Here is a 72,089-nt window from a genome sequence, read left to right as displayed (position 1 = left end):
TCATCAAGTAGGAAGAGCAGGCTTTGATGCCCCAACTCGTTGACTTCTCACTTTTCCTGGCATCACACCCAACTTGGAGGTTTATCTAGTGAAATATGACTATGAATAACACTCCCCTGAATAAGCTAATTTCATAACTTTTACAGAGGAACGTGGGCAGTGGCTCCCTCCAGGAAGGAGCGATGTTGGCTGGGCGCCTCGACCGGCAGCACGCTCCGCTGAGTCACCTCGTGTCAGGGCTCCTCCCTGCCCAACACCTCCTCTCCTGGAGTTACCTACCCATCAGGCAGTTCAGGGTATGGCTCTCACACAAGTGACACTCTGGACACTGTCACAAGCAGTACTCAAAGAGTGTTTGCAAAGCAAATGCAGTGCCCCAAAGCACCTGTGTGGAGCCTGGCACATGCTTGTTTTGGGGTAGGAGAGTGCAGAGCTACCTGAGACATGAACCCTCGGCTTAGGCTAAACATGCCCGTGGCATCCATCAGCATCCTGGCTCAGGCTCCTGCCGGGGCTGCTGCTCACAGCCACCAAGGACATGAGTCAGCGGGGAGCGGGTGTGTGGGCTGGGCTCCCTTCACAGCACAATGTCCTTTCCTGAGGTTTGGGGATTGCTGGGTTTTGGTTTGTTTGGTTTTTTTAATATGCCTTTTCCTTTGGGCAAAGGCCTGCTCTCCTTTGCAAGGGGAGATAGTGAGGGCTGGGACACAGCCCAGCTTGCACAGCTGAGTCGTACAGGCAGAGGCAAGATACTGTGTGAATCTCTTTCAGAACAGTTTAGAGGCAGACTAAGAGCAAGGTGCTTTAGTGCTTTTAGTCTGCCTAACTAACAACAGATATTCTGCCTCTGCTACTAATATACCATGAGACTTTCAGAAAATCATTCTCATAGAATCATAGAATCATAGGGGTTGGAAGGGACCTTTAGAGATCATCTAGTCCAACCCTCCTGCAGAAGCAGGTCCATCTAGATCAGGTAGCACAGGAACGTGTCCAGGTGGGTCTTGAAAACCTCCAAGGAACGAGACTCCACACCCTCTCTGGGCAGCCTGTGCCAGGGCTCCCTCACTTCAACAGTGAAATAGTTTTTTCTTATGTTTAAATGGAACTTTTTGTGTTCCAGCTTCATCCCATTACCCCTTGTCCTGCTGCTAGATACCAGAGAAAAAAGTGATGCCCCAACCTCCTGACACCCACCCTTTAGATATTTGTAAATATTAATGAGATCTCCCCTCAGTCTCCCCTTCTCCAGACTAAACAGCCCCAGTTCCCACAGCCTTTCCTCATAAAGACGCTCCAGTCCCCTGATCATCTTGGTGGCCCTGTGCTGGACTTTCTCCAGAGGTTCTCTGTCCCTCTTGAGCTGGGGACTCCCATGTGCCCCCAGGTTTGATCTTTACACAGAGAAGAAGGCTGACCTCTGTGATGTGTTTCATAAACTAAGAGCAACAAAACAAGTTCTCCCCCAGGAGCTGTTTTCCCTGTCTCAAGCAAGACTTTCCCAATATTTGCTTTGCACAGTTTAAAATATTTAGTAAGAGGTGCCATTATAGGAACAAAGTGTTCAGAGTCTCCAACACATGACAGCCTGGGGTAATCTCAGTGACAGTATTGCACACACATTAGCACACACATCAAATGAAAGTAACATTTTGGAGGGGAACATATTCCACGTCACTCCCCCACAAGAATACTTCAGAGGGCTGGAGAAACCTGCAGCTGTTTGGAAAGTGTCTCATTGCAGAGTGACTCAATATGTAGTGACCTATCTTTTTCCAAGTAATCAGAGTACAGGACAAGATCTTTCACTTTACTGATGCTCAGGGGATGCCTGTACAGAAAGAGACGTGGTAGCAAGCAGTTTCCTACAGCCATCCCCAAAAGTGGCAGCAGCTACCAATGCTACCTGACAGCGAAGTGCCTGAATTGCTGGTGGCCCCTCGGGCTCTGTTGCTGTCACCAGCCATGCTGGTACCACCGTTCTCTTTAGCCAACAGACAGCAAGTTCACAGCAGGGAGCCAGCAATGAAGGACCGTTGCCAACTCAGGCTCTGCCTTGGAAGTGGCCATATTAACTAAAATGCAAGCTCTTCTGACAGCTGGCACCAGGCCCTGTCTGCACTGAGCTGGTTTATGCAGCTACTGGCCTGCTGGGGCAAAGGAGCTGCTCCCTTCCCGCTGGCCCAGGGATGTTCTGCTCCCAAGAGTGGGAGGATCTCCGGCCGCAGCCTCCCTGCGCACTGGTGGGGCTGCTGCTGACCTCAGGCTGCGTGGGCTGGGCCCGCACAGGCAGCACACAATGGCCCTGCCTGACCCTGCACTCATGGAAACTGAATTAGGTCATTTCACCAGAGAGCTTCCACAAGGATGTCTCTGCATCAAAGGATCAGTGAAACATAACTGACTCGAGGAAAAAGAAATCCAGACATATACCTGCATCCGTTCACACACGTATGTGTACACACATGGGTGTTTTTACACATCTGTATGCAATCCTGAATAAATATTGCATGCATTGTGTAGTGCTGTGAGCAGCCTGAATATCTGGTGTATTAGACAACACTGGGCTTCTATCTGACTTCAATGAGTATTTGTCAATGCATGTATTAACATGCAGGCACTCAATGAACACTGACCGAGTGGAATACAATCAGATCAGTAACACCTGCAGCAGACAAACCTAACCCCTCAGCTAAAGGCATTGCCTGACTCTCCTCTACCTGGCATCTTCAGGCTCCAAGTCTAGACAACAGTTATGCTACAATCATCACACACAACTACCTACAATCATGGACTAGAGTCAGAGGGATGATTTAGGCTGCAACAGCACTCTGTGATACTTAACTTTTCATCTGGCACTCACAGCATCCCAATTACACAGGGGTAGGTACCCACCTGGGAGATGAAAACCCAATGCAGGGAGCACACTGTGCCCCAGGCAGCTGCTGGAATAGCTGCTGGGGAGGATAAAGCCCAGCTCCACTCCCCATGAGGGCTTGAACATTTATTTGCAAATATTCTTTGTAACCACCTATAAAAAAAACAAAGGTCGGGGGGGGGGGAAAGGAAGAGGGGGGAGGTTTTTCAGCTCTTTGAAGCTATATAAGAAGTGGGAGTAGGGAATCCTCTCTGTAGACCCACACATGAATCATGACTTTCTGTTTTGGCTTATTTAAATGCTGGGTTTGGTTTTAATTGCTGCTACTTTCACCCAGTGGCTTAGTGGTTAAAACAGTCAGTTAAGATGTGGGAAACCCTGGTCCAGCCCCTTCCTTCGCCCAAGGGCAGATGAATGTTCTCTAACCTGCTCCACCTTCGGAAGCTTTCCCTTTTTTGTACAGACTCAATAACTATTTATTGGGTCAAGTCCGAATGAATCTCTGGCTTAGAGGTCACCACTCATCAGCAGAGGCAAACAAGCCCTCTCCCACCCTCACTCCTGTAATTATTGACTACCAAATACTGAAACATCCCCTGCAGCACATTCCCCTACATCAACACTTCCTAATCTGGGTGTAAGAGGGGTCAGCACACCCCCTTTCCCTGGCTGCAGTGGCCTGGGAGGTGACAGACCATGCAGGGACTTTGATGACTGTGGGTATGGGAAAGTAGGAGGTAACAAAACTAGATCCTTACATCACCAGTGGGGGTTGTTGAGAGTACTCCTAAATGGCAGGCAGATGTAATCTGCACTGCTCTAAAGACACAACAGGAATTAAAGTAAAAGGTGGTCTCATTAACCTTTTTTAAAATCTCTGAGGTCTGCATGAGTCCAAAACTTCCCAGTGGACACTGAATCTTCTGTCCTGACAATGACTCTGCCCATTGCTAGTAGCAGCACCAGGCAAGCTCTGCCAGCTCTGCTCTGTTAGAGACCCTATGCTATGCTAATACAATAAGGTATTTGCTTAAGGTGAAAGGCTTTTCCTGGAAGAGCATTCAGTAAATATGGGGGCAGGGGAAGAAATGAAACTGAGGAACTAAAAGCTTGCTATACCTTTATTCCTATCAGCCCAACACAACACCCAGTTCTCTGAAGAAGTCTCCTTGACTTTCCCTCAGTCACGTGAGCCATTTTGTCTTTGACATTTTCTCCAGGCACACTGGCTTTGTCTGCTCTCATGAATGGGCTTTATACTTCCCTTTCTGCTCTCACCATATAGAACTGCAAACCTTCAAGAGTGATTCACCTGGCCAGCTGAACTCAAAGCAAAGTATCTCAGGGCCCACCCTTAACCACGCATCAGACTGGTCCTTCCTGCTGACATTGTACCCACCACCTCGCCTCTCAGGTTGCCAAGCACTGAAGCAGCAGGGCACCTGTCCTGGCAGGGGGGTACAGCTTCAACCACAGACCCTGATAACAACAGAAACCTTTCTGCTGTGTTAAATCCCGGGCAGCACCATAGTTACATATTTTCCAAACGGTTATCTCCTTTCCCAGAGTTGTCTGTGAGTGCAGCACGGTGGAAATGTGTTTCACCAAGTCAGCGCCAACCCACACTAACTCACCCTTTCATTCAGCAGCAACAAGGTCTGAGCATCTCTTCCAGCAACCAGCCGTTGGCATTACCCACAGTAAAACGGAGATGAGATTCCCTCTCTGCTGCTGCCTGGGGTGGGGCAGCACGTCTTTCTTCTTCCCTCCCCTCTTCTCTTCCCCCCTCCTCTCCCCTCCCCATGCCCTGCGTTCTGCTTTTCCCCGGGCTCCGGGGGAACAATCCTCGCCTTGTTCCCACTCACTGACCTGGCGCTGGGATTAACACGCATGAGCAGCTGCATCAACTGCACGGGGTAAAAACATCGGGGCCGGGGCCGTGGCCGGGCGAAAGTGGCTGGGGCAGGGGCAGATCCATCCACTGGGATGGATGGAGACTTAACACAACACCTTGCCAAAAAAAACCCCCTAAAACCTACCCACCCTGTTTTTTAAGTAGGATGAAGAGGCTGATCTATGCAGATTCTTGGGCGGAATGAGCATCTGCAGGGAAAGCCTTGTGCTATGTTGCTGGTGGGGCTGTAGGAAGGAGGATTGCACAGAAGTAGGGGCCTGGTGATATCAGCAAAGCCCCTGGATGCTTTGCCCTCCAGCTACGAGCTTGATTTCAATAATAATAATAATAAATATAGGCCCTTTGTGGAATGCTGCCAAGAACCTCAGCCCTGCCTGAGGCCACATGCCCCAGGGGGACCTCCCATGCTAGAAGTGGGACCTGGGGGTACACATCGAGGCCACTGAAGTATTTTGCACTGATCACCAACCAGGGAGCTGATGGGAACAGGGTCCAGTCCCTAGCTGGGGGGCAGTGGAGGGCTCCATGGAAGGAGCTTGCCCTTTGCCCCTGCAATTTCCTCTGGGCTGTGCTCTCCAGCATTCTGGGCTGCTGAAAAGATGATGTTAAGGGCTGAATCTCTAGATTTTTTGTAGAAATGCTGTCTATAGCCATACATAGTTTCTTGCAGACCTGCAAACGGCAGGCAGCCACAGCTGGATCTGACTTTCTGCTGTGTCTGGAGGCTGAGGGCTGTTCTTTGCTTGCCTTGCTGGAAAGCCCTAAGGGAAAGCAAGGGAGGCAACAGCATCCACCCACAGCTTCATTTCACTGTCCCAGCATCACCATTTTCAAATGCTAGCAGGATGCTGCTATTAGGCAGGATGGAGAAACAGAGCTCCAAATGCTCTCAGAGCCAAACATGGCAGCCATTCTGCAATGGCCAGGTCCCTTGCTTCAGGGTGACTTGTGCCTAAGTAGACATCTGAGAAAATCTCTAAGAACAACTTGGCAGTGTTGACCTCACAGGGATCTTTAGGCATCAGAATGCACTTATAGAAAGTTATCATTTTGGCCTACATCATTTCACCTTAACCCCTGGGCACATTTCAGGAATGCCTGTTGCCCCCAAGAGCTGGAGCAAGGCCTGCTGCCATGGGCAGTGTTTGAGACCACTGTCTGGCTCAGTAGCAGAGGGAGGGCTCCCTGGTGCCACTCCCTTGAGGTCTATACCCTCAGCCTGCTCGTGGTGCCTGCAGATCCGCAAAGAACAGCAACAACCAGCAAAAGGGATGCTCAAGACACTGTGTGCATCCACATTTTTCTCTTTCATGAGCTTCCACAGCAGATGTAGCTGTCAAAAGAGTTTGTTTCTATCCATTATTTACTGGATCACATTAGAAAGCTCAGAAATGGTTACAGAAAAAAAAAGAGTTATTAGCTCTTCAATAATTTCAATTATCTGCTCCCTCTTACTCCACTTTTTGTTGACATTTAGGGGGGGAAAAAAAAGTTCGGTTGCTATAGCTACCAAGATGAGCTTCCAGCCATGAGATTATGATCAATAAAACATGCCAGATGTGGCTCCAAGAGCTTACATTAATAAAAAACCCAAGTGTGACCAGAATCTTTAGAATAATTCTAGGGGACGCAAGTGAGATGCTTTTAAATAACTAATCTGGCAGAAAGAAAACAGCGACTAGCACCCAGAAGGTGTTTTCCCAAGCACTAACTGAAGCATTGCTCTCACTGAGAACACATGCAGCAAAATGGCTTTCCAGAAACATGCAGTGTGTACAGCTGAGCACAAGTGAAAGCAGAAGCCTCTGTTCTAAGAGGCTGCTGCCTCTCGTTCCCCTCCTGCAGAAGTGCTGATGTGCAGAACAAAACCCCGGGGGCAAGCAGTAATAATGAAGGCTGAATTCCCCTGTCCTTGCAAAATCTCTCCTTCTTTGCAAGTTGTCTCAAGAGCTCAGTATCTTGTTCCCTCTAGAGTGTCTACTCATATATATATTAAATACAAAAGAAAGGTACATTCACTGCTGTGCCTAACAAAGGCCCACCCTAGAGGGAACAAAAGCAGCAGAGAAGCAGACAGTAGAGTTTCACAGAGTCAGGTCTTGCCTGAGGGCCAGTGGCTCCCTTGCCAGCAGCATGGCAGGCTGCTGAGGGCTGCAGTCACTCTTGGGCTTCAACAGCCCTTAGAGTCTCTCTGCTGTCAATATCTGTTTTGTCTATTGGAGCTCTTTCATGAAACGGTTTCCAAACACCTCTGGGGCTGGTTCTCTGCCTTATCCTAAGTTGTCAAACTCTGACCAAAGGACACAACAAAGCCAAGTTCTACCACTTGTCACTCTGGCAGCCCAATCTCTACCAGCTGCATCAACCAAATATATGAACCAAGGATCCCCCTCTTCATCTCCACACACGCTTACACTCCTGCACTTGCATGGGGACACAGTTCTCTCCTCTCCTGACAGCTCCTGCACATGTTCCAGTTAGAGCTGAGTGAAGAATAGAAGGAGAATTTTTATTTAAATTGACTCCTGCTTTTATGCTTATTTTTATGCACTTTGGCTCATTTTATCACACATTCTCTGATTTCCTGGTTTCCAGCTCATTTTCACTAGCGTGTCTCCAGGTTAATCAACTGACTTCAAGCTATGTGGAATTCTTTCAGTCCAATTTGAACACTCTGCATCTCTGATTAGCTCATAACAGGCGAGGTACTTGTTTTCTGCCATTGAATTATCCTGAGCTGGAAGTGGATGCCTCCGTTTGTCACCATGGGAATGAAACATTAATTTAATGCTATCTGCATTTATTAGAGAGCAAGCCCATTGTACGGGCTGCCAAGGGAAACTGACAGTCCTCTACAATAATGAGCGTGGGGGGAAAAAATCCATTTCTCATCAGGAATTCCACCTCTCTTGTGCTGCTCATGTGGATCAATGGAGACAAGTCAGCTGGAAATGAGAGAAAAATACAAAAATGTCTCAAAGCTTCACCTGTGAGTGGATTCGAGTGATTCATCCACTGCACAGGTCTGAGTTTCTTCATCTTATATCACTATTTTGCAGTTCAAATAAAGATGCCAGATTTTGTGACATTTTCAAGTATCTTCCCATGAAAAAAAGAAGTATAAATAGAGTGGAAAAATGCCTAGGACAACATTCAGGTACTTATTCAGAAACATAATATGCAGCTTTTCAGCATATTTCAATGTCAAGATTCAGTTCTGTGGGACAGAAGAGTTTTACAGTCACTGCTTCGAGAAACACCCACTGCTCCTGGTACATTTCTCTATGACAAATGGCAGTTGTTCTGCATGGTGGCCGTAGAGCTAGTTGGGTATTTAGCATAAATATGAATTCTATAGGTGCTGTTTAAGTGATTTTAGAAAGGCCACACATCGGGAGACTCCACAGTGATACTGTACCTGAAGAAAATCTGCAGGGCTTCTCCCCAGGGTTGGTGGATGCATCTACACAGACTGGGAACCAAGGTGCTGAGCAGCAGCCCTGCACCGAAGGCCATGGAGCTTCCAGGGGACGCGAGGCTCCGTTTGGGCCACCAACTCATGGGAAAGGCCACCTGCCTGCTGGGCAGCTGCGGGGAAGCAGGGCCCAGGGCAGGCACTACTTACACCAGCACCCAGTAGGCCAAACCTCCTGAAATCAGAGAGGCGGGACGGGAAGGACTCATACGCAAAATGAAAACGTTTAAATGAAGAAACCCCCTGGGCAGCCTGAGGGCAGCCAGTAAAGCTCCGGCTCTCCGAGGAGGCGGCTGATGTCAGCCTGAGGGCCAGCTTGTTTTTGGACGGGAGGAGAGAGGCTCGTTAATAGGAGCAGATAAGCGGCGAGGCTCGGGAGCCCCCGGCTGCCAAACGCAGCCGATGGACGGCCGCCCGTCAGGGACGGCAGCGCGCCTCAGGCCGCGGCGGTGTGAGGCCGCGGCGCGCCCCGCCGCTCGGCCCCGCGGCGCCACGCCGCCCCCTGGCGCCGCCTGCCCGCGCCTCGGCTTCCGACGGGCCCGCGGCCTGGCCGCCAAACCGCGGCTGCAGCGGAGCGTTGGGCAAGAGGCCTCAGCCACGGGACACAGCAGGGCTTTGGGAATCCCTCAGCCTCAGCAGCTGAATCCTGGGACAACGGTTTCCGATGTGCAAGATCCCTGCTCCCCTGAGGGATCCCATGCCTTTCTCCTTCGCACCCGTGGGGTCTCAACATAATCACAGCAAGGGCTTGCACAGGGTTGGTTAGTGTCTGGTTGTTAATAACTAGCTCTGCTAAAATTTCTTGATGGAATTTTAACTCCAGACGGGCAATTATGTTTTTCCTGTCCCAAGCAGTTTTTCCTGCCCCAAGCGTGGCTCACACTTCATCATGACCTTGTAGGCTCATCAACTAAATAGCCCTCTCCTGGGCACCAAGAAAGACCTCAGCCACGACAGAGGATGAACTCTTCATTGTTTATTGTCAGACCTGGAAAGTGTTACACATCAAACTTGAAACTTGTCTCACTCTGCAGCCCAGCCTGTATTTCTTCTGCTGGAGGATCTGCGTTTCAGCTCCTCTCCTGTTACATGGCTCTGTGGCACGGGGCCTCACAGAGGAAATCAGACCTGTAGGAGCAGGAATACACCTTTCTTTCAGGAAAAGCAGGCAGCTCCTCCCTTCCTACAGCACAGGGACAAGTCATTCACACAAAAGGATTACCTGCACGTTACTTAGGATGCTGAGTGATCATGTAAAACGCCTGTCAGCAGCATAACATCCCCAAGCTGATCAGAGCTGGAGCTATTGATAAGACATTGACACTTTTGCTGAGCTAATTTACTTTTCAACACACTTTTTAATGCTGCTGGTGACAAAAGCTTAATCAGGCATTTCCTGAACAACAAGTGGCTTCTCAGGTATCCCCAAAATGGTGTTATCAGCTGTGAAGTGTATTTGTCTCCAACTGCAGCAAACAAATGGAGCTGACATTCAGAACAGGACAGGGCCTCCTTATTACTCAAAACAGACACTGTGAAAATAACTCACTGAAACACACACCTGGGGGCACCTCTGAGTCATTTCCACACCCACTTTTGTGGATTTAGGAATGTGGAGAATGTGGATTATGCTGCTCTCCTTACTTGCTGGAGCTATGTGTCAACATTTCCCTTGGTACCTTAGGTGGAGACAGTTGATGGATTTAGCTCCATTCAACAATTCTGGTATGCCTATGCTGTGTAACAAGGGACTCTACAGGGAGTAAGCTGCTGCATCTGGTATGCAGATATGCCACATCATGCTATGCAACACCTGCTTTTCCATTTACAGTCATGGGCCTCTTATTTTCCTTTTCAAAGTTAAATAAGCTAAATATGCTCTATGACAATAGTCTCATTTTCATGTATTTTTTTCTTCTTTTCTTTCGCATTGTAGTTTTCCTCTTCAGGTAAAGCTTCCTGTCCCCACTACACTGAATAGCCTAGCTGATACCATCTGCACCTTCAACCTCCCTAATGAAACACAAAAAAGAGTTAGCAGCTCACATTACTCTCCCTGCACAGTCCCACTTCACTTGGCATTCCCCCCAGCAAGGATTGTTTAAGTGATGAACAGTCCTGTAGGGAATTCCTGTAGGAAAATTCATCATCAAAAAACTCCACAGGAAAAAAATTCTGATGTACCCATCAGTCTTCAATAACCATCTTCCAGACATGTCTTCTCTGTCGTTTAGCGAGGTTTTATCACGTACCTAAATGCCTAGAGACAGTTTTGCATATAGCACATGTTAAATATAGTGATGCATTTTGACACTTCCTAAATCAGTGTTACAACTTGGCACATTCAAGAGAGAAGACAGCCCAAGCCAGCCAACAGAACAAACTTCTTGTGTCAATTATTTCCTTGTCAGCTTGTGGGTTATCAGTGCAGGTAACAGCAGGTTTTCCTTGTCAGAGACACAGTAATATTTTTTTCTTCATTTCTGAAGTAATTTCAGCTCATGCCATTGCTCATAAGACATTTCAGAGTGAGAGTTTTACTTTTCTTTTTGACCATCTCTTAGTCTTTGTTTGCAATTAAAAGGGTTTGAGGTGGTCATCCCCTAGTAGAGAGACAGATGTATTCATAGTGAGCACTTCACTGTTGTGACTGAGCCATCTTCCCTTAATAGGATACACTATGAAATATTTTATAGCATCAGATTAGCTCATTATTGAGCAGCTTTAGAGATGCAACTTCTTCCTTCTGAGATTTTTTTTTACATTACTGGCAGACTTAAATTTAGACCTCCCTTATGCTTTCTTTAAATATATATTTATATATCAAAGCTCTATAAATGTAGTGAAATCTTCTTCTGAGAGAATTATTCAGAAGATGATTGCAGCCTCACATAACCAGACTGCTCCATAAAAAAACCCCATCAGTTCAATAGCACTCAGAAAAAGCAGAGTCAACTGTTACAGATTACTGGGAAAGGAAGATTAGTCTTAAGGGGGAGAGGAAAGGGAACGGGAAAGGGGAAGGGAAGGGAAGGAAAGGAAAGGAAAGGAAAGGAAAGGAAAGGAAAGGAAAGGAAAGGAAAGGAAAGGAAAGGAAAGGAAAGGAAAGGAAAGGAAAGGAAAGGAAAGGAAAGGAAAGGAAAGGAAAGGAGACTACAAAAGTCTGCATGGCACAGAAATGTTGGAAAGGGCCACCAGGTCACCAGAAGCCAATTTAAAAAAAAAGAGGTTCATGAAGTGGTAACTCATGGAAATTCTTTTTCAACCAAAACAAGTTGACATGGATTTTAAAGACTATCCAAGCATGTGACTGAAAGGAGAACCGAGCACCACCATACAGAAATTGACACCATATTCAGGAAAGCCCCCAAGGTAAGACATTTACAGAAAGGCTACTGAGGAGTCATGATTGACATATTCTGGGCAACCGATACATCTGGCACCTCAGGAAACAGATGTATTTAGATGAGCTCTTGGTCTGAACTAGACCAACAATTTGTTGTGTCAGACTGGCAGAACAGAACTCCATTTCACTTCTCTCCTTCAGTGGCTAACCCAGCATCCATAAAGCACAAGCAGCTACAGCTCAGGCTGAAAATACAGTAGGCAGCAGGTGCTACAGAAGTAGTTTTCAGCATCTCTCATTTCCCGCTGAACCACTGCAAACGGGCACCCATTCTTCATGCATCCCATAAGAGAGAAATGCATTGTCATCTTAGAAAGCCTTTTAAATTAGACTTTAAGTTGTTCATGAACTAAATCAAGTACACATTATGTGCCCAAACCTTCAATCACCTTCTAAGCTATTTAAAGTTCCATTCCAAGAATAAGGGTGGAATGCAAGGGCATCTATGCTTCCTCCCTTGCCAGTGCCTCAGCTAAGGAAGTCTCCTCCAGTGGTTATATTTCCTTCTGCTCCTGGAAGAAGACAGTCTAGCTGACTCTAACCTGACCAGCTACTCTGGAATGCAACATTTGGAAAAAAAACCCCAAAACCTTGATGAATAGGATATAGCAGTAACCTTACAAAATTTAACTCCCAATTACAGCTAAGAAATAGCTTCACAAGACATGGCTTCAGGAGGGGAGGGTTGGGTTTGGTGGTGCAGGTTTCAGGGTTTGTTTTTCAGGTCTGTTTTTCAAAAGCAGCTGAACTCAGATCAAAACTCTGAGCAAAAGAGGCAACTGTTCCTTTAAGGGAAAGGATGCCTGTGTCTGCACCCTACGCCCTGGGAGAATTCTTCCAAGTGTGTCACTTACTGTATCCAAGAGAGATAAGGTGGAAGTTTTTTTTGTTCTTAAAGACCCACATGCAAACTGAAACATACACAAGAGAAACCACTAAAAAAAAGGTTAACACATTTATGAACTAGAGATGGTGTATGCCTTTGAAAGAGACTAAAGCAATCCCAGAGCCCAGGGGTTCAAATTCTGATATGCTTGTGCCTGTACTCAATCTCTGAGAGTTTTCACAAGCATCAACTGTTGGAGGTTGGGTTTGTTCTTTTAGGTTGGTTTGTGGTTTTGTCGTTTGTATGGTTTTTTTCTATCTTGAACAGTATTTGAAGACTAAGATTTGAGTATTCATACTTGTGTGTAGTGAAAGACTACATATTACCTATGGCTCCACAGATTATACGGAGCCAAGTTAACAAAGAGATGTAGAGACTGAATCAATGCACGAAGTTCAAAGATTTTTCTTCTCTTTATTTAAACACAAATACATTTACAGCATGCAGGTAAGTTAAAACTATATGGCATCTTCCCCAAACCAATTGTTTTAATACATCTTAAGCATACTGAGGTTAAATCATATTCCACAGGTAGACTTGTCATCATGTCCAATTTAGAGTTACACACAGCAGTGAGTCAGCATTTAAGTTATGTAAATAATTTAGTTGTTCACGAGAAATAAATACTATTTCACCAAGTTCCTATCCTAAACCATCTTTTAAAAAATATGATCTAGGGGAACATAAAAATAAGAACCATTCAAAGACTGCGAGTTGAAACAGCAGTGTTGGACATTCCCCGTAAAGGCTGAATGTTTTCATTTACAAAACCCAGTAATTGTCCTGTCTGGCTAACCTATGACAGCCAAACCAGAAAAGAGTTGTGTTTTTGTTTTGTTTGCTTTTTACATTTTAAGAGGCAGTTCTTGGTAAACTTCATAGAAGGTTCAAAATAAAAAAAGAAAAGTTTAAATACAAAAGGTGACGGACACTGAGTTACAAGCTAGTTACTTTAAAACAAAACAAAAAAATCCACAGCAATTTTCAGCACCAAAACCCATCACCATTACCTACAGGAATGAAACCCCCATTCACAGGCATGAGGAAAAAAATCCTGCTTCACTTGTATGTACTTTAAAGAACGTGGGTTTTTTGTTTTTATGATTGCATATTAACAAATGAAGGTCTGAAACCCTGTAGTAATATTGAGAAACAAAACTAACGGTGCTGTTTCCATTATGGGAAATTTCATTCACAATAGTTTGCTGTTCCTTTATTTTTCCTTCCTCACTATGTTGTCTTTAATTGTACTTTAAAACAACCGCAAGTTTGGAGTGTTTGGCAGCCTGAATGAACAAAATGTTCTTAAAAGCTGAAAACTCCTAAGTAGTGAGATTTCTGACTGATATACCCAACCTTTAAAAATCAAACTACTGAAAATTCAGACTACTGTAGATATAGAAAAAAGTGGTTCAAGGTCTAAAATCTGACTACACTCCATAATATAAATATTGTGTCTATTTATAAAAGTTGAAAGTGATTTGCTGTCTGAATAGTCATACTCTGCTGTTTCCACAATAACTGGTGAATACCCTGCAAAATATTCGAGCCAGCACACTGTGGTACCAACTGGGCCTGGAAAGCTCACTCAATTCTTTCAGTAATATTAAGTTCCTTCTTTCTCAAAGACCTGGTAACTAACCTCTATCCAGAAGAAGGCTGTTCTAAAATGTATAGTGGCTAAACCCTATGAATAAGTTAGGCAAAATTACACTATAAAATTCTAACCCAGGTTCAGCTCAGTGGGAGTACCAGAGCTCAAAAACAAACGTCACCCACCCCACCCCTCCTGTTTCATTTTGTTAGCCACTTTACAGGTCTTTATTGCAAAGAGAAGAAAAATATTCAACACCTACTACTTGGGACATGTCATATACCTACTTACAAAGGGATTACAAATACAATTCCGGGTACTCAAGGGTACTTGATTTTATTATTTTATTTTAAACACATGATTCTGGGATATCCAGATACATCAAGTTTTAAAAAGCTGCATCCTTTATTAGCATGTCTGAATCCATTGGCCAGGTGCCGAAAAAAACTTATTTTAATCGAAAGTTAAAATTTTAGCCAAGAATTCCAGTACTGTATATGTAGTGGAACATCAAGTTAAATTTCAGATTGCGCTCATTTTGCTATTAAAACAGCAAAAATGAACCGTCACAGATACAGACAAATGGGCAGACAGTGTCATCAGAATGAAGCAGAATGATTTCACTCCACCAGACTGTACTGTGTGTAGAATCAGGAACAGGACAGATGGGATAGTCCATTGCCAAAGTCTTTTTTTTTGTAAACTTAGGTTTTCTCTTATTACTGTACAATATTTAATCCTAAATTACCCGATAAACGGGCATTTAATCAGATAACAGTTAAACAGCCTTGTTCATATTGAACTCTTTAAGTTCTGTGGTGTCACAGTTATGCCTTATGGCAGCTGTCATAAGCACACTTCAGTATTCTTACACTGTACAAATAAATTTAGTTTCAATGCTCTGTGTAGCATTCCAAAAGAAAACTGTCACGTAGAGTGCCGTTCTAATTCAGTGGGACACGTAGTGTTACATGAAGTGAGAAAAATGAAAGTATACTTAAACACTGTTGCACATTCCCTAAGACAATAAGATGTACACAAATTAAGCTAGAAAATTTGAACTAAGATTTTTCTCAACATACATTCAGCTTGGCACAGTGCAGACTAAATTTAAGACATGAAAGACAAACTGTGTAATGAGCAGAGCTACACTTTAACATGTCATTTTTTGAGACGTCAAAATTGCACTCTAGTTTGGGGTTTTTTTGGGAATCAGTTAGCAGAATTTGTAGAAGGGGGAAGAGCTGTACAGGCCAGGTATAATTTGTACATATTCAAAAAATAATCCTACAGTCCCCAAAGGGAAAGTTTATTGTCATGGAATGACTCCCTCTACACAGTATCCAGTCCTCCTCGGGCTTCATTTACTTCTCAGCAACTGTAAATGAGAAAAGTAAGAGTTAAGTGCTTGCACCTTATAGGCCAAAACGGTCAAGTTACTAGTATTTAGTTGACTGTATCCACTCTTTAGACAGTCTTTAAAAGCCCAATTCTTAGACCACTCAAATAAATGCTAATACAATCTACTTTAGCATAAGAAATTATGCCACACAAAACTGTCTGGATACCACTTACCAACTGCTGAAAAGTTTTGACTTCGCTACTTTAGGAAGATGAAATTGGAATGAAGATATCATTTGACATCCAACATCCTAAAAAAGTCTGATTTGCATAGGAAAACAACAATTTATCATCTCTGTATTTCTTTATAATGTTTCCAGAATAATTTGCTAAATGGAGGTCTCCAAATATGAAACAGTACATCATGTTCCTACTGTACCAGAAGTTCTTCTCTAACAGAATCACAGAATCTTAAGGACTGGAAGGGACCTCAAAAGATCATCTAGTCCAACCTCCCTGCCAGAGCAGGACCACCTAGGGTAGGTCACACAAGAACTCATATCCAGGTGGGTTTTGAATGTCTCCAGGGAAGGAGACTCCACAAACCCTCTGGACAGCCCATTTCAGTGCTCCCTCACCCTCACAAGTGAATAAATTCTTCCTTGTATTTCTTTGGAACCTCTTGTGTTCCAGCTTGTACTCCTTGCCCCTTGTCCTATCATTGGATATCACTGAGAACAGCCTGGCTCCATCCTCCTGACACCCATCCTTTACATATTTGTAAATATTAATGAGGTCACTCCTCCAAGCTGCAGAGCCCCAGCTTCCTCAGCCTTTCATCACAAGGGAGATGCTCCACTCCATCATCTTTCTGGCCCTGTGCTGAACTCTCTCCAGCAGCTCCCTGTCCTTCTTGAACTGAGTGGCCCAGAACTGGACACAATATTCCAGATGTGGTCTCACTAGGGCAGAGTAGAGGGGGAGGAGAACCTCTCTCAACCTAATAACCACAGTCCTTCTAATACACCCCCCTATGCCATTGGCTACCTTGGCCACGAGGGCATATTGCTGGCTTATGCTCATCCTGCTGTCCACCAGGACCCTCAGGTCCCTTTCCCCTACACTACTCTCTAAGAGTTCACTCCCCAACCTGTACTGGTACCTGCAGTTATTCTTTACCAGATGCAAGACTCTACACTTGCCCTTGTTGAATTTCATTAAATTTCTCCCCACTCAACTCTCCAGCCTGTCCAGATCTCATTGAATGGCAGTACGGCCTTCTGGTGTGTCAGCCACTCCCCTCAGTTTAGTATTGTCAGCAAACTTGCTGACAGTGCCCTCTGTTCCTTCAGCAAGGTCATTAAAGAATATATTGAACAGTACTGGTCCCAGCACTGAACCCCTGAGGGACTCCACTAGATACAGGCCTCGAACTTGACTCTGCTCCATTGATCACACCTCTCTGCCTTCTTCCCCTTGACCAGTTAACAAACCACTTCACTACCTGATTATCCAGCCCACACTTTCTCAGTTTTGCTGCAAGCTCAGATGCTTAGTACCCAAATTAATCCTCACAAAAAGTATAACAGACAGTACGACAGAGAAAAACAACACTGGCTATCTGAGCATTCACAAGCTCAGAACAAGTTTATATTTACTAGTAAAATAAAGTTCAAAAAAGTTTTGTTCCTTTATTTCTGTAAGGGACAGGTTCTTCCACAATTAAGAAATAGGTTACAACCACTCTCCTGCCTTTAATTGCTAAACTCTGCTTGGTTCTACAGTGATAGGTGATGTGCTGACATTAGAAAAACTGTATGAAAGCTTTACAACTGCTTAAGGGATTCTGTAAACATTGAGTGTGTTTCTTGGGTTGGTTTGTAGAAGGGTGTTCTAGCCAACACTTAGCAGTTTTCCACTTCCTATCTAGGCAGAGTCCAAAAGTCGAAGTGCTAAGGCTCATATTTAAATGCCCCAGGACCAACAGTGAAAGCTCTTTTCCAGAGCAAGATGCAAGCTCAAAATGTAGTTAGTTGTTGTTGATACTAAGTATTCTTAAAGAGGTATAAGACTAGATAAGCTCTCTTCAGGTAGAACTCTAGGCATCAGAGAATGTACAAAATCATGCTAAAGTATAAATTGGGCCAATCATACCTTAAAATGTCTCTATGTTGGTCAGATGAGCTAGATTGCCTTGGTAATCAAAGTAGCTATCTGAAGATTGATTTCACCATACCACCATAATCACAAAGCCATGAATTGCCAGTTACTTGGTCATTCAAGGTAAACATTATTCAAGGTTGAAGGACATATTACTTCAACTTGTCTATTTAGTAAGAGACACTCCTGAACAGGACGAGGTACCCTAACTAGCACTACAGCCCAGTTTTCTCTAAACTGGAGAGAAAACTTGGAAAAGTCAGGCAGCTCATAAAGAGAAACAAACAGAAACAGATTAACATAAGCTGTTCTGGAGCCCTTCATAAGAGAAGCATCCAGGATTCAAGCACCACACAATTGTTTTAGGAGCATTTTCAAACTGAAGACACAGATAACCTTAACTAAGGGAATGCCTAGAAGGCATTTATAGAAATGCTCAAAAGTGAAGATGACAGAAAATGTAGCAAAGCATTAATTTTAGGTGACCAATAGACCAACTATACTTCAGAAGTTAATTGAAGAGATGTGATTCTGTGAGCAACTTAAGCATATTAAGTACCAGATTGCATGTAATTACTCAGGAGATTAGAGATATTTTCAGTAAGTGCCCATAATTTTAATTACAGTAACTGCAGTTTAGCTAGGCTAACATTTTAAATTTACTGATGAGGACAAGAATTTTTCTGTTAAATGCTTCCAATTATTGACATGTGAAGCATTGTGTAAACATAGTAAGAACAGCAAATAGACAACACAAATAGGGTCCATTTTTATTTCACTGCTGAATGCTTCCTGAATTAACTGTATTAAAAAAATATTAGCAAACTGAAAGAATTTAAGCTGCCCACTCCTTTCTCAAACACTAGCTGTTGCCTCAGACTGGTAACTGTCTCCAATGGGCTGTTTTCACATTTTGTTTTGCCCCCAGTAAGACCACCTATCATATATAATGTTTCTCTAACTGTAACATTCTGTAAAAAATAAAGTTAATCTGATTATTGGAGTGATTTTATGCCAAAGGATGAACTGTAATAAAACTAATAGAGCAGTTTAATTGCACATTTAAAACTTCCCAGAAGACAAACTTACACTTTGTCTTGCCGACCTCCACCTCCACGCAGTGCAACTGGCTGGCTGTTTTGAGTGAATGCACCTCCACCACGAATTGCACTTGGATGAGTTGGAGAAGCTGCTGGGTGCTGGCCAGGACGGATAGGCTTAGCTGCATGAAAAAGAAACAGGACTTAGAATTATATGCCATTTTACCTTTGATTATTTAAAATTTATGAATGCTTTAGTTTACAGTATCCCAAATGTAATAGTGAAAACAATGTCCTTTAAGAAACCAAGTTTAAGAGATGGTTTTCTGAGAACCTAAGAGATTAATGTTAACTGTAACAAATCATGAAAAAATAGACAAGGTTCTGCTTTTATGGTCTCTATTAGAATTAAAGGCAGCAAAGCTTTTGACAGTGATTATCTTCATATGTATTATCTGTCCCACCTAATGTAGTTCCCCCAGAGTCCTATTTCTTGGCACTAAGAACTCAAATAAGATATCAAGAGACAAAGTTTCAGGTTATGTTCCTTTAAGGAATTATTATACCCTGCTTTATTTCCTATTCATATTGTATTCATAAGCCACTAATTACTCCCCTCTGCACATCCACTACTCCACAGACAACATTGCTTCATCAACTTCTTACCACCATATAAAAATAAAAGTTGCTTAGTTTCTGAATTCAAAACTAGTAGTTTTGACACATAAATCACAAGCTGCATACATTTTGATGAACAAACTACGTTTTCAATCAGTTTTGCACTACCTCTTAACAAGACATGTCCAATGCTATCGCTTTACAGAGTTCTGTAATATTAAACAGAAGCATTTAAAGTTTCATCAGGTAAGACCCAATATAAAGCACCTACAGGTAGCAACTGCAAAGAAACACTTCTCAATTCCTGCCTTATAGGAAGCTGATCTCTGGTAAGACCTGACTAATTCATCCAGCAAGAGGCTTTATACCTGTGGTAAGCTCACTAGAGAACTCTGTTTTCTTGGAGATCACTTGAAAGATTAGACAGGAAAACACCTGTCTTCAAGCAGCCTCTCGAAGTGACAAAGAAAAAAACCAATAACTTTGTTCTGAAGCAGCTCTTTGCAGACCTACAGAGTATGAGCAAAGTTTAACTGCAATGCTTCTTTCAGCTGCATTAGCAATTAAGAGAAATGAAGACGTGACATAAGACACAGGACAACAAAAAGGCTGGTACACATAGTTACTTCTACAAGAAGCAGAAATGTTCTACAAGAATAATGTAATAGGAGGAGTTAAGTCTTCCACAGGTCACATACCCTCTTGGCTCTCAGCGTAATGGCAGGTGGAGGACCAAGGGAATATGACCACTACACAGCAAGAAACACTCCTAGCTACTACAGATTTCTCTTTTCTCCAATCTTTTCCCCTAAGTAGGACTATGGAGTACCAAGTGTTTTGCAACTAAGAACCAAAAAGCTAGTTAGGAGGACAGGATGTGAGTTGTGGGTTTCTGTCTGGCCCTCTCCACTACAAGATCAAGGGACAGCGAAACAATTTTGGCAGTAGTGTTTAAGGTGATGGCTTAACCTCTCTCCTTGCTTTGAATGCCTACTTAAAGATGGAAATGGAACTGGAACAATGTTACAGACTTCAGTCTTGCATTCAGTGTATTGTTCTAGGAACTGGAACACATATTCAGGCTAGCATTTTAGGTTGGTAAGCCTTTCCCAGCACGTACAAAAACCCAGCTACCAGGAGGAGACTTTTTAGAATAAATAAAGAACTACAAACCACCATATACCATCACACACACACACACTTACAGTCTATCAACCAAACTGTAAGTCATGATAGAAAATACATCATGTACATGGATGCAGCTCCAACCAGGGTTGAAAGATACACAATATAAAAATATATAAAAAAATAAGTAAATCAGGAGGCAGATGAAGCTTGAGCGGGCAAAGGGATTCCTCACTAACCAATTTGTGCAGAATGCCCTCTTCTGGCCATATTCTTGGATCTTACAGCTTCCTTTATACGATCTACTTCTTGCTGATACCGTTTGCGATCACGAGAAGCATTCTCTTTGGCTTCCTTCAGTGCAGACTCCAAAGCTTTAACTCTTTCAGCTGTAGCTCGAAGCCGCTTCTCCAGTTTTGGAAGTTCACAGCGAAGATCTGCATTATCACGTACCAGCTACGAAAGCAGAATAGATTATTTTCTTGGCATCTCTTTTCATAGGGAAAGCCAACCAAACATCCTCCTGCTCCTAAACTGGCAAAGCAGTAGGGCTACTGTATTATCTCTGCTTAGTCTTTTAGTAAATCTAGTGGTTCATCAATACCTACTCTAGGAGGTCCTGCTCTGGCAGAGGGGTTGGACTAGATGATCTTTCAAGGTCACTTCCAACCCGTAAGAGTCTGTGATTCTGTGATTTGAAAATCAGTTACTGTGGAAGAACCTGCTACCCAACACAGGCACCAAATATCTACATTCTTCAGTCAGTGACAGGACAGCATCACCTAGATAGATTACTAACTCTAAACACTAACTTGGAACTTTTCCAGTTTACTGAAAGAGTAAACTACATAGTCACAAGTACTTAAAATAGAGATTCACAAGGTTTACAGGAAAGCTTTAGCCTATTGTTTTATATCAAGAGACAAACAAGATATAAAATAACTGATTTATAATTACTCTTACAACTAATATGCATTCAATCACTTCTATAATAATGCTCCTTAAGCAGTCTGTTTTTAATTAAAGCTTGAAATTAAGCCTCATTGTACCTGCTTGTGAACCTTTGTAAGCTGTTCAAGATTATTCTCAAGGAAGGAAATCTTCTGTTTTTGTGCGGCACTGCCTCCTGTATCGTCCGAGTCAATCTCAGCACTCTGCAGGAACAAAGGCACAGGGAGAGAGACAGGAGGCTGAGTACAAATCCCAACTTGCATATTAAGATCAAGTCAGAAAAATTTCATTGCATCAAAATCAATTAGTTACTTGGTTCTAAACTGAGATTTATGTAGCATTCTCAGAAACATCAAGTTTCATTACAGCACCACGTTACCTTTTTCACTCTAGTGGCCAGATCTTGAACAAACAGCTTCCGAAGATTATGAAGAGTCTGAAGTTCTTTTGCCTATGGTTGAGGACAAGGAATTAAAAAAGAAAGGAAAAAAATCTAATAAAAAAAAAGCAGCAAGTGCTGACACTTGCTTTGGAATATATTCTGATTATCTTACCACAGTCTCTTCCAAACCCTTTAAATCTTGCCTTGCTTGTTCCCGTCTGTCCTGCATAACCCTGGATAAAAAAGGATAAAATCATTCTGAAACATTCAAGGAAAACTAGAAATGTCAATGTTTTAGGATACTATAGTGATAAACACTATATGGCATGAATAAAAGATGTCTTTTACTTGAAGTCCTTGATGACATAACCAACAGATGACATCGCAGTCAAAACCATAAGGGGTGGCATGGGAAAATTGCAAGAGGAGAAGTGGGAAGTACTTTTAACATTGAAATAATAGAAACAAGTACATTCAGATGTATAAAAAAATTACAAGCTGCTAGAATAGTTAAAAAAAAATAAAGACTCTCAGGTCCAGGATGAATACCTGGGGAGATGTTATCCTATAAACGGTCTTAGCTCCAACCATCAGAGACAGTAAGTACCATATTACAAAATAAGGATTTTTTAGATTGTTTTGTTCTATCACCTCGCCCTCACCACACCTTCTAAAGCTGACAGCATGAACAACAAATCTCAGGTTACAGGAATAGAATCTAATGATTATTGCTTTATAGACATTCTGTGTTCCTATTTAACATGAAAGCATTTACTGCTCTGCTAATTTTCTTAGAATTATAAGGCAGTACAATTACTAAGATGTCAGGAATCAGGAAAGAAATGCGGACTTTTCATGAGTTGACGTTGGAATAGTAAGGCTGGGGACTGCATGAAAATGAAGTGTTCCTGTTAAGTAGCCAAAAAGCTTCTTTTCCTCTTGAAATTTCTCCTCACTCAGCAAGTTCAACCACTAGTTCACAGCTAAATTATTAAACATTTGAGGTAATAAAAAACTCCAAGGATAATCTCAGCATGCTGTTCATTGTCCAGATCTCACTGAAAAAGTAGTTCCAGGCAGCTTATACAATTTTAAGTAAAAAAAGAAAATAACAAAATATGATCAACCTGCATTGTTTCTGGCCTGTTATTTGCCATGCACATTGGTGACATACAACAGAAATATAATTGGATTCAAAAAGGCTGGGGAAAGACACAGAATACCAAACTCATTTTTAATGCTTCTTTTCAAGTCTTTTGAGCAGGAAAGTTTCCAATGTAGCAAGTGCTCTTAAGGGATCAATGCTATGTCTAGTTTAGCCTGCAAACTGAAATAAGAAGCAATAATGTGGTATGTATATGAAATCTTACAAGAAAACCTGTTGTAAATAACTTCTTGTAATCACTGGGGCATACAAATAAATGAGGTGGATTCACAAGACCAGAGTACTGTTAAAATTTTAGTCAGTTAAATCAACATTGTATCTCACAGTAAGGCTAAAAGAAAAAAAAGTAAGCAATTGCTTATTGTTTACCAGTACAGACCACTCAGGTCCCTCTGATTGTATCTCAAATTCTATGACAAAAACCTGAAAGCTACTGTGTGTTTCTAAACACGACCAAAAAGCACTTGCAGAGAAGTTTTTATATTATGTATTTTCAAGTGCTGTAAACAAATTCATATGTACCAGAAAGAGGTCACTGATATCACCACTGATATTCCTGAAATATTTCCAGGAAACTATGGTCAGATTTCTAGAAATTGAGAACTGCTTTTCAGTTTGACCCTTTCAGCTTGACCTGCAAGCACAATTCCATTCTATCTCTTTGCATTAACTTTTCGGTCTCTAATTCACTAACACACTGTACTCAGTTACACAGTGAAGTATGCAGCTGTTTAATTTACAAATAAGTCAGTTAGAACCACCCAACTAGTTAAATTGCACAAGAACCAAGAAGAGGAGTAAGGGAACACAGGAACAAAACTAACCCTCAAAGAGTAAGGGAACTGTTACTGCCTCTTAGTCTTAGAGCATGCAATATTTAGTTGCAAACTGAAAAATTCATTACTGCAACCCATAGCATATTAACAAAGAAAGAGTTGTAGCCTTTATATCTTTCATCATTTCATTTCCAATGTTAAATATTAAGGTAGTGCAAAGGTTTTACAAGTTAATATCAAGAAGGTTCTGGAACATCTCTCTTTGAAAGGCACATCATCCAGTGAGAGCCACTTCAGTGTATTAGGTCACTAGTAAGTTTTCCCACCCGCATTTGTTTTATGCACCATTATCACTTACGTGAGCTCATGCAGTTTTCTACTCTTTTCCTGATCAGTTGCTTTCAACTTCTCATGCTCGACTCTAAGACGTTCCTGTTCAAGCATCATCTTCTGGTTTTGGCTGAACATAGAAAGTAAATATTACATCAACTGAATCTGTCAGACATGACAGTCAATAAAGCAACACAGGTTAGAAAGACAGTGCTGCAGGAAATCCTTGCCACTTCCTTCCCACCACCCCTGTGCTTTTGTACTCACACAGTTCAGAGACACTCAGCATTACTGGAGTAAGTGCAATTACTTACTCTTGAAGTTCAGTGATAAGTTTCTCCTTTGCATCAACTTCATCTCTTAGGCTACTGATTTGCTTCTGATGTGTCTCACGATGGCTCTGAATTTGCTGTTCCACAGCTTGCTATTAAAAAAAAACCAGTATGTATTGTATACTTGCAGAAGTTGCCACACTTCAATTTGTGATGTTTAGAAAACAATGAAACCAACTTACCTTGACTTCATTTGCAGTTTGAACCTTATTTAAGTGCTCTTTCTCCATCTCATGGACTTTTTCTAGTAGGGATAGAGGAGAAAAAACCATTTCAGTCAGGTAACTACATGATCACAGGGAAGATGGGAGTTATGTTTAGAAAGAGTCCCCTCACACCACAAAGATCAATTAAACCAACAAAGTAGTATCTTTAATCCTACCCACAATAGTTCTTTCAAACAGTAAACATGCTTTCCCATTGATTAATTCTACATTTTCAGTAGCAGAAGGCCATTTTATAGCTCTGCCCTTAAATCTAATTAGAACAGAACAATTCCCTGTTTATCACTCTGTACTTTAAATGGCAGTGCTGCCAGTGGTGGGGCTGTAGGGAGGCAATTCCTACCCTGTGCTCGGAGCTGAACTAGTTCTTCATTGAGGGAATCCACAGACTCTTCCAGTTGTCTCTTTTTCTGTTCCACGTTCTGAAGATACTCGGTCAATGACTTGATCTTGGCTTCATGCTTGTAGAATGGAGAGATTCATTTACTTTGGAACTAGGTATCACGAAATTACATCTGTATAATTACATTATACTTATTTAAACAAGTAACCTGATCTCAAAACAAAAATGGTGCCAAATAAACTCTAAGAAAAATATGACTACTTAAGTAGTAATGTAGCCTGTAAGACAATGTCTACTCCAGATTGGAATGAAATACATATTCAGTCGTGAGAAGAATTGTTTTAAATGTTAAATAGTAGCAAAGGCAAGAGAGGGCCATCATATTTAGAAGACTACACTGAAATATATATATGTCCTGATTTCAGGACAGACATCCATCTGTATGTAAAACAAAGTACAGAAAAATTAAATTGCATACAAAGATCATAATTTTCACAACTTACAAGTCACATTACTGATCTTTAACAACCACATTAGAAGTCAACTCAATCTGCCATGTAAGCCTATGGTCATTTTACTGTCCTATTGCTACCTCTCCCACTTCCAAACTGTTACATCAGTAGGCAAAATGTTCACTAGCCACTGCTTCTGGAAGACTTGTATTTGTAAAGGATCCTGTGATGGAGAACATATGGACCCTAGTACTTAATACAGGTGTTAGGAAACCATTATCAGGTCATAGACATACTGTAGGAATTCTGGCATCCTGACACACAATTATTCAGAAGCATCCAAAAACCCCCCGAGCGCGTACTGAGGATACAGCCGAGTCTTGTGGCTGCTCACTCACAATGTATTTTGTCAGGAGTCAAAAAGAAATTCCAACTTCTTTCCCCTCAGCAGGTTAATGAATTCAAAAGAACATTTAGCAAGCACACTATAAAGCATCCCTTACCTGGGAGATACGGAGCTGGCAGGCAGCCAGTTCCTTTTCGTTTTCTTCCATTTTCTTATTGCTTTCAGCTTGTGTGCCTTCTAACTGTTTGCAACGTTTTACCATTGTTTTTACTTCTGATTTCATTTTACTGATGTACAGTCTTGCAACTGTGAATTCTTCATCTATCATGCCAGTTCCTTCAGGCTGCTGAAAAGTGTGGTGCGACACAGTTAGAGAGCTCAGATAAAACAGAATTAAAGATGAGTTGGAGCAACTTAGTACCCACATACATATCTTACATCCACTGACAGAGCATTTAAACACCAAAATGTACCTTCTAAGTTTTCTGATTATTTAGAAGATTGCAGTAAGGTAATGAGTCACTTGAAGAGAATTCACTATAGACTTCTAACACTACTTACATTCTTGTCCTAGTGATCCTCTAGATTTCGCTTTTCTTTCAGTTTCTCATTCCACATCATCCTGACAGTCACTGTAGGTCAGTATTTATTTCCACAACAATACTATTGATTATGATCATTTTAGATAGCAGTTCAACAGGATGAATGAAAACTCTACTGCAGAAAAGTAATCATATCTGCTCTTGTCTTTGCATAACCAAACTCTTTTGGGGATCTGATTAAGTGACAGAATAAGCTTCTGTCCAAAATATTAATATACATTAGGCCTCCTATGGTAGTTATTTCTAGCATATTAAGGAAACTCACCCCACCTGTCCATAATGTGTATGTGTAATACATGCCATTAAAAATTGCACTGATTAATCCTTACCTTGACATCATTATTTCCTACTGCAATTCCTATCTCTGCAAGATCTTTTAGTAAGGAGGCCATCATTTCTGTTGCTCGTTTCTTCTGATGGTTGGTCATTTCTTTAAGTTTCTGCAGCTCTGCATCTATACTGGCAAGAGTGATCTGTTGTAAAAGAAGTTACACTTCAGTAAACAAAACACACTCTTGTTTTTAGAACTAGTTTTACTATTTATTCAAATAGAGCAATATGGTGGCCTATTGAAACATCCCTGTTTTATGTTTAAAAGCAGATTTGAATCAAGCTCTGTGATTGGACCCTATAGTAAATATTAGAAGTTCTAGAGTAACAGTATTTCTTCTGAAATAAATGTCAAGTACTGTGGATAGAGACTCTCAGTTCATAAAACATCATCTTACAAGTCTGCAATGACACTGATGTCAACATTGTAAAACAGCAGAGTTATAAAGGCAATTCTCTGCAATATTTAACTGTATATAGAAAAAAAGGTACATGGGCAGCAAGCCAAACATTTTTTTATCATATTTTGGTAAAGGAAAATAAATTCAGCTCTGCCTGCAGAGCTCTTAACACTTTCCTACTTGAAAATAAAAAGGCACCTAGTTCCAAGAGTTTATAAGCACTACGTGTACTCTGGAGTAGTTTTTCAGCTAGTTTGAGCTGCTGTGGTTCTAAAGGCTGCAGCTCAGCAGCTTGTATACTCAGACATTGCCTGCTCTTTGCTCTCCATTTGTAAAAAAAATGCTAGAAGTTTTACAGCAGCAAAGTTTCAGCCAGTGGTGTGTCAAAGGATGGTTACTGCACAGGGTAGCTGTGACAGACTGAGAACACTAAAATGTCTTCATTTTACTGCATCTCAGAACAGCTGTTGTTTTCTTGTGGATTGAGTTATAACACAATGAATGTTAACTGTGATATCTAGAATCACTTGACTGTCTATAAACTAAAAACAACAACAACAATGCAGCAAACAAAACACCCAGGAAAAAACAAACCATACACTTCACAGTCATAGACGTATACAGCTAGTCCATTCCACCTAAGTTTAAATGCTGCTCACAGTAAGAATTCTGGACATGATCTGACTTTAAGTGATGTAAGCTACTACTAAACATTTGTGATCTCAGAATACTTAAAAGTTTAGTGAGAAGTTTCATGACCTTGTGAACATCAATTTTAAGGCCAGTATTCTATCTAGGCAAATCTTACTAACTGAAAATTGAAAGCCATATTGATGACAAGACCCAGATGAAATTTCCATCTTCAAGAACAGATGAGACTTGCACTGTCATGGCTTCTGTCTGCATTGCCAGCAAACATGCTGACTTTCCCAATACTTTATTAACTGCTCAAAACTAGCTGAAGGCTGTCAAATAGCTGGCTACCAAAACTGTCAGTCAATTCAGAAACTATGCAGGTATGCAAGGAGGCATGTGGCATTCATCCCATGGGGCTCATGCTGCAACTGTATTTTAACTAGGGCCATCTTTTGGATTTTGTACTCTGTGTTCAGGACCACTCCTTCAGAAAATAAACTATTTTTGAAGCCATCAAGATAATTTATGTGCCACAAATATAGCATGCAAACATACATTCTTTTCAAGAACAGCTGTAGCACACTCACTGCAATTTCAAGATTGGAAGGGGCAGACTCTTAAGTGAGGATTACTCCAGCTGCACCAGAAAGACAAAACTGTCAAATCACCAGCATGTAATGAAAGGGTTAACTTCTGACACCTAGGATTTTTCTGAATAGTCTTCAGGTAGTAAAATGTCATAGGTACTAAAAAAAGAGCTATCAAGGTCAATATTCATCATGCATTTTTCTGAAGCTTACTGGTTTCAGAAAAGTCATCCTTTCCCAAACCTAAAGAAGTTTTAGACTTAGGCTCCCATTTTCCCTTCTGAAAAACCTTTAAATGAAATCATGCAAGAAATACAGGTAAGACAAGAGAAGTTACACTGAAGACCCTCAGTAACTTCTTATCCCAATTTCATACCGATTTTTGATTGAGTTCATCACTAAGCAGTTCATATTCCTTTGCCTTATCTTCTACTTCCTGAGACTTCTGATCATAATTGACTGCTAACTCTTCAAGGGCTTGTAACACCTCTTTCACTTCCTCTTTGGAGGCATCGTTCTCAGCCTGAAGGCGATTCAGCTCTGCTTGCAGGTTGTCTTGGTCCCTTCTGGTGGATGCTAGAAGCTGCAACATTGGCAGAGATTTACTTAAAATTACAACAATAAATATCCATGGAATTTTCTTGATAATAAAAGTTTTATAGTAGTTAAAAGCATTAATATTCTAGTTATATCTACATTTTTACTGTCTAGCACCATGAAATAAAGATGAGAAAGACAAGTACAGTGAGAGTGTATCACACAATTATTACCTATATCCATGGTTCTTTAGCTTTTAAAGTACTTTTAAAATGGAAATGATTCCAAATCAAGACATAAAGACAGTAACTGGAAAAACATATAGGATATTGCAAGAGGCAGATTATTTAAATAAGATTAAACAGTAACTCCAACTTCCTGAGTCCTCAACCCATTTCCTCTTGGCATGTACACAAAGACCATTATTTTTTTCACCTTTGTGCTACACAGACTTTTTTTCTAATATTGCAGCTAAATACAATTAATTTCATTATTAACAGGTATTTTCCCCATTTAATTACTGGCAATACAGGCATATGAATTGTTTGAATATTGTAAAAAGTAGGGTCTTAAGTAGCACAGATCATAGAATCATAGAACAGTAGGGGTTGGAAGGGACCTTTAGAGATCATCTAATCCAACCCCCCTGCAGAAGAAGGTCCACCTAGATCAGGTCACATAGGAACATGTCCAGGTGGGTCTTGAAGACTTCTAAGGAAGGAGACTCCACATACTCCCTGGGTAGCCTGTGCCAGGGCTCCCTCACCTCAACACTGAAATAGTTTTTTCTTATGTTTAAATGGAACTTCTTGTGTTCCAGTTTCAATCCATTATCCCTTATCCTGTTGCTGGATACAATAGAAAAAAGGGATGTCCCAAACTCCTGACACCCACCCTTTAGATATTTGTAAATATTAATGAGATCTTCCCTCAGTCTCCTCTTTTTTAGACTAAACAGCCCCAGTTTCCAAAGCCTTTCCTCATATGAAAGATGTTCCAGTCCCCTGATCATTTTGGTGGCCCTGCAGTGGACACTTTCCAGAGGTTCCCTGTCCCTGTTGAGCTGAGGAGCCCAGAATAGATACATCCTTTTTCCTTATAGGCCAATTACATTTCCCTGCTCTCTGTACAGCAACTGATGAAAAGTAAACTTCGAAACAGATTTCTTATACTGTATCAAAGTATCTTCAGTTTTGACTAACTGCTAACTTTGCATGGGGAAAACAACTGCTGACCTCCTTGCACAGAATTCCTTTGCTCTTCATGGATACTTAAGGTTCAAGTAAACAGGTTTAACTTTACCCATTAGCACTTTTTTGGGGGGGAATGAATAGGCAGAGCATTTAGATAAGGAATAAAAGAACACAACTGGACAGTAGTAAGCTTTGGTCATAGACTGTGACCTGTTTGGAACACCTCCAAATTCTTTAAAGGAATGAAAAATAAAAGTAGAGTAAAAATGTAAGGTGAAACTCACCTCTTCCTGATCCAACATTTGTGTTTTCAATTTTTCTACTAGTTGGCTCTGCTGATTAATTTCTTCATCCTGCAGTTGGAGTAAGACTGTGCTCAATAAACTGACAAATTCCACTGAGGAAAAATTATCTAGGAGACACCAGATGTCAGGCATCTAACTTTTCCACATTCTGAGACAATTACACAACTAAAAGTAATAAAAGCTAAAAAAAACCATCCTTTTGATTTCACTGTCTGATCCACGTTAGGCTCTTAACCTGGCAAGTATGTGAAAAACACCATTCTTCTGAGAGAAAACTCTTACACTTGTGCTTCCGCAAGTCTTCTCCAAATCGTTCAAACTTCCAAGAAACAATTAAGAAGTCATGATTTTTTTCCTCTCAAAATTTAGTGTTACTGCTTAAATTTAAAATTACCCTCCAATAAAATATGCATAGCATGAAAGGAAAAAACAGCAGTCTTCAGACTACTCCTTTTCCTGCTTTCTCATTATTTTTCCTCTTTCTGGTACAGTATTATTCCAAACCATCAGCTATAAATGTTCTACATTTAAAAGCAAACAGCTCAAGACTCTCATGAACGTCTCCTTCCTCATTTTCATTTTTATTTTTTTTCCTATGTACTAGTACTTCAGCTTTCAGAAAATTTTTTAGTAGTTTCAGCAAAGGAGAGAGAGCAACTAAGAAAGCATACTCACTTAGCACCAGATAAGGCAATTCTGACTTCTTTAAGAGAAGAGCTTCAGAATTGGGGTAGGCACTCCCAGCAAACACTTAGGCAAGCGATGCTAATAAATGAAGACTGGCAAATCAAGTATTACATAATATAGCTCAAGATATTTAATTTAAGACCTCTTGGAAATGCAAGAACGGCGTACCTTGTCATCCAGTTGTTTGTATAGTTTGGCAATTTCTTCCTCACATTTTCTTCTCTCAGCATCAGTGAAATTGCCAGTTACTCCAATTGTTGCAGCTGGTTTATCATTAATAATAGTAATATCCTTGTCCACTACAAAAGCTTCTAAGTTGGCCTTCTCCTTGTCAAACTGTTCATCAACTGGTACAGTCTCCCCTTAAAGAAAAACATACATTTAGTTTTAGTACAGTCAGTCATGCAGTACCCTCCACAAAGCTATCCTTCAGGAGCATTACATGATCCCTACTGACAGTACTGTTCCATGGCTACTAAGCAATCCATTTCACATGATTATATGGTAAAAAAATGACCAGTAGATCATCCAAACTGTCTCCCATTTACCACAGGACATTATATTCCAAATCTTACATCAAATTATCTTCTAGAAAGGCACCTAACTTGCACTGAAAACAGAAAATCCTTTCTTTTGCCTTGGCAATCTGTTTTGCTAGGTAGCTACATTTGCTTTTAGCTTGCTTTGCTTCTGATTTAAAGTTGAGGGTTTTTTCCAGTTACACTTTTAGCCTCTTATGTTCTTTAAGAGTTTTCTGGTGAGAACACTTTACTAACTGTATATAGAAAAAAAATACCACATGCTAATCAAGGCACTTCTCTGATAAACTACATTCCTTAGTGCCTTATTACAAAACATTGTATGCAGTCCTTGGAAGGTACAGGCTCCTTCCAACACTCCAGTGTCTTATGTCAATATTCTGGAAGAACTATACTTAGCATTTCAGGTGGGGCCTCATACCACCTTCACAAAAGACTTTAAACAACACCCCCTGCCACATTCTACTAAATTTTATTGAGACCATTCTCAGATTTACATGAGGATGTGGCTGTCTACAAGACTGCAAAATCATCTTCTATAGCTTCCAAACTCCAGAACACATCTGTAAGTATATGCTTCTCCTTTCCTGAATTGAAGGGTTCATATTGAAATTGTATTTTGCCAGACACTTCAAGGGATAAGTTAGTTATTCAGGAGGAAAGAATAGGCACACATTATGTACTGTCAACAATCTGGGGGCTTGGGTGGTTTTCTTGCCTATTAACACGCTAGAGTTTTAAACGAGGAAGAGATCTTGCGATACTGATTGGAAGTAGAAAACCAAATCAGAGGAAATATTTTGCTCAAGTCTCTGCATTTACAATTATTAATGTGCCTCTCCCCAAATTAAAATCTTTCAAATGCAGGTCACTCTAGCTCTGCTAGTAAACAAGTGGTAAAGAACACAATATCAACATACTTTCACACATTTTTGCCATTATGTGATTATTAGAAGTTGTTTCAGTTAAAATACAGTGAACGGTACAAAGATCCAATGTCAGCTTAATATCATAGCTTTAATATTCTTATTCTTGTCTTGCATAGTGCTCTTAGTTATTTTTGGGATCCTGAAGACTAATTCAGGGTCTGTTATCTTGCCTAAAGTTTGCAGAACAGAAAGATAACTGCTTCTCACCATTACGCCACCTGTTGAGCTCGTTTTCTAGCCACTGTATGGTGTTACGCAGAGTCTTGTTCTTCTCTTTCTCCTTCTCATACTTCTTCTTCCACTGTTCTGCGGTGAGCTCCACATTGACACAGACTGTGTTCTTAATGGTCTTTGCTCTACAAAGAAAGAGCAAAAAGCTCATGAACTTTGTTTTTGAAGACAGGAATTAAAGGTTATTAAATAGAATTTGTACATATCACTGGTAAAAGTGTGAACATTCCCACCTCTTCCAAAAGCTCCTTTCCACTCCCTGTCAACTTACTACTCTTTTACTTGGAATGACACAATTGTTAATGGACAGAGCAGTACAATAAACTGGGAAGGCTGAAAAAAATCTCAAGCTGGATGAGGTTAGAAAAATTCAGCTGCATACTTTCACCTGAAAGAATCTGAGGCAACAGTCACACAGAGCTTTGAACAAAGGACAGCACCCACCACATGTAGCAAATATTTCTCCATGAGAGAACATAATACTTCTAAGGGTGTATCCTGAATAATTCATAAACAGCTAATTTCAAACTAAAAATCCCTTTGCCTGATCTCCATTAACCAAAAAGGTGTTACAAGCTATAAGGTTATGTGATTTTCTACATTCAGTCAGCTGAATCTCATCCAAAGACATTTGCTTTGGAGATGAAACCATAGACACTAATGTTTTCATCAAGTTGAGGTACAGTTTTGACTCCAGTGCCATTCCTCACCTCAGCAATGTTTCCGTCTAGTCTCCTACCACCAAACATCCCACTTACAAAGAGCAAAACAGGAAAAGAACCTTAATGTTAGCCCCCACTCCATGACTCTTATATGCATCTTTCTACAAAGTCTTATCAGAACTGATTACAACCAAAAGGTACATGATTTTCTACTAAGCTATGTGATATTTATCTAGCCTTCAGTGATTACAGCTCAGGGTTTCAGCATGAATTTTCATCCCTAGAAGGCTGAATTGATGTATCAGACTAACTACAGTGACTGAGAATCGTACCCTGTTAACTCATTAAAAAGTCAAGAGTATGAGGTAGTGCAACTACAGAGTTACAGCTCTAAGACATCTCCCAATAGCTCATTCGAGAAATGTTTAAAGGAAAAGACCTCCTAGCTTCTAAAACCAGAACCCCTCCACTATTGCTGAATGCAGTATTACTCCACATCTACTAACTGCCCATATTCTGCCAGATTTTTAAGTTCTGAAGTCATCTAGTCTGCTTTCCGTAACAGAAAATCTTCTCTGAAAAGACCAGTAGAAAACTATCTTGCTAAACTGGAGCGGAAGTAGTACACCAAAATCGAAGACTAGATGAAATGAGTAAAGTGCTTCTTAATGTGCTCCAGTAAATGAAGTGATTAAATCTAGTGATCAGGAACTGGAGTGTTATGATGAAGTATTAATAATAGAGTAGTAATGAAGAGATACCTAACAATATACCAATTGAAATGAGTACTTATAAATACGATTACAACTGACACAGGAATTTAGAAGTATTAACTGAAGAGTTATGGGAATGCTATACACAGGAAACTGCCCAGAAGATGTAATTCAGCATGCTATCAAAGAAAAGGTAGGAGGACATGCTCTCCCAGCAAATACAGGATTCAACTTGACAGAGGAAGACTCCTTCCTCCCTCCTTCCACTTAAAGTAAAAAAAGTACAATTAGTCTCCAAGACTACACATGAAACCACATTTTGAACCAAACTATGCACTGTCCTGTTGGAAATAGTCTTCAGGATCCTGTCCAGTTCACAGATTTTGTACAAGATGAGATAAGACACATCACAACACTTAGCTACACGTGTATTGAAGAATTACAGAAAGAAAGTAAACACTAATTAGTTTGGTTCAGGAATTTTAAGCAGAGTAACTTATTTATCATTCTGCATCTATTTCTGAGAGCAAAATATTAAGGCATTTACTTACCTTTGGCCAAACAGAAGAGTAGATTTAGTTTCAGATTCGTTGTATGAAGATGGAGAACAGCAAATAACAATAGTGGTTCTGCAGTTACCTCCTAGTGAATCTTGAAGGATTCTGGTCATTTTGCTGTCACGATATGGAACGTAAGTCTACCAAGAAAATGGTTAAATGAGTTGTGGTTTTTCCCAGATAAATTATTTAACTTGTCAAAATACAATTTAATTAGAAAGACATTAAATTATACTGTAATATGACTTAACATGCATGGGATGACATAAAATTGTACTTCTGTATTTGGTAACTTATAGAACACAAGAAAACTTTCAGCATAATGCTAGCTCCCTTAAGCTTAAACATAACTCCATTAATCATCAGTGCCACCAAAATACAAGAGTAACAGCCATTTGCAATGCATGGACACAACTTTTAAAAGTACTTTAAAAGACTCCATGCACATCAGAGATCTGTAAAGAACTTCTGCATCATATCATGTTAAGAGATGCAAGTTTTTAACTTTGATGTACAAAAATACCAAAGAGAATAAATACTTACACTACTTTCAGCCAAAGCTGAGATGACATTTCCAAGAGCAGACAAAGACTTGTTGATGTTCTTGGCTTCATCCAGCACAGCACCTTCTGCTCCAGTTTTACTAACCTATACAATATTTCAGTAAATTACTAAACACATCTTCAAAACACACCTTCCACATTTCATAGAGAACTTGAGTAATTTTTCCTCCTTTAAGTGAGCCTCCCTGATTCTGAGGTACTCATAAGCAAGCTGAATTAGAATAAGCAAATTCCTCCTCCAGCTCTTTCAATTTTTCATTCAAAACTCAGTGTTTGAAGAAATTTCTGATTTTTTCAACAGAAATTGTTTTTCCCTGCAACGTATGCATTTCATAGAAGATAAACGTGTAGTCAAAAACTCCTGTCAAACACACAACTTCAACAGTTGTTTAAAATTTATCAAAAAGTTTGAATTCCTTAAAGTAAAAGGAAATAAGCATTATGAATGCTTGCCTAGAGCTCATCCTTGAAAAACACAACCCAAACCAAAACGCTGAAGTGCACACCCTCCCACACCTCAACCCGGAAAGTACAGCAAAGTCTCTTTACTAGCAAGAATCTGTAAGAGTAGATTTTAGAGGCTGAATCTGACCTATATGAGTACTGTAGGAACTTAAGTAGATACCAATAAGAATGTGAAAAAAATCTACCCTGACATCATTCCATTTAGCTTAGCTCTTCTGCCTCAAGGGCTGAACTTGACATACACTTCTATTACCCTTCCTTTACTATTCTTCTCACCAAGCTGTGACTGTGACTACAACTAAACAATTCTATTTGCCTATGTTTAAAACAACCCAAGACAAAAGGCATCAGAAAACCTCATGTACTTCAAAAAGAAACACATTTCAGAATAAATACAGCATCAGAGACAACAATAAGGCCATAGAACAGTGACATAAACAACAGTAAGTGGAAAGGACTGGAAAAAACTGGAGACAAAGATGGGGATAAACCTGGAAGTAAAACATGAAAAATCCATCTCTTACAAACTGTGATTAGTCTTTTTAAGAAGTGATACAGAATAAGAAAAAATTGTACATTTCCTTCACTGCTTTAAGCCACTAACACAGGAAGGCAAGCTGTCATTTTAAACAATATCAATCAGAACTCAGAACTTCAATTTAAGAAACTCGATACCATTACATAAGAAAATTCAGACACTCCACGTTCAAAAAACTCCTTTTGTTACACTACCTGGCTCGCCAACATCCCTGTACATGGCCCTGCTCTCAGAAATACCAAGACTGAACTCTAGTCTGTTTCTCCATCCAACCCTCACTGCAGAAATGCAGAGCAGCTTAAACAGGTAGTATCTAACAGCCAACCCAGACAAGGCTTCAGAAACCACATTTCCAAGTCAAAACACTTCAGAGATGACAAAAGAATGATTGGTATTAACGAAGAATATTTGATTGTAAAGAATAATCACAGTTTTTCAGAGCAGAAAAAGAAATTTAGAATTACCTTTTCACTACCTGCCAAGTCCACAAGGTAAAGTTTTCCACTTAGTTTCTGTTCTGTTTGAGTATTCTCTTGTTTTACATTAATAAGAAAAATGCTATGACTTCTGGAGCTGTGTTCATTCATATCTATAATCCAAACATAGAAATAGTCAAAAATAGTTGTACAATCAAACTAACTTAAAGCAGTATCTTCCCACAGTGAAGTGACAGACATAAAGCTAATGAAAATGCATTGAGTAATCTCTCCACGATAATATAACTACAGCAGAACCAACAGTACTGCCTAATTGAATAAAAGATCCAGTTACCCTTTGGCTTCCATTGACACCACATCATCTTTTTACCATAAATTCCTCACAGGCCTAAAAGGACCAGGTTATTAATGTCACAAAAGCAACCCAACAAGTTTGGATAGGGCATTATTTTATTTCTCCATTACTTAGCCTGGTCTCCACTTCAGAACCATACTATCAAGGAGCTATGAAGTGCAGGACTGAGTCATCCCTTAGAAGGAATATTTTATTTTTGTTTGATCCTTAAGCAAAGAAACTGAAAGAAAAATCTTTTATTTTCTTAATGACTGTGTATTATTCATGCATAAAGAACTAGATACAGGAAGATTATGAAACTCACCCTCAAACTGTCTCAGAGATTTCTGATAGTCACTTCAGCTGCCAAGAACTGAAGTATTATATTTTACATGCATCTCATCTTTCCTTGTATTTTTTTCCCTTTTTAACTCTGTCACTTCCTTAATTCTGCTTTTTTCTGTGGGACTTTGGAGACCTATGACATGACTCCTTGCAACTTAGTCGCAAGGTCAAACAGCTTGGGATGTTAGGATGTTGCTCAAATCTGCAGCAGATCTGAATATATATTGACCAACTTTTCTCAGACTATGCAACAGAACAGCCAAACTGCAGATGAGCCTCACTTATAGATTCAGAGGTTAACTGAAAAACTCCACAAACTGGGATTTTGCACTATTCTTAACAAAACTATACCTTTTGCTCCAATGATTCAGAGCTCCTCACTGATCAGTTACTTTCTCCTTTCAATCCAACTCTAAGTAACAACATCTAACAAGAAACGAAACACTGAAAGACACAGACACTGCTTAGGCTAGACACTTTCACAGTCCTGAATTACTTAGTTCACTATTTTGCCTTCTCTACTTTTTAAGGTGTACCAGGAGTAAGCTGATGAAGCACTAAAAGGAGACAAAAGATAACACTTACTTGTAACTGCTACATGTCGGTTTGATTTTCCTTCATCTATGGTATCCATAACTTCTTCTGGACTACATACAAAACGCTCTGTGCAACCCTTTAAAACAAAAAAGGCAAAAATTTACCACACCAACAAGCCAGAAGGAAGCTGTGCACACTTGAGGAGTGTTAAGTAGGTGAAAATATACCAAACTGATGCTCACCTTAACATAGGGAACTCTATTTTTGTCCTCATGAACAGAAAGATTGGTCTTTGAAACTGGAAGAGAAAAAGTTAAGGTATATATGACTACTTCGCAAAACAAATGAGATGTGTAACAATGCATGTCCAAAGTCACAGATGTTATTTCCCACAATGCTTTTTAAAAACTTCATATTACAAGAAACAACCACTAGTGAAGCTTCAGTAATATTATGCAGATTAGCTCCATGCTTTCTCATTTTGATGTAACCTTATCATGTAGAGGTTATTAGCATACTGCATACCTATCTTAGGATGATGACAAGGGTTTGGGTGAGGTTTTTTTATTTATCTCTTTCCAGAACAATTTATTTTCTGAATTCAATATAAATAAAAGTCTTACCATCCAAAAGGTCCCTTATTTTATCCAAGTATATTTCAAAATACGATACCTAGAAGTAGGAAAGGGAATAAAAGATACAGCATCAGAAAGCAAAAACTCTGGTTTTTGATCAGAAGGATCCAGCATGATTATTATGACCTCCCACATAATAGTTCAAGTCCTTAAGGCTGAACTAAAATACACCTTTAAGAAGAAACTATTCTAATCAAAAGCTTCAAGCACTATGAGCAATGCCACAGGTTATCAGGATAGCTACCATCAATGTTTAATGGAAACAAGATTAAAGTGTTAACGTAATTCTTTAAGAAGAGTCACTTCAGAAATAACTCACGTTTACATTTCCTAACTTATAGGCGTTTCAAACAGATACAGAACATCCATTCAATCACAAACTACTTCCAGTTTTAATATAGATAAAGTAAGTAACAATGAAGAAAAAAATTACCTTAATATGAAACTCAAGATTCTCATCCATAGAGTAAATATAATTAAAAATATCTTGCACTATTCTTGGAATAATACCCATTCCATCTGGGTCGTGAAGCTTCCCCTTATTAGAGAAAGACAGAATAAATTGAAACATTCGTACCAAATCCAACATCACAAACAATACTCAAAGCCAAAACAAGCATTTAACAGGCAAATTAGTTTTAAAATGCTGACAGGTATGATGCACATATTTTATTCAAAAAGGAAGGTCTTGAGCATCAAGCCCAGCATTTTTAAAGGGTGAAAAGAATAGTCTCAGAAATCTCCCAAACTACTAACAATGAAAATGTGCCATTAATGTATCTTTGTTTCTCATCCTGCTGCCTAGGGCTGAAAAAAATACAACAATTGCCATTCTCAGCCTTAAAAAACCATTTTGGGTATCAAAATGTTGCAACAAATAAAATTAGAATTGCAAAATGAAGACAAGCAAACATCTTATTTGTAGAAAGACAAGAGTAGTGCGATGAAAAGAGATGACTGTGATGTTAAGAGAAAAATATCTTAAGATTTCTTACTTCCATAGTGTGTGTCTTCCCAGATGATGTTTGCCCATAAGCAAATATTGTACCATTGTATCCCTCAAGTACATCTAAAAGGAAAGAGTATTTTCATTAGGGTTCATTTCCTCCATCTACAAGAAAGTCAAATGAAACCGGCAGCTCTAAAACATTTGGCAAGTTAAATCATCCAATGTCTGTGAACTCAGTGCTAGACTTTGAGGCAGGTAAGGTTTTCTTCCCTGCCCTTTCTAATGCATTAAGTCATCATTGACTATGTTTTAGAAGTTTACTGTGATAGAAGCATCTGTTCCTTCAACCAGAAAAATCAGGACTTCAGAGTCAGGAATAACAAAGGAAACTGATGCCAGGTTGAATACATACACCTTCAGTAACTCCTAAGAAGAAACCATGCAGGAGAATGCTATAGTGTTTTCTGCCCTGAGGAAAGCTTAATTGTCCAGTTGTGAAGAGCATGGGCGACACATTAAGTACCAAGCATCTTACTCCTTGGCTGTAAGCTTTTATTTCAAATTATGAATGAATCAACCCAAAGTTTTAGATTGAAGGCTGAGGGCTTGGTTTGTTTACAAGTCAGTTACTGTAGACTCACATCCTGCAAACAAACTCATTTTCCAAAAGCAAGCATGAGGGCGTCCAAAGGGAAAGTCTTTGCCACCTCATCAAAGCTGTAAACCATTTGTACCACCACTAGAGCTCATGTGCTACATGATGTAGCACAGTCTAGCAATGCCACACAGAGAAACAGATCAGAGTATTAGATGAGGGAGATATTACAAATCTTAGCTACCTCCAGTTTTTAAGGAACAAACTTCCAATCTACTCTTGATTACTGTTTAAATTATTCAAGGGTTCAATACATGCAGTGGCATGGATTTTGCACAGCAATTCGCTTTTCTCATGATCAAAAAAATCCTCCATTTACCTAATCTTCTCTTGTCACTAATAAATGATATTTCAGGGGTTTCTGACATGGCTTTGTTAAAAGTTGCTTTGAAAGTTGTTTCAATTAGAACTTATTACTCATCTCCTGAAGAAAATATATTAATTTTATCTTCAGAAGACTAGACAATTGCTTACTACAACTTACTGTGTTATAATCTTTGTGATAAAGCTTCATTTTCAGAAGTTACTAGGTCAATTCTTACAATTCAACTTTGGAGAAACCACACACTCTGACGTGCACAGCACTCTCTCACATTTAAACTTCTAATGGTGAAGCTAAAAATTACATTTTAAAAAGTCATCCTAAACCGTGTATTAAGGAACCAAGTTTAGAAAAGATCTACAGCACAGACATAATTTCACAAGTTTCCTTTCCTCTTATATTCCTCCAAACAAACTAATGTAGAATGGTTTCACCAGTCAACTTGAGAGGAAAAAAACCATCCTGTATCTATTCCTAAGAATTGTTTTGATTAATTTGACAAATTGTTTTCAAACAATCTTTTGTAAAGAACTGAAAAAAACCAAAATGTTACAGGTAAACGTTATCAAATGTTGCAATCAACTGAAATAGCTGGTTAAGCATTGACAGAATTTATCAGCTTAACTACAGGATGATTTTATGCTGCTATGATCCATGTTGGCTCTTACTAAACACTCATAAGGTAAAAGGAGGCTACAGAAGTATCTGTTTTCAACATGAATATGAGACATTTCCTTATGGTTAATGTTGCTGGTCCACCTTACCTTTGACAATCTTCTTAGCGCAATCATTGTATACTTGTTCCTGCGATGTATTGGACTGGAATACACGATCAAATATATACGGCTTGGACTGGAAAAAAAAAGAAAGAGACATAGAAGAGCTATTAAAAAACAGATTCTGAAGTAGAACTGGAAGATGTTTGTTCATATAGTTTACAAGTAGCCTGTACTGTCTCAGCCCAGCCTTTTTTGGTTTTGTTTTTTAGAGCATTTCAAGCCTATAGTGAGGACATCAGCTTATACAGTGTTGACTAAATCTTCACATGCTTGGCTATAAGTAAAGCCTTGAATTAAGTATATTTGGTTTCAAAGTACAATCTAAATAGTTTTCCAAAACTACTCTACCACATGATCTCCATTTTCTTGATTTATGAGGTCAACCAACATCTAGTGTGTACACCTGATAATCCCTTATTCTCTTCTACTCTGGTAATGGGTTTACTCTGGTAAACCCAAATCATTAAAAACAGCTTATAGAATATAACATAGTAATCCTTGTTAAAAACCTCAAACCAAGAAGCAGTGCTTGGATCACCTACAGTCAGTACAAGAACTATTTCCCCATACATAACATCCTTAAAAGAAAGCTCTATAAGCAGAAGGATAAGGCCACTTGGGAGGATGGGAACCTTTCACTGAAGACTTATTCTGGAAGACACTGTAAGAGGAAGGTCTGATACAGCTTTGTGAAAGAAATGTTAGATTTTGCTTTGTTTTAAAAAAGAGATTTTCATAACTGAGTTCTAAGTAGCTGACAACCCATCAGAATATGAACTATCACGTTCATCTTACAAAGTTAATTTTTTATTTAGCATTTTCAGAGCTTGATTCAGTATGTGGCCAAGCAGACAGGCAAGGGACCTAAGTCTGTTACCACTGCTAAACTCACTGCAACTGTTAAGTGCTCCATTTTGCCTAGATTTAATTCACTATCATCCTCCCCCAAGGATATTCTGGAACTTCCTCCTGGCAAAGAAGCAAGCATAGCTTCTTTCACCCACCCACCATGTTCTCTTCCCCAGCCTGACAGTCCATTTGTCATTCAACTTCTAGCGCAACACCAAACAACACTTTTTATATTCAACACCTATTTGTCTACTGAAAGGGCTTGAATTCAGGAGGATGAGCTTCCCTTGGAAAAAAATAATTACAGCATTCACTGAGTAAATGTGCTCAAGAAACCACAAGACTTTGGAGGCAGAAACTATCCCTAGGGTGTAGAGGTTTGTCTGAATGCTTGTTTCACAGCAGGGAGATCACAAGCCTTCTCAATTACTCATTTTAGCTTCAAATATACCTCATATTCCTATGTTCTACAGGCAGAATTGAGGACATCACATACACCAGAAGACAAACAACTAACAAGTTCAAATAACCCTGAGGTAAGAAAATGAAGACTGAGAACAAGTTACATTAAAGAGAGTCCCTGTAGAAAACACAACACTACCTTTACATTTTCTCTGTCACTAGCAGCTGCAGTTTCAAAAAGCGTCCAACTTCACAAACACCAATCAGCTACACCACACACTGCAAGTCATCTGCATCACAATGCATTAATCAGATCTATTTCATGCTCCAGTGCATGTTTATACCCATTGAAATAAATACCATTTTGGAAGATCATATTTACCATCACACATTGGAAAAAAAAACAAGGAGAAAAGTGTTCAACGTCACTGTAAACAATCTGTGCAGCATTAGCAATTTCTGTGTTTATACTTCTAACATTTAAACTTTCTCAAAATTATTGCTCCAGAAAATACATATATGGCAATTATTCCAGTTACATTGATTTTGGAATAATCAGGAAAAGTTCCTGGGTATGATCTTCTGACAGTCCATGCAGCAACTGTTATGAACACCCAATTATTTCTAACAGATCCTAATATATCTGAGCTTTGTTGTTCCCAACAGAACATAACTATGAGAACAGAAAAGTATCTGAAAATACAAAGGTGATTTTCCATAATATATATATTTGAATGTATACATATACATGATTGTGTATTTATACGTTAGTACAGAATATACAAATATTCTGCCAAATAGTAGATTATTTACTTCAAAGAAAATCAACTTAAATAAGAACAGATTAATATCAGGCCATTTCCAGTACAGGAAAACACCTTGTTTAAAAAGGACTGTAGGCACAACTTGCACCAGTCTGAAGCTATTCTACAATCTACAGGTATTTGCAGCAGGTTCTGAAAAAGCCTTCCTTCCCAAAATTTTCAAACAGCACTTATAGGGTTTGGAGCTTTTTTATTTTAAACAGTTCTGTCAAACAATGGTTAACTGAGCTCAACTATTTTTCATCTGTGTCGAAGGAAAGTTACATTTACGAATTTGGGAGTAATCCATAGACACAGAATCCTTTTTACTATCTACTCTCCAATTGCCATTCATATACCTTCATAAGAAAATTGAGTCAAATTATAGTATCACAGATAATTACAATCACCATTTGTTTTACAAAATGTTGACACAAAGATTAGCTGGTATAATGAATGCTGTGGACTAGGAAGAACAGAAAACCAAGCTACAAGAAGTAATGTCTTTAAATGACCTTGTTCATTTATATGGTGAAAGCTGCTAGGCACATGACAAATTCCAGTTTCCCTCAAATTAACAACTGCTAGCAACATACACAGAGAATGTAATAATTCTGGCAAAAGAATCCTGACAAAGGGTTTTGTTTATACCACCTGTCAATGCCCCATCCCTTGCAGGTGGAAAGCGGAATATTTGTTCACATGTCCTTAGTATTGTACTTTTGTAGATGAAGCCATAATACAACTTCAAAGCATTCAAAAATCCAGTTACATTGCCCTCACCAAGTTGCAGTCTATTTATCACACCTATGCAAACCCACATCAGAGGCATGCCCCTGCTCCTTTACCACTGAATCAATACCTAACCAAGTAGGTTTAGCCAAGCAGGTTCCAGGATGGTTATGTTTTAAGAATACAAGTTACTCCCACTCAGGTTTCACATCTTTGACATCAGCAATGCTATGTCTTATCACCTCTCTTTACAGTCTACTTTCTGCTGTAAATAAAGCTAAAACAGTATTACACAGATTACCCTGCCCTAGAAAGCCTCTTCATTACCTTTAAGAGATTAATCAAGAAAGATTAAAGTGCCTGATATTTTTTTCTATACCAGATGCCTTTTCTTCCCCAAGTAGTAAACAATCAAATACTATGATGAACTGAAAACACAAAAGGTCCAAGCAACATTACCACATGGTGTCCGTAACACCGTCAGTAGCAGCATCACTACCACCACACGCTGATGCTTTCACATACTCTGGAATTTTCAGCAAGCATTGCTCAAATACTACTAAAAATTTAACACATAACCTGTAAGCAACACAAGCAAACAAGCAGAGCTTCCTTCTGGCTTCCTCCTAAGCTATAGAGAATTCACCATTCGCATTCACTCCTTGCTGAGCATCTGTTCTGTCCATAATCAACTACAACTTCAGTTTCTGTAGTTGCATGACTGTGGTCCCAGAGCAAAAACTCCTGCAGCTCTCAAAAAAGTGCACCTGCCAACATGATTTAGCAGTACTTAAACTGAATGTTAATAAAGGGTTTATGTTGAAGTACACTAGTTCTGCAGTTAACCTGAAGACTAGTTACCCATAATCCTTATAGAGAAGGATGCTCAACACATTTAAATTATACAAGATTTCGAGCATGCACCTATTTCTTCAGAAAGGTTCATTTTTGTCAGTACCTTCAATAAAGGCTACCAAAAAATCTGAGATCACAACTAGACTGAAACGTTACTCCAAAAGTCTGAAAAATACTTAAGGTTATCTCCCTAGAAACTATTTTTAAACACCACTTCTTGTTACCATTGTACCTTTCCATACACTACACAGTTGGTTATTCATAAGATAACACGAGTTAATCTTATTTTTTATGCATTAGAATCTGAAGCAAAGTCAACAGTGAAAATTTACTTGAAAAATCTGTAGCATGGTTTTCTACCATAACATACCCAGATACTCTTTACTGGATTTGCTAGAACAGTTAACACAATGTTATATCCACTCATGGTTAACTTGGTGAGAGGTTGAAGTAATAAGTAATGGGTTTACCTTTCCTTTAAGTCCTGCTTCTTTAATAAAGAACATTCCTTCCATCAGCAAAAAGTATGTTAAAAGAAAAATCTCACATCAAGTAATTTCTGGAAAGTATGATGTCAAATACCTGACTCAGTTCTTCCTACTACTAAGCTAAGGTATGGCTACTTTGACACACCTAAGAGAGTCCAACACTGTGAGTGAGTGAAAAGGCAGTGTGTTCCAAACTAGTATATTATTTTTAGGATAAGAAAAAAGTATTTTCTTCTTGTCTTACCTCTAAGCATACAGAACTGCAGCCAATACAGAACAGTTAATAGATTTCAGCTCTTTCTCCCCTATTTTTATTTCTGTGCAAATACTGCAACTCAAATATAAACTTTTACAGCAATTATTTGTTACAGAAGGGCTAAAATAATCTCATTTTTAGAACTTGGGACTAGAAACTCAATTTCCAGCATCAAAATACAGCAGAATTTTGGAACAAAAGTTTCAGCTAAGCTTTGCTTTAGTAAAAAGTTTCTTCTTAAGAAAAAAAGCAAGCACTGACGGCATAAAAAGTCATTGAATTTCAGAACCAAAACCAAACATGAGTGAGGTATTTCTGAGCAAGATGTACAGCAGCTAGGTAGTATAGCTCTTCCTTTACACATTACTGTAAGCTAAAATATTTATCTTTTGTTAAACCATCATACTAGTATAATCTCAAAAACACCTCTATTATCCACCATTTCAAGGAATGAGGTAAAAAACCCCCCAGCATTAGAGAGTAAGACTGAAAGAATATTGTTTCACCTACAGACTGCAATTTCTGTTTCATGTTTCAAGTTGCACTATAGACATGAAACGTTCTTATTTATGTTCCTCACTAAACAGTGTTTTCCCTCACACTAGTAAATAATAACAAAAACAAATGTCCTAAGAGTGCACCTTTCTGCTTTCATTCCCACACTCCACTACAGTCTTTCTTTCAGCAACACAATTACACTTTTCTTTTGAACAAGCTGCTGCCAAAAGCTGTAGGGAGAGCAAGTGATCTTCATTAACCTGATACTGATGTAACTTAAACTTGGCCTTGGTTTCATTTACTATCCAATACTAGTTTAAAAGGTAATGAAAACCAAAAGCTAATTGTCTCAAGCTCTTTCCAGGATCACAGAAGTTACATCTTACATGTAAAAAAATTAGTTCTCTAAACAAATACAAAAATACAGGCAGATAGCCACAATTCCTTCTTGGAAAATGAGTAATATGCTAGGATCATTCCTATAAATACTTGGAAAACAGAGGGATACTGCCCTTTTGTGTGAATGCCCATACCACCTTATCACTTCAGTGATATGACAGTAGTCTTTTCAGTTTAGGCTAAATCCTGGAGTGTCACAGTATTCAGTAATCTATCTTACCTTTTGGACAGTTTTAAGATGAGTGAGATCAGGTATTGGACTGTTTATTAAAAAGAAGTATAGATATGTTATGGAGAACTGTAAAGCTACTCAGTTGCCAAGAGGTTTACATTTGAAAAAAAACCTGACAACGATATACATTATAAGCTCGCCATTCCTCCCTGTTTCACCTTATTCAAAAGCCTGAAATCCATAGCAAATTGCTCTCAATTTTTGTATTTAGGTACATTTATGATGTTTAACATAAAAGCCCCATTACTCATAACAAGCCACCCTATTAAACTTAAGTGTTTTGTTAGTTAAGAGGAAGAGTCATTAGAAAAAAAAGTACTAAAAAAGCCACCTGTGTAAGGACAATAGTTTTCCAAAGTCTGTTCTTTAAAAGAGACCAACACCACATGTCCCCTGAAATTGCTGTTACAAGCTACTTACAGTTAAATCGAGTATTTTATCTAAACCAAATCAAGACGACTCACTTGTCCAGAAAGACAACCATGCCAGTAATTACACATCAGCTAGGAAAAGAAGGGAGGATAGATAGCTCACATATGACAGGGGAGTCAAGGAAGGAGGAGGGATTGGGTTTGGTTATAGTCACTGATTTCCCTCCCCACCCTCCTCCACAGAGGAGCAGGCTGCTATCAGCTCTGCTTCCACAGTCTCCTACTTTTCACCTATCTGCCATTACAGGCAACTCCCAACTATTACTAAAGAAGCCTTGGCTGTTTCAGCACAGACTCAGGCGCACATAGAAGATCCAAGTCCTTCAGGCAGCTGAGGAAAGCAGCTATAAAAAAAAGAAGAGAGTGGCTCATTTGCTGTTCAACAGGCAGCTAATGTGACATACAGTAATAAATAAGGAAATAAAGATGAAAGTAACCAAATAGAGCTTTCTGAGGAATGTTTTTAGAAACTGATGAGAAGAGCTATTACTGTGACAATCCTCACTTGAGTAAGTCTACAACATACAAACAAGAGGTGGCTGGCTACAGCCTCACATTGGAAGGTCCCTAACTCTGATCAGATAAAAGAAAAACAGAAAAAAATCAAAACAAACCCACCCAAGTTAAATTGTCTCAATAGTTTCAGAGACTCAAGTTGTGACTTTGAGAACACTGATCTTGTCATACATTCAGTGCCATATAAACAATCACAGAATATTAACCCTTTATTAAGATCTTGTTAAACAGAACACAAATACTACCACTGCTATCCAACCCAGTAATTCTGGGGGCATTTTCCACAAAGCCAGACACAGCAAGTCTTGGACCTATGACTGCTGAAGGATTTTTTTGTTGTTGTTGGTTTTTTGTTGTCATTTTTACCAATGCAGAAAACACCAAGGTATAGTTGCAGAACTAGACATTAACCCTGAGCAGAAAGCCCCATGTGATCCCTCAGGAGCATGCCATCAGACTGCTCTACTCAGATTTAGTATCAACTCACAATTTAGATATTTTTAAAGCATACTTAAAGAGCATTTAAACAATGCAACTCTTCTTTCACACTAGAACTATGGAAAATGTGGAAAATTTTTCAAAAGGTCAGAAAACATCAAGGTTTCTAAACTTAAAGAACATATAAACAGAACATGTAGTATCACAATGAAAGGGTGTTCACTGATGGAAGTGAGGTCATTTATTCTAGGCTAGAAGTTTCCATTTTCCAGGTTTGGTTCCTTACTCTGAGAAGTTTACCTGTACAACCTCAGGAAGAGGAGATGTACTCCAAGATACTAACTTGCCAACTGAAATAAACCCAAATTACCTAATTTCACAAGCATGCTATAATTTCTGTAGCTCCAGACTCATGGAATTCAATGTTTTATAGACAAATTCAGTTGAAAACTAACAGGCTAGAGCACTAGTATTTAGTAAGTCATGCTAAAAAGTGGTTTTTTTATTACTTCACCTCCTTCAACTTCAGGCACTGAGGAAAAAAAACCTTGGTAGCCTCAAGAAACAGAATAAACAAAATCTGAAGACATAATAACTGACGTCTAAGTTACCTTCAGCAATGCAGAACCAGCTCTGTCTCTAGAGAGTAAATTATTTATATGAAACACAAATTAAAAGTTAGCAAAAATAAAACAAACATTGGGAATAATATGTGTTTGCACAATACCAAGCAAACCAGGCAATAAACTACTGCACTTTAATTTTATATTGCAGTTCCACTTTGTGGCTATATGAAAAACTGAACAAAAAGGAAAGGATTCTCTTTTACCCTGAAACATCCAGATTGTTTTATAAAAGGTCTTATACTCTGCAAGGCGACTTCGGTTACAACACATTTACACATATGTAATAAGCCAAATGGCCTGTTTATTCTGGTTTGGGGGTGTTTTTAAGAGTTAGGCTGATTTACAGTGGAGCCCGTACAGCTGGTTTGTGTTTTCTTCCCAAAGAACTCTCTGCAGACCACTACTTCGACGGTAACTCCAATGCATGCATTTTGAGCACGTCTTTAGCGGCCAGACTCCTGGCAGCCGGCACAGCCCAGCCGGGGGCCGCCCCGCAGGACTCTCCTGCTCGCCACTCGCGCGTTTTCCGCGGCCAGCCGCAGCGTGCCCCGTGGCTCCTGCTCGGGAAGGAGACTTCGCGCTACGCCCCGAGCCCAAAGCCCTTCGCCAGAGTCTCCGGCAAAGGTTTCTTGAGCTGCTGCCACCGACGCGTCCCCAAAATCCGCCGCGCGTTTCTGAGGACATCCATCCCCACCAGCTCCCTCCCCTAGCCCGACTGTGCCCGCGACCAGACTAGGCGACCCAGTCCACAGCTCTGCCCTGCCCTCCTCCCCTTCCCCCGCCACCCCCCAAAACAAGGCCACCCCCCTTCCCGAGGCGTCTCCGCCCGTGCGCGCTGCCGAGCGCCTCAGCCCTGCCCTCCCGCCTCACCCCGCGCCCATCCCCGCGGTGTCTGACCCCGCCGACCCCTGACACCCCCTCCCCCCGGAGCGTCCCCCGCCTTCCCCGTCCGGGGCGGCCCCTCACCGCGATAACGACGGTGTCTTCGCCCTGAAACTTGGCGATGTACTTGTCGCCACGGGTCACTTCGGACTCGTTGAGGGGCCTGAAGCGACACATCACTTTGATGTTACACTCTGCCGGGTCCGCCATCTTAGGCCAACACCGCCTCCGGGGCGCTCAGCTCCGCCGCCGCCCACTGCTGCCTCTACACCGCCCGCTCCGGGGGTCTCGCCAGCCGCCGTCGCCGCCGCCGGGAAGCCTGCGTCCGCCCAAGCAGAAGGGAAAAGGGAAGGGCTCCTTCCTGGCCGCCGCCTCCCGCTCTCACTTCCTCCCCAATATGGCAGCCATGGCGGCGCCTGCAGCCGGCGAGCCCCGGCCGTCCCTCGCCCGGCAGAGGCGCGCCAGCGGCAGGGCAGGGGCTGACGTCAGCCTCTGCAGCGCCCGGCGCCGCCCCCTCGGCCGGGAGCCGCCGCGCAGGCGCGCTGAGCCGCGGGCGGCCGGGCCCGGCCCCACCGGGCCGTGCGGCGCAGGCGCGGAGCGGCTCTGGGGCGGCGGGGCAGCCGCTACCGCGGGCGGGGCTCAGCGCTTCCCTCAGGGCAGGGCGGGAGGTGTGGCGAGGCGTGAGGATTGCCGCTTTCTGTCTGCTCCTCTCCGTACCTGGTGCGGCCGCTGCGTCCTCGGACGGAGCGGAGCGGTTTCGCGGCCCCACGGCTGGGCTTGGCCTCGGCCACGGTGCCGCACGGAGGGCCGGGGCCTCGCCCGGACGCCTGGGCGGCGGGTGGTCGAGCACCGCTGTGGCGGCGGCGGGGCGGGCGCGCTGAGGGCCGGGACAGCTGAGGGCCGGGGCAGCCGTGAGCCGTGGCAGCCGTGAGCCGTGGCAGCCGTGAGCCATGGCCCTCGTGAGCCGTGGCCCTCACCGGCCGCTCTGGCTGCTGCCGAGCTTTGTAAGCGCGCCCGAAACCTGAGCGGCCTCTCGTGTGAAGCAAGGGCTCAATGCTGGCGGCCGAGACAGAAACCTCTGGTACTCATTGGGGTGGTTTTGTTTGTTTTTCCTTGTTCTGAGAGCTAAAAGAGGAGAAACGGCACTTCCATGAGGTGTTCACAGATGTCAGGCAGCTGTCGGTATTTCATTAAGTGCCCATAAGCCTCGTATTGGTCTCTGAGAGCTGGAAGCAGACGGTACTCCCTGGGCGAGCGGGGAGCTTGCACAGCTTTCCACATCACCTCCACTGAGCCCTTTTCATCCCAATTTAAAATAAAAGGAAAACTGCACGGTCTTCTGTTTTAGGCTTATTTTAATGCAAGCTTGTTACAGAGCCTTCTAGTCAAACAGAATGTTTCTAGACAAAAAAACATCAGGCGAACCATTCTGATCAGAGATTCTCCAGGGTCTCAAGAGTTTACAGCTGTACCTCTTACATCCAGGTATGAACTTTCAAAGTGGGACAAGGTACAGACTTGCAGCTTGGCTAAGTAAGCCTGCTTCCTGACAGAAATCACAATTGGTACTTGACAGTTTGTAGTTGATTTTAAAAAAAATAAAGAGGGAGCCTTTCTTTTAAATCAGTAAATTTTAGCAGGCCAGAATGACTTAGAATGGCAATGTCATTCCCTTAAAAGTACTCTCTTTTTTTGTTCCTAGTTTATCTTATGAGGTAAGCTGAGTCTTCCAAATTGAGCACATGTTGTAACAAGTCTATTTTTCTGCTATGATTAAAAATTCTGCAGGACTGTGCAGCAGCAATTACATCTCCCCGCCTATCAGTACATGTGGAAATAGGTGTCTGGTAAAGCCAAGGTGCATACTCAGTCTTAAACTCAAGGAAAATCTTTAGTGTGAGGGTGAGGGAGCCCTGGCACAGGCTGCCCAGGGAGGATGTGGAGTCTCCTTCTCTGGAGGTTTTCACAACCCGTCTGGACGCGTTCCTGTGTGACCTGATTGAAGTGAACCTGCTTTAGCGGGGGGTTGGAGTGGATGATCTCTAAAGGTCACTTCCAGCCCCTACCATTCTTTGACTTAGAAGATGCAGTGCTGCTCCACAACATTTAGCATACGATATATACAGACATCTGTCTACAGTTCTGTTTGTCTTCTGCAACAACATGTTTTAAACATAATTATTATCAGCCTTCAAGTGTCAGAAAGCCTGTTTCTGTTGATTGCTGTTATGGTCATGTTCTGGTTTAGCAAGGAGCAGCTTTTGGCTTAGTGACAGGGGGAGCGGGTTGCAGTGAAGACCCGGTAAAGAGTTTGCGGACCCTCCCCCGGCTCCTGGGTTCAGACCCACCTCCGGCCCGGCTGGGCCAATCTGGCGCCTCTGCCATCACTATTTAGGGGACGGGAATTTGAAATGCGAGTCAGGAGGTGTAAGAGTGATACAAGATGGAGGCGACCACGCGGACCCTTCAGCCAGAGGAGGAAGGAAGGAGGAGCAGTAGACCGGAGACCCTTCTGCAAGCCGTGGCGAGAATGCAAGCTGTGCCCCTGAAACCTGTGGAGATCCGTGGCAGGACTGAGAGCCACCAGCAGCTCCATGTGAGTGAGCCCGGACGGGCGAGGGACTGTGTGGGGAGACGGCCATGGCCCAGGCCGTGTTGGAGAGCCTGCGCGCCGCAGAGCAGCCCCACACGAGAGGCAGAGAGGAGCTGCGGCCTTTGGAATGGGTGCATGTCAGAGCAGCCCGTGCAGGGCTGCTGTGTGTGTGAGTTACCCCACGGACTTGCAGGGAGGACTGGTGTGGAGTTCACCCGTCCTGAGGAGGGACAGACGGCAGAAGCTATTGGGAGCAGACTGACTGAGACCTCCACTGCCTGCCCCCCCGAACCGTTCGGGGGGGGGGGGGCAAGGTAAAAACCTCGGGATCAGGGCTCTGAGCCCGGGAAGAGGGGAGGTGTGGCGGGAAGGTGTTCTTAAAAAGGCTGGTTGGACTTTCCATTGATGTATTACTCTGTGTTGTTTCGTTTTGGTTATGTTTTGGGTTTTTTTTTGGGGGGGTATGTTTTAGTTGATGTTGCATTAAATTATTTTCTGTTTTTCTTCCCCAAACCGAGTAGCCTGGTCTGCTTTGTCCTGGACCTTAAGCGGCAATTAAGCCCTCCCTGCCCTCGAGCAATTCTCAGCCTCTTCGGTACTTGAGGCTAATCGTGGTCTTTGTTCCCTGATGGGCATAAACCACGACAGGTCATTATTAATATGTATCGCAGTCAGCAAAATATATTAATCACAGATTGGTAGGGGTTGGAAGGGACCTTTAGACATCATCTAGTCCAACCCTTCTGCAGAAGATGCATCTAAATTAACGCAGCTATTCATGAGGTTATTCACATTCTTTTGGGTTGAAACGTTCTTATACAGCTGCTGGATTTGGGTTCTCACATATTTCCTGTGATAGGAGGTCATTACTTAAAAGGTGTGTAAAGTATTTACTATTTTTCAATTGATTTGCTCTTACACGAGGAAAAATAAATGTTAGCTGCAAAATGAACAAGTCCATGATTATTACTCCCAGAAGCAGATGTTTCAGCTGCTGAGATTCTTTATTCCCATTTAAGAATCTTCTCATTATCCATAAGCAAAGGGGATGTATCATTAGCGACATTTGCTGACACACAGTACCCAATGTAAGAACATTCAGCAAAGGGAGAAACCATGTAATGAGGTGATTCTGTAGAAAAATAGGTGCTTGGGCTTGTAGACAACACAGACACAGGCACAGGTAATTACTCATTTTAACCATGTTGAAACAAAAAACGTCAGCATGGGTGAACTCTGTAGAAGAAACAACCCACTTTGAAGCTCTTGGTTCTGTGCAAGCTCATAGGTGAACCGACTGATGGTATCTCTCCTCCTGGCTCTGGGAGCCCTTACTAAATGAGCTCTGCTGAGCTGAACCTGCATGCTCTCACATCCGTTTCAGGCGTTCTGTGTGAAGTTTCTCTCATCTACTGTTCAAAATACTCAGCAGCCATCCTTTCACATGACCTACTTTGAGTCTGGCACAAGGCTGTGGTGTGCTCCAAGGGGGCAGTAAGTTATCTCTATTGGCGCTCAAAGAAGCCTTAAGAGCAGTCTGGAGGACTTGTGTTTAGAGGTGATGTGTCACTTTCCTGACAACAGGGCAGAGACCAATTACCCTGGTGAGTTTCCCATTTTGGTGCAGTTTCAGACCATTCCTTTGCCAACTGGAAATGTATTTATCATCTTCTGTGTTGTTAGGTAAGTCTGTAGCAAACATTTGTTGTCCTTTAGGATGAAAAGGCTCTACTTAAAAGTAATCTGAGAATCTAGGAGGAAAAGTGATGTATCAGTGGTCACGAAAAGTGAATCTTTTTGTTTGTTGTTTAAGCCTAATATGACCATATAAATCACATCCGTTTTCTTTATCTGACAGTAAGTTTGGTAAGCTTTCTCAGCAAAGACCAATGTGTTTTATTAAAAGTAATTTATCTAACGAATTTGTGTTTGTTACTTCACTAACCATGGGTTTTTTTCCATTTATATCGGTGCAATAAACCTCTATAAATGCTTTTATGATTTACAGCTCCTTTAGATCTCCAGTCTTTCCCAGCAATAAAACCATGTTAAGCAAAGGCAAAGCTGAGCCTTACAATGAAGCTATATCTGGATAAAGATGTAATTAACCCTTAAAGTTGTTCCAGCAGAGTAAAAGTCATCTTGATTTGGTCTTAGAAGAATATTCTATATTTGAATAAATCTTTAAACCAGATGTTTGTTGAGAAGCAAATAATTAAAAGCTGCTTCCTCCTGCCCTTTAAAGAATTAAATTCTGACATTCATCAGCTGGCAGTACTTGTTGACATTCAGGGTTCCTAATGCAAACACAAGTGCTCTTCCCATTTTGATTTGCAGCATGCTGGGAAAATAGAGCACAGGACTTCTGAGAATTTAAGGTGTGATCCAGGTCAAATTTATTCCACATTTGCAAGTCAATTTGTAGGACAAAAGAGTGATTAATCTGCCAGATATGGCATACCTCAAGCAAAGTTCTTTGTTGCTTTTAACACATTTTGTAAGTAAAGGCTGTTAAGGTGATTTATGAAGTGTAGCATCATTGCCTGACACTGGAAAAGTGCTAGTAAAAGGAATAAAATTCCTTAGTTCAGGCAGCTTATTCAAATACAGTTTAATTTCTCTTTACCAACAGACTCTGTCTGCTCAACTCAGCTTGAGGAACTCGATAACTAAGTAAATTATTGAGAGGTGCAGGTTGGTGGGTGAAGTTTAGTGGCCTAAGATACCACAGGAGTCCAGCTAGGTTATCTGAAGCTCTTACAAAATCCTAAAGCTTATTTTCACTCCAGTAAGCAATAAGGTCTGGAATGTATCTCCTGCCCTGAGCAAGTTTAGGCTTTTCTGTGAGCTAGAAGGCCGAACCATACTTTGAGGCTGCATCTGCTGATAGACATTAATGTGTTCTTGACAAAAATATGAGTGATTCTAAAAATCAGTCCTATTTTTACTTTTTAACTGCACAAAATCCAGAAAAACCTCTATTTTGTTTCCAGTCACCAAGATCATATTAAACTATTTCTAATAATGTTAGACTAATTAAAAGCAAAAGCAAGCTCTGGAAAGAATATCACATTTTATATGTTTATTTCAGCTAATTTGTGCAAATTCATGCAAATATTTTGTCAGCTTGCTGCCTAAAGCAGTGACTCTGAATTCCCTTTGAAGAGTGAACATGGTTTTGGACCTTGTGTTTTTCATAGAATGGTAGGGTTGGAAGGGACCTCTAGAGATTATCTAGTCCATTTTTAAACATTGAAAACATCCAGCATCTCCTGTCTGAAACATCCCATCATAAATCCCTATTCTCAGTTGGTTTTCCTTGTTTGTAACCCTCACTAAGCTCACCACTGGATTGTATCTCAGCTTGCTTGAAGCAACTGTCTTATAGCTGTGGCTAAAATGGTTTAGCTGTTTCGAAGGGTGAGACATGCATTGTTGCTAAAGGAAAACTCATAACCATTTTATGTGAGTTACATGAGAGAACCCAAGGATCAAAATTTGGTGGGAAAGCTATGTCAGGGTTCTGCTTTTGATTATCTAAACCTACTCAAGATTGGCCTCAGGGGAAGAAATCTCATATGAATGTAGCCTTTATAGTCCAGCTGAAGCTTTTACTAGAGGTGACATGTCCATCCCAGCACAGCTGTCTGCAACTAACGTGTATATGTGAATCACTGAACAAACAAACTTGCTCCGTGTCTGGGCAACAGAGGTTATCAAGCTTTCCTTTTGCATTGTTTGCTCTGGGAGCTGGAGCTGAAAGCAAGGAGCATGACTTTCTGGAATTTAAGAGGAAAAGAGATACTTAATTTAGCGAAGGAACTGAGAAAAAATGCTTGAGATAGAAGAGGCAAAGCAGAAGAGACAAGTTTGAGGACATAAAAGAGCCAGGCAGAAAAGTCTGTGATTGCTGCAGGAGCTCCTTCAGCATCAAGAATAGGATCTGAGACCCCTCACTATGGGATCCAAGACACCTCACTTGTTACCATCAGCAAACAGCTTTGGAACCCTCAGCAAAGCAGGTGAAGCTTTACAGAGGCAGAGGAAAAGCACCTTCCAGCGGCCATGTGCTCCCTTAATGAAAGGACAGGGGCAGTGCACTTCAAGGGCAATCACGACATTGTCTGGGTGGTTACTGAGAGACTCCAGAAAAGAGTTGTCCCAGGTGCTGCAGAATGAAACTGATGTCAGTAGAGGGTAAAACAGAGACATTTCCAGGCTTTTTAAAAGACAAATTATGCACTGGATAAGCTTTGCAAAAATTAGCACCCACAAAATTGGATACAGTATTGAGAGGAGAGGTGTTCTCACAACAGCCTGACTTCCAACCACCGATGGCTGTGAATGTCTTTACTTCGCATCTCAGATTGCATCCAGAAATGACAAGAAATCCCACTGAGATGATCATTTGCCACATACTTAGCTGGTTGCATAGGAAGCAGAGACTAAATCCTTACCTGAAGTGCAAAATGGAAGCCAGCCTTAAGTATGTAACACCAGTGTAGTCAGAATGAAACATTTTTCTTTGTTCATCTTAGAGTTGCCTTTTCTTTCTTTTCTTTTTCCTCTGTTTGGTTTCAGTTTTGTTTTCTCTTCCTCTTGACTGCAGGACTGGCTCTCCCAAAGGAGCACATCCCAGTAACCTTGTGGATAAAAGTTTTACCTTATTTCTTCATTTGTCCATGACAAAAAAACCCGTAAGGGACAGAAGTTACATTGTAAACTTTGCAATCAACAATAGATCCAAAGACTGTGCATCCTTTAAAGAGTCAGTCACAGCTGCTCACTGCTCTGATATATAGTTCACCTTGCTTCATTACTGTAAGTGCTTTTATGTGCCAAAACCCACCATTCTAGTAGAACCCAGTTCAAGACATAGCTAATTTGTCTTCCTTCAGACTCCAGGCTCAGAGAAAGGAGAGAATAGAAAGTAGGCTGAATGATAATGAAATGTCCAGCTATGTATTATGATCATATATCTATATGATATGTATTATAGATAATATGTTTGTGTCATATATCTTGTCTACTTCAAAGCATCTCTCAGTGTTTCCAGTGGTCTCATACAGATGGCTGTAAGGGTGTCAGAAATCTTATGCAATGTCCCATCCTGAGCATGGAGGAACAAATCCCTGGATCTTATCTTTTTGTGAGCTTCTGTGTTGAGGTGGTGCAGATGATTCAGCAAGATCTTATTCTCAGTGATGAGCTTTTGATGGAGCTCATGGAATCTTCTCTGACACTTTTGCCTCCACTGTGGTTTGGATTAGTTCATCAGGCACTTGCAAAAAGAAAGAAAATTGATGTGGTTTTGTACCTTTTAACTTAGGAGTAACAAAGGAATAATAAATCCCCTAAATGTAGCAGCTCAAACCCTGTCTTTTCATATGTTTCTTCAAAATCTAAAGCTTAAAAGACATTACTATTTGGGAAGGCCTAGTTGGTTTCTTGGAGAAGGATCTAAAAAGCTTGCCTGAGCAGAACTAGCATCTCACTTTCCTTTCTGTTTGTTATTTCCTGTGCCTAACTGGCCAAGCTTGTCATGCTTCTATCAGCCAAAGAGAATGAAAGACGGAGTCAGTTTAAGATGCAGGGGATTTGCCTCTTACAGAGATTGTTCCAAAATATCATACCTGGCTAGACTTTTTTGTCCAATTTCTTGCATCAAGAAACATCAGAGTCTGTGACTGTGGAAGGAAACAGTGCTTTGCATGGTTGCTACACACAGAGAGAGTGTAAAAATTGTTGAGTGCCATTCTGTTTAGAAAGATCAGCAACTTTGAAACATGCTTGTGCTCAAAATCATGTCTGAAATCTATGGCAAAAATGTGTTTTATGAATCTGTACTTTATAAAGTCTGCAGAAATAATGCTGGAGGAGAGGAATCAAACGTTTTTCTAGTTCCTTTACCAACAGAATTCTTTCAGTTCTGACATGTATTGTTGGTGACACTATATGAGATACACAGAGCAGGGGTGACTTTCAGGGTCCAGTTGGAAGTTACTGGGCTGAAAGCACTTTTTCAAGTCTCTGGCAGTGGCAAATACATCATTCACAGAAGGGGGGGTAGAGTGACAACTATGCTTCAAAATCAAGCTTTTCTATCAGGTTCCTGCTGGCCTGACACAGACTCACCATCCTGACTCCTAATCTTCCCATAAATGGAAGTGTGCCTTGCATGCAGAAGAGTTAAATAGTGTTCATTAGCTGGAGAGGAGCCCCAAGTGCAGGGAGCGGGGGGGGTGTGTGCAGACACGCACATGTATTTGTCATAGTGCATTTCATACTGTTTTCCCCGGCTCTTCAGTCATATTTTCATCACGCTCGTTTACCATCTGTCCACAGCTTACAGTGGAGTGGTTTCATCAGCTTTTCAAGATGTTTAGTAAAAGACTTTTTTTTTTTTTTTTAATCTGGGTGTTTGCCAGATCTTACAACATGGAGATACTATGTGGGAAAGCAGCACTTCTTGGTGGTTATTCAGAGGCTTTTGGAGCTAAAGTGCTGATGTAGCACACTAAGGAGTGGCTGAGTAAAGAAGAGAAGATCAGGTAAGGGATGAGACAGGTACTAATCACTTCCTGGCAACATCTAAAGAGCTTTTGTCATCCTAAGTAAACTTTAATCACATCCATGTTTCATTCCTGTAGGTGGTCAGGTTTTAGCTTTTATTTAGCCCTACCCTATCTAACCAGCCATGTAATGGTCTTCCCTGATGTATTTGCTGCTGTGGTGGTTTGACCTTGACTGGATGCCAGGTGCCCACCACACCGCTCTATCACCCCCCTCCTCAATCAAGCTAGCTATAGTCTCCATTTTTGGAATCCCCTAAAAGCATTAGACTTGCCACCAACTGAAAAGGACAGACAGGTAATACAGTTTTCAGTAAGGTTGATGTGCTTTAAAATGGGAAGCAGTGCCCCTTGCAGCAGCTGGAACTCACATAGCATAACGTGAGCAAAATGAAGATTTGCCATGTGCCCTTCGTGCCAGCCAAGGGAGAGGACAGACCTCTCCTTTCCTCTCAACACGGCTCAGTGGTGGGGGATTAAAGGTTTGCCTTGAAGACTATGTGAGGGTTAGGACAGAAGAACAGAGCTGGGAGCGAAGAGTGACGAAGCTGAAGCACATGGTTCACTGGCCATTGCAGCTTGGCAGATCAGCCCATGAAACATTATTTAAGCCACTGTAGATTTGAAGCCTTGTGTGGCCTTCAGTTCCTCTAATCTCATCCACTGGATCTCTACTTGGTCCTGCCTCAGCTGGATAGTTAGTCTGCATGGACCTCCTGCTGTCATGCTGAGCTCACAGGAGTGATCAGGTGGGCTACTTTTCACACTCTTGAGGTATATATGTGTGTGCATACTCCACATATGCAGTGTAGCACAGATGAACTGGTTTTGTAGCCTGTTCAAAAATCAAATTCTGTGTCATTTTCATAAGAAGCATCATGTTTTTTCCCTTCCAGTACTGATACCTTGTGTTGATATCAGCTCCCAAAGGGACGGAGGAGTGTCTTGATATGGGCAAATGTAAAATGTGGGGGGAAGAATGAAACTTTGATGGGAAATACTTTCACTCATTATAATCAGTGAAATACTTTCAGAATAACCTGTAAAATAGTTTTATAGATAGACTTTGAAGTTCTTCATTCTAAAATGAAGAACTATTTGAAGTTAACTGAGTTAATGTCAAACTCTACCATGAGACATCAACAATTTTTGGGGCTGGTTTTTACACTGTTCTTAATGCTGGTCAGAGCTAGGAGCCCTGTAACAAGTATCTGTATGGATATCAGGGTCTGTTTACAAGTGTCTTCCTCAGTGACAGACACTTCTCTGTGTTATAAAATTCCATCCTTGTTTACCTGTTAATTCTAAGTCTCATTAACTGCCTTTTTACTTCCAAGTCAGTAACATCGGTGTTTTCCATTTTCAACAGATGAATTAGTCCCATTTTCAGCGATATCAACAGCATTAATGATATGTTGAAGTAAGTTTGTTGCACAAAGTTTACACTTCCATTGTGTGCATTTGTCATTGTTCAAAAGTAAATATTTTACATGTATTCACTTTATAAATACACACTATCAGTATTTTATGTGTGATATTCAAACCATATCTATGTGTTTCTCACTGTTAATAAAATCAGGTACTGATGATCAAGTATCCAGAGCAGATATAATTCCTCAAATGTGTTTAAAAGTGGGAGAGGAAAGAATACTTCTTTAATCACCTCACAATTTCCTGAAATCTTCTCTAACATTAGCAGCATCTCACAGTTCACAGTGGCATAAATATGCCAGAGCTAGTATGCTTTGAAAAAGAATATGAATACGCAGATATGTGTTTTGCATTGAATCTAGGATTTGCAAGGTTAATTGTACCAGGCTTTTAGACATGAATTGACTATCTGGAGCAGAGCAGCAGTTCATCTTGTTACACCAATTACAGATGAGTCCTGCTGCCATTGCTGGAAGGTACAGACTGATCTACAGGAAGCAGAGCTGGCTGCTGCTATTTTAAATGTGTATTTAGCAGAATGATGTAAGGGTTAACACACGAGTTCATGTTGTTTTATTAGGGGGAAAAAGCGCATTAGATTCCTGTTGTATTCCACATGGCTACATTTCCCTGGGAAAAAAACCCAGACAACAGTGGTACATTGCCATAAGAAACTCAAAGTGTTTTAAGATGGAGGTTGATAAGTTCATGGATGGGGATCACAAAACAAGATAAGGATGACTCTGAGGTTAGAATTAAAGCTTGAGATAACTGGCTTTTGATACCAAATTTATTAGTAGGGCTGGTACTCCAATGCAGAGGGGAGACTCTGCCTGTTTGCAATGTTTTAGCCTCCCATTAGAGGACTTCTGCTGCTTAGCAGTGAGAGGTAGGGGGTGGTGGGCTTAGAGCTTGGCAGGATGCACTGCCGTTGCTTCTCGTGTTAGAAGCTCTTGGAATATCTCAGGATCTTTTGGTCCATTTACTTCCAGTTCTTACTAACGTAAGGATATTGGGAAAGGGTGACTCCTACTTTCTTCTTACAGTATACCTGACGTACAGCTTTTGCCCTTTCTGTCTCAGGTCTACAGGCAATCAGGAACAGTGTGCACCCTGAGGTACAGGACTGTTCACGGAGTAGCTGTAGGGCTCTTTTAAGGCTAAATATCTGCTGCAGTGGTTCTTGGATTGCCTGGGACATCATCTTGGTTCTCGGATTGCCTGGGACATTCAGTCCTCTGTTACCATGTTCTAGACTGTGCTAAGAACTAAATCCAGAGAAGGAGAATCAGTTGCTTGTAAGCTTGGAAGGCTGGTCATTTGTAACTCTGCTTAGGACTCTTCTTTCTTGTTAGAATAGAAGATTCCTTGAGAAATCCCAACTGAGCATTTTGTGGCTGTTGAGTGTCTGACGAGCTGTTTTTTGCTTGAGTACTAAGTACATTTTTGTTTTCTCCTATTTGCATGTAAATGTGGGAAGTGGCACAGCCCTTTACCTGAAAGGCAGGCATTCTCTTTTAGTCTTGTACTTCTCAGCTGACAGCATGACTTGGTCTTTAAAAAAGACAAGTAGTAGCGTGCTGGTTGTATCATTTCAGAGGTAACCAAAAAATCCAAAGTGGTATCAGTCTTTGCTAAGATCACTGAAGGAAACTCTTTCAGAAAATCTCATATTTATTAATGAAAGCAGAGTCCTCACACCAGTGTCTCCGGAAGCATTGAAGTCTTTTACTGAACATAACAGATTTTACTTGGCAAATCATTTCTTTGGAAAGATTTTACTTGCACACAGAACTGACAGAGTAATTTTGCATTGGTTTATATTGCTGTTAGACAGGGTAACTGTGTATTAGGTAATAAGCTGAATTCTGTTTTTTTCTATACAGAATCAACAGGATTTACTGCATTGCTATCAAGTATATTTATGTAACAATGAGAACAATGAAAAAGGGGCAAAGATTTGGCTTGCTTCAGACAGGCTGCCCAGGAGATTACCCATGTTCATGGCTTTGATCTCAAGTTTCAACATTAAAATAAACAAAACCATATAAACAACACTAAAGTTGGTGACAACTGGTTGAATGATTTTTAGTTTTTTCCAGATTATGTTGCTCCCACAAAGAATAAAAAGCAGCCAAAGTAGCCACCTTTTCTCTGTGGGAACACTGTTCAAGAAAAAACATTGTCTAAGGAAACATCATATACCACAGTGTACAGGAACCTTGGTATTAATGGCTGCAGTCTGGCTGGTGTCTGGATAAAGACAAAGCTTGGTCTGCCAGAAACATGTGATGTTCCTTTTTTGACTTTGCCTGGGGCAGGAGGCTTCTTAAGAGTGTTAAAAAGCCTGAACAGTTAAAACCCAGAGCAGGTATCACCTAATCTATCTTAAGCATCTAGAATCTAGTCTAGTCCTCCTAGTTTCCTCTTATAGTCTGTGGATAAATTTAAATACCCGGGGAAGTGATATATGTCATTATGAGATAAGTCAGAAAAAATGTCCTTTGGAGAGGCCCATGTACCTCAGTTGACTCTGAAAGAGCTCAAGTAAACTCACTTGGCTTTGGACAGCCAAATCCTAGGTGCCTAAAGCTTCAATAGGATGGGTACTGAGTTGGACTCCTAAGCAGGGCAATTTTATTAATATGCTTAAATTTATTCATGGAGCTCCTACATATAATTTTGAGTCCACCTTAAGGAGATTTCCAGCATACTGCCTGTATCAGCAAAGCATCAGGCTCACAACATCCTCTTTCCTTACATAAGCCTCAGGTGTGCTGTACATACTTAGTTCACTTTAAAAAACCCACAGTTTTTCTAAAGCAGACGCTGTATTTGGCACTCATTCGAAGGGAAGTGTTCAAATGATATAGAATCAGATTGGTTCTCTGTCTATATTTTGCAAAGCTCATGTAGAACCCATTAAAATGTTATCGAATCAAATGTTGTGCTGAAGTATTCTCTACAAGAGCTGTACCATTAGCCCTCTGAAAGGGCTGATGAGACTCTGACATGAGTTATGAGCACAGAGAAGCTACCAAATGGTATTTGTGCATACAGTGAAAGGCACTGGACATTAGCAGGGGGTAGCACTAGATGATCTCCAGAGCTCATTTCCAGCCTCAGCTACTCTGTGATTCTGTGCTAACTGCACTCCTGGCACGCACATACCTACACCTCTCCCCTCCTCCCCCATGCCAGCACTTCTCTCTTGTTCTGGCCACTCTATCATTATGACTCCTCTATTAAAAGAACACCCAAACTGAGACTGACTTTTAAAATGTTTTAAAGAAACATTTTACATCAAAGAGACAAACTTGGCAAAAGCCTGTGATATCTTGGAAAGAAAAGTAAGGAATGATCCACTTCAAAATGGAATCTTACAGAATGATTAAACAACCCACTGGTAATGGACTACTGTGTGCCTTTCCTCCCATCTGGGAACAGAATCATCATCATCCATGAACACGTGTCAAATGGAATGAAAAGAAGCACTGAATTGTGTAGTGAATGCAGGGTTTAAAAGTTTGATGTGCTGGTGTACTATATGTATTTATCCTTTGCAAGGACGGAAATCAGACGTTCCATGGGCAGAGCACAGCACACGACTTCCCTTTGAATTATTCTCTTGCTTTACGTGAGTATCTGAGTGATCACCTTCTTTGGAAGGGACAATAAAGACAATCTCATGAGAAGTAAGCTGCCATATGTTATGTTAGGGGATATTTTTGCTATTTTTCTTTTAGTCTCTTAACGATACAATTTGTTTTCATAAGCTCCAGATTACGAAAGCTTATGAAATGATCCTTCTTACCATTGAAATGTATTTCTATAATTTAGAATCAAATCATAAAACTCTCAGCGTGTGCAATCAAAGTCAAATTTAAATAGAAGAGCAGTAGCAATATCTGGAAAGTTTTGCAATGTTTTCAAGCTCAGTTTCCCAAGTAAGAGAACGTTTTCATTGCTGCAATTAAGTTATGAGTGAAAATAATGAACTCCACGTCACCCAAGATGTAGGATTTCAAGATGAGAAATGTTTTAGTATTCTAACACCAGACTCTTGAAGTGCTTGCAAACTGATTCATCTATGTGCAATAGTCCTCATTCAAACATTCTCAATGAATCTTTTAATCTAGTTTTAACCCTGCAGCAATGCTCGAGTCCCTAAAAAAATCAGACAGCTGATGCGTGAGACTCTGAAAGTTTTGTTTGCTGACATCAAAATATAAAAGGAATCATTTTGATTGAATGAATTTCCTTTTGATATTTTTTCTGCTTTTCCATATTGTGGTTTCAGTGAGTCAAACTGGTAACAAGAATAAGCATCATCTCCTAACATTACCTGCATATAATGACACGCTGTTGGATTTCAAGCTCTCTGCCTGCATTTCGCTTGCTCGTGTTTTCAAATACTGTCAGTGGAGCTTCAGGGCTGTCTCAGAGATAATCAGATGACAGATGATTTATCTTTCAACTGTGCAAATGGTTGTCTATCATAAATGTCTTGATCTTTCTGAGGTTGCCACAATAAAGTATCTTTTTCAACAGAATGCTTGATTATTTTGTCAGAAGAACAAATATATCACTGACAAAGCCTGAAACACTTGCCCTAGCAGGCTACACATCACTCTAAATCACAAACATGAAGTCTGTACAACTCACTGTCCTATACTGTTGTCACAATATGCTGATTGCCTGCTGCCTGACAATCTACCGTGAGCAATTCTGCATGAACTGCTGGGAGTCTGTGCAGAAAACTTGTTCATTCATTTGGGAAAGTACAAACTGTTTTCTTCTCTCAGGGTATGTATTTTAGCTTCTCAATGTGAAATTATCTTTGTCATCTGCCATCCTCACATTCAAGCAGGGAATGTAAACAGGTAAAATTGCAGAAAGAATACGTACTCAGCCAGGCTCATAAGCATTGTGTTTGCTCTGCATCCACTCTGTTTTGTACCAAGAGACTCCAAGGACTGGCTTTTCAGAGCCAGTGGTTAGCTTGACATGCATGTACAAAAAATGTGAGTTAAAAGGGTAATTCTAGCTGTAGGTCAGCCTGAGCTACTCTGCAGATGCATTTTAATCTTACCTTGTGTGTGTGTATAAAGTCTGTAAAGCAATACAGGGTCCTTCAGTGCTGAGGCTGATCTGGTATTCACCAAATCTTTGTAAAAAAAAGCATTCACAGTGGCCACAGAAGGCAAGAAGTGCTGTTTACATAGGCACTAATGAGCCTTTCCAGCACTTTTCTCCCTTGCATGCCACTTCTCTGCCTGGGTTACCAGTGCAAAGACAAAGTCCCAATGGCACAGCTGGAAAAGAACCAAGCACAGACCTACATCCCTTATCTCTCGTTCAAGACCTGGATCATCTTCTTTTAATCCATTTATTGAGGTCTCATACTTTTACAAATGAAGTCTTTCTTCATGTTTCCATTTCTCAGGGATTGTCTGCTCAGCGAGATAACATCCAAACCCCCAGGCTTTGCAGAAACAGCTGCAAACAGTCCTGCTTTATTTGAGCTGCAAATCCAAGCCGTTGGGCAGAGAGTTGGCCACAGGTCTTTTACATTTTGTTTTCCTGCATGTTTTCTGCGTTGTATTTTGGAGAGCAAAACATCTGCACTACCTAAACAAGTGATGAATCGAAAGATCACACACCATCCATATGTATTTAGAAAGCATATCCAGCCAGCTGCATGTGAAACACACATGAAAGCTCTTTATTCTGATTTATTTTGACTGACATTACTTCGAGTTTTCTGTCACAGGAGAGGCTGAACAGGAACCAGCTTCCCATTCAGTGACTGGAACAAAAAGAGGCAGAAGTTTGAGCAGCTACCTTTCATGCTTCAACAGTATAAGAAGAGAACCCTTCCAAATCCCTAAAATGCCCAGGTGCTTTTCAGTGGGAGGCATAACCTTATGCTTCTAACAAACAGCTGAGGTCAACTCAGTCAGCAGCAGCAGCACGTTACTGCCACGTCTTTGCTCGGTGTTTTGCAGGGAGCAATGGGCCAGTTCCCAGCAGAGAGGTGTCCTCTGTGCCCAAACACACATGACATTTTTGTCACACATGTGACCTGGTCAGCAGCACGTGATGGATGAGCAGAAGAGTGACATCACTTTCTCATGCTACCAGTGGCAGAGCTGAGACTGTGGGCTGAGCAGTGGGAGGAAACTGCTGCTACTGCTCCCTTCAGTCACGCGATTGCAGCTGTAATTGCAGCGAGTGCAGAAGGCCCATGTGGGCTATCATTACATTTCCCTTAATTCCTAGTTTGGGCATAGTGGGACTGAGAAGAGTGTAATTTAACTCTATGTCTCAGAGCACAGAACACCACCATTCTGAGGAACAGTTCTTTGCTGTTGCCTTCTGAAAATGTTCTCCTCCTGACCACAACCCACGGTAAAGTGCTTCACCATTTTGGATGGGATTTTTCAGCTGAGAAGCAGAATGGAACACTAGAAATTCTCATCATATTTCAGTTTTTATCCTGTCTTAATCTAAATCATCTACATTACATACAGAAATTTCCCTAGCATACACAAAAGGAGTTACCAGCCTTGCCTCTGAACACAGCTCAGCATTGCTGTTCTGAACTAGGCCAAAGTAATTTGGGGAACTAGTATAATTTTTAATTAAAATTTAAAGTTGTAAATTTTAATTGAAAGGAAAAAACCCAATTATTTCTTCTCTGGTTACAGGATTATTCCTCCCTCATAATCCTGAACTGGATTTCAAGGAAAATGCATCTTTAGAGAGATTATGGAAGACATACAGATGCTTGACTTTGTGGACAACAGGCACACAACAAAAAAAGAAGCAAGCAGCCTATGTGGTAATTGTAAACACAGACAGAGCAAGCTTCTCATCCCTATCAGAACTCCTCTTGCCAACTGACCCATGTAGTCACCATGAAAGTTCTCTCATCTGATTTCTGTATGAAGTGTTGAAATGCTTTCTGAATATTGACAGTGGTCTCTTTGTTTGCTGAGCAGAGCAGGGTGTGCTCCAGTCTGTCAGCTGATAGGGATAACCAAGATAAATTATTTTACAGTTTTTATGGGTTGAAAGTTGGAGGAAAGGTTATTGTTAGGATCATAGAATTGTTTTGGTTGGAAAAAGACTTTTAAGATAATAGAGTCCTAACTACTAACCTAACACTGCCAAGTCACCACTAAACTATGTCCCTCAGCAGCTCATCTACAGGGCTTTTAAATATCTCCAGGGATGGTGACTCCAGCATCTCCCTGGGCAGCCCATTCTAATGCTTAATAACCCTCTTGGTGAAAAAGTTCTAATGTCCAATCTAAACCTCCCCAGGTGCAACCTGAGGCCAACAACTCCATGCACCAATACAGGCTGGGGGCTGAGCCGCTGGAGAGCAGCTCTGCAGAGAGAGACCTGGGAGCCCTGGTTGATAATAAGCTAACCATGAGCCAGCAATGTGCCCTTGTGGCCAAGAAGTCCAATGGCATTCTGGGATGCATCAAGAAGAGTGTGGCCAGCAGGTCAAGGCAGGTTCTGCTCCCACTCTACTCTGCCCTGGTGAGGCCTCATCTGGAGTCCTGTGTCCAGTTCTGGGCTCCTCAGCTCAAGAGGGACAGGGAACTGCTAGAGAGAGTCCAGTGCAGGACCACCAAGATGATCAGGGGAATGGAACATCTTCCTTATGAGGAAAGGCTGTGGTAACTGGGGCTGTTTAGTCTGGAGGAGACCAAGGGAGGATCTCATTAATACTTACAAGTATTTAAAAGGTGCATGTCAAGAGGATGAGGTGACACTTTTTTCTGTTGTTTCCAGTGATTGGACAAGGGGTAAAGGGATGAAGCTGGAACACAAAAAGTTCCACTTAAACTTCAGGAAAAACTACTTTCTTGTGAGGGTGAGGGAGCCCTGTGAAGGTGTGGAGTCTCTGGAGGTCTTCAAGACTCACCTGGATGTGTTCCTGAGTGACCTGATCTAGGTGAACCTGCTTCTGCAGGGCAGTTGGACTAGATGGTCTCTAGAGGTCCCTTCCAACCCCTACCATTCTGTGATCCTGTGGTGATGACATTTTCTAGTGTCCAGTTCTATGATTCTGCTTCTCATCTGAAAAATAAAAAGATTTTTTTTTCCTGTTCAATATCCAAAAGGAAAGAAAAAAGAAATTAATCATAAAGTCAGCAAGTGTCACTTGAATTTAAGCAGATACACTCTAAACCACAACATTTTCCAGAGATATGGCTTAATTCATGAAAAGAAACATAACGCTTCCTGTAGTATTGTGTGCTTTCCCTCTCTCCAGAAACAGAAACTTCATTTGCACAGGAGCTATGAAATCAAATGGACCAAGGAGACCAAGCAATGTTTTGGTATCCCTCACCTCTCACGGGAGTTAAGGAGTGACACTGATAGAAAGGGTGTAAGGGCTCTCACCTTTGGTAGCCATGTCTGGGTACTGTAATGATCTCCCATCTCCAAGGAGAGAGGGCAATCAGCAGGGTGAGGGTGAGGGATACATGCCAACCCTCCTGCTGGACCACATCTATCCTAAGCCTGTTTAGCAAGCAGCCAAAGTTAGCTGGGGACAAATGCTGCCCTTGCCCACAGCATGTCTCTTTCCCCACCCACTGAAAGGAATCTTGCACTTGGCACCAGGCTGCCGGGAGCATGGGATCACTCCCCTCCTCTTGTTCCTCAGCCCACTGCAGTGCCAGACAGAGCAGAAGTCAGCCCGTGGAACTCAGATTTTGGAAACTAAGCAGCAGTAATTCAGCATTTTCCCTCCACCCTCCAGCAATTAGGTCTTTCTAAAGCAAAGGGTTCTAAAAACTTGAAACTTTGCCTTTGTGTCTGGTTAGCAAAAGATTTCATCTGTTCAAGGTCTCAGGAACTTTTTTTGACTTTAATTAAATGCTTTCAGGAACTAAGCTAATAAGTGTTTGAGAAGTTACTTTGCCATCACAGGCATATATATCTATACATATTGGAAACGTGCTTTGCTAAAATGGTCTTGGAAGAGTTTCTGCGTGCCTCTGTGTACCCTTGGATCATGACTGCCATTCTTTCTGTGCTGGCATTCCAGACCTGCTGATTCACAGCCTACATCTGGTTCTGTAGCATTCTTGCCAACTCAAAAGCCTGATGCACTATTTGGACACTTTACTTGCTGAAGTCATTCTCCCTCCAGCACCAACTCATTTGTTTTTACATCCTGTGTGTTATAAATACATTTCTGCAGGGCCTTTCCTCACTGTATTTTGTTTAGATTATTTATCAGAAATTAAGTGTTTTCTTTCATTCTTTCTTCCTTTGGGCTCAGATTTGCAGTTGAGGCTAAGATGATAGATGCAGATACACTCATGGAGGCCTGTTGACTTCAGAAAGACAAGGAGGAGGTGAGGAAATCTGCTTAGGAAAAATGGCCAGGCCCAGGACTGGGATCCAGCTCTGTAAGCTCTCACTGGTAAGACCAAATACTGAACTTTCCAGACATGGCATTGTGGACAGTCAGTTGGGATCTTTGAAACTTAAACATTAAGATGTTCATAGACTGGCATATATCCCAATTGTTTTACATTGAACTGTATCTGTGTTCATTCATTTCCAATTGTTAATAAGTTTGAATTCTTCAGTCATATAATACAACTTGGCAGCAAAGGCAACAAGTGAGGTCAGATAGCAGCTGAGATTTCTACCTAGTTTGTAGGCTACAAAGAGGCTGAGAATAGTGCAGCAACAATTATGCTTCACAACAGGCATGCTAGGAAAGATGTCCTTCAAATTCCTACACTAAACCATATGAAAAGTTAAATGACTTGCCATCCAATGCAGTTCCCCACCCCTCCATCAAAAGTGGTCAAGATCCCATCCTACTGGGGAAGGATCTTGCAGGTAATTTCAGTGAATCTAGGATTACTTCCATTAACACATATCCCTTGCCTTAACCAAGGCTGGTTTTTCCTCTCTGGTGATTGTGGTGAGAGCCTCCCATTGAAAAAAAGGCTGCTTAGGGCATGAGTGATTTTTATAGAGTGAGGTTCCCTCCACTGCAATGTTTCATATGGGTAGCAGCTGCACAGCCCTCTTCACAACTTCACAGCTCTTATTTCTAGCTTTGCTAGGCAGAAATAATTACCAAGGGTGGGATGTGAATTGGTGTCCATGTCTTTTCAGTCTTTTCCTACTGAAATGTAGTTACACTGCCCATGTGGTTGTGGACAATGTGCACTGAGAACAATCTAAGCAACCTCCTCAGCCATTTCGCTAAGGAACTGTATGTACAGTGCTTTTGGCAAGTGATGGCTATCATCCAAAAGCCAAAACCAGCTGTCTTTCAAGATACCTATCTCTAAAGTGGCACAGAAACCCACCATTACTTGTAACAGCAGTCACGTTATATTTTGAAGGGATGAAGATGGGCTAGACATTGTCTGTATTTGTCATTGTTCACGGCTTGAAATAAGCACAATAATCCAGGCTCAACAAGGTCCTGGGTTCCTGCAGTTTCATAGAATCAGAGAATTGAAGGGGTTGGAAGGGACCTTTAGAGATCATCTAGTCCAACCCCCTGCAGAAGCAGGTTCACCTAGATCAGGTCACACAGGAACATGTCCAGGTGGGCCTTGAAGACCTCCAAGGAAGGAGACTCCACACCCTCCCAGGGCAGCCTGTGCCAGGGCTCCCTCACTAAACAGTAAAATAGATTTTTCTTATATTTAAATGGAACTTTGTGTTCCAGCTTGATCCCATTACCCCTTGTCCTGTTGCTAGATACAATAGAAAAAAGGGATGCCCCAACCTCCTGACACCCACCATTTAGATACTTACAAATATTAATGAGATCCCCCCTCAGTCTCCTCCAGACTAATTTGAGTGTTATCAGCTGCCCTCAGTTTACAGGAAGATTTGTAAACACCATTTATTTCCCTCCAACCCATGACTTCTGAAGTCTGACAGTTCTGTGGGAATTTTCACTTTCAGGGATTTTCTTGCTCAGAAGCATGCCTCAAGTCTTTGAAAACCTGCAGAGGGTACACTTCACTGGCTCAGGGACAAAGGGCACAATCTCTGGGGTTTTAATTTGTTTTCAGCCTGTCATGATTTTTTTCAGTTGCTTGAGTTCCATCTAAGAACTCAACTAGTACAAGTAAATGGTAACATGTATTCTTCAAATGCAAGAAGTTAATTGCAAGTTAACTAAAGCAGGAAGAATTAAAAGATCCCTGGTCTGTTTCCCATAAGCTTTGCATCCTTGTGCTGTCCTGTCTCCTTCCTCTGCTTCTCCTTCCCTGAACATGAGCCCTCAGTAGCTTGAAACCACTCTGTGCCTCACATCACAGCAGCAGAACAGTCACTGAGACAAGACAAACCAAACTACTGAGACCCACACACCAACACTGATTCCTAGGGGGAATTTTCAGCAGCTAATCCAAAGTTAGCTCTGAAACCTGTACTGCATTGCAGACAGTAGCTGAGTTTCTCAAGAAGCCATGAACAGACCTTCCTTAACTGCAAGAGGAAGGGAGAGCTGAGCTCAGGTTTTCCTCTTCCTTCTAGACATCATCCCAGAGCAGGATGCTATGGGGACCACTATGATTTCCATCACTGGCATCTCTGTGAAATTAAGTCTGAAAGTTTTCAGTCTAAATTATTTAAAGCAATAGCGACATTATGGACAAAAATAATGTCTCCATCAGCAGATGGAGCTGAGCTGAGGTTGCAGCAATCCCATTTGCCATATCCTGAATAAAAGCCTTCTAGCTGAAAGGAAAAGGCACATAGATACCTCCCCAGTGGTGAGCACAGCCTAGTTTAGTGCTGGTTGTTAGGCAGCTGTGCTTTCTATACAAATGCTAAGTCATGGTGTTCAATGCTGCTATCCCATGCAA

The 72,089-nt window shown here is 41.0% G+C and overlaps 1 protein-coding gene across 2 annotated transcripts; it reads right to left on the bottom strand.

The window, feature by feature from the left end:
• Positions 1-12,954: 12,954 nt before the first annotated feature.
• KIF5B (kinesin family member 5B) lies at positions 12,955-50,084 on the bottom strand. 2 transcript variants are annotated; one of them, XM_061996214.1, is made up of 26 exons: positions 49,699-50,084; positions 41,193-41,280; positions 39,498-39,571; positions 38,936-39,040; positions 38,491-38,539; positions 38,110-38,165; positions 37,916-38,003; positions 36,679-36,803; positions 35,192-35,296; positions 34,643-34,788; positions 32,693-32,841; positions 31,186-31,379; positions 30,310-30,378; positions 28,672-28,878; positions 26,671-26,814; positions 25,897-26,082; positions 24,942-25,059; positions 24,557-24,618; positions 24,357-24,466; positions 24,071-24,172; positions 21,944-22,004; positions 21,769-21,840; positions 21,488-21,592; positions 20,678-20,894; positions 18,745-18,877; positions 12,955-15,532 (listed from the first exon to the last, which is right to left on the bottom strand). In XM_061996214.1, exons 1-26 carry the CDS (start codon positions 49,822-49,824, stop codon positions 15,526-15,528), a joined length of 2,898 nt encoding a protein of 965 aa, XP_061852198.1. In that variant the 5' UTR covers positions 49,825-50,084; the 3' UTR covers positions 12,955-15,525. The 2 variants fall into 2 exon arrangements, with proteins under 2 accessions (XP_061852198.1, XP_061852197.1); XM_061996213.1 differs by having other exon boundaries at positions 25,897-26,085; positions 49,699-50,083.
• Between the last annotated feature and the right edge of the window lie 22,005 nt (positions 50,085-72,089).

The sequence above is a fragment of the Colius striatus genome, chromosome 5 (genome assembly GCF_028858725.1).
Source record: "Colius striatus isolate bColStr4 chromosome 5, bColStr4.1.hap1, whole genome shotgun sequence".
In the NCBI taxonomy this organism is placed as follows: Eukaryota; Metazoa; Chordata; class Aves; order Coliiformes; family Coliidae; genus Colius; species Colius striatus.
The sequence above is the reverse complement of the archived record's forward strand: the minus strand, read 5'-3'. Positions and strand labels throughout refer to the sequence as shown.

Coding starts and splice junctions, on each gene's coding strand:
- KIF5B (XM_061996213.1), bottom strand. CDS start 49,824: ATGGCGGACCCGGCAGAGTGTAACATCAAAGTGATGTGTCGCTTCAGG. Junction 32,842..34,642: donor ACTCTTCTGTTTGGCCAAAG/GTAAGTAAATGC, acceptor CTTTCTTTGTAG/AGCAAAGACCATTAAGAACA. Junction 24,619..24,941: donor AGTTCAGCTCCGAGCACAGG/GTAGGAATTGCC, acceptor TATCCCTACTAG/AAAAAGTCCATGAGATGGAG.